General features: G+C 39.1%; 1 protein-coding gene and 1 pseudogene across 2 annotated transcripts; both read right to left on the bottom strand.

Moving 5' to 3' along the window:
- Positions 1-33,745: 33,745 nt before the first annotated feature.
- On the bottom strand, positions 33,746-38,485 carry LOC143619158 (transcription factor MYBS3-like). Its single transcript, XM_077091161.1, has 3 exons — positions 38,260-38,485; positions 36,979-37,187; positions 33,746-34,360 (listed from the first exon to the last, which is right to left on the bottom strand). Exons 1-3 carry the CDS (start codon positions 38,483-38,485, stop codon positions 33,935-33,937), a joined length of 861 nt encoding a protein of 286 aa, XP_076947276.1. The 3' UTR covers positions 33,746-33,934.
- Positions 38,486-49,714: 11,229 nt separating this feature from the next.
- Positions 49,715-67,330, bottom strand: LOC143619103 (TORTIFOLIA1-like protein 4; annotated as a pseudogene). The gene is made up of 5 exons (XR_013151140.1): positions 67,084-67,330; positions 65,428-66,033; positions 51,784-51,898; positions 51,217-51,650; positions 49,715-50,120 (listed from the first exon to the last, which is right to left on the bottom strand). The product of XR_013151140.1 is annotated as a TORTIFOLIA1-like protein 4 (transcript).
- Between the last annotated feature and the right edge of the window lie 4,759 nt (positions 67,331-72,089).

Raw genomic sequence — 72,089 nt, 5'->3', positions numbered from 1 at the left:
CGGAAAAAGTACGAAACATAAAAAAACAGTCTTTCAAGATGGTTTTTTTGAGTAAAAAAGTTTTTGAAAAACTTGAACTTTTACTCCAATATTACAAATAATTTGCACTTTACCGACTTTATTTCCCCAAATCTCGTCTTTTACCTGACTTAGGCTATTTTGGGAATTTTCCCATGATAGGGGAGTATATCATTCATCACTACCTCTAACTTTTTAGTTAACTCAGGAATAAGAAGGTTAACGGTGACTAAAAAAGTCAAAGTTGGCTATCAACAACCTCAATGCTGAAATAACCTATAGGCCCATCATCAATCTATCAATAAACACTTCAATTCACACGTGTAGTTGTGCATCCAGTAACGAAGTTATAGAAATTGGAAGAAAAGAATGAAGCAATTTCCGTACTTTTTTTGGGATTTCATAGGGGTATCGTAACCCTAAATCTGCTGCAAACCTGAAGATGATGACCTGGCGTAAACAAATGGGAATGAAAATAGTATCAGCAGAATCAAATCAAGGGTTGTAAAGGAGAGATCGAGTTAACCAAAACAGAAATATGGGTCAATGACCTGGGCCTAATTAGTCTCATCGCACCATTCAAAACCCTAAGAAAGTTTCAGTGAAACAACTTACCGGAGATGTCAGCTGGTTCGTATATGTCAAAGAAAAGAGGGAGAAAATGATGGTGGAGACGAAAGCATAGAGGAACTTCTGGCGGTATAACAACATGGGACAAAGTACAACCTTCCTTGCATAGGGTATAAACATTTAAGCGTCGAAGGCAATGAACAGTATGATTGAGAGAAGGCACCGATCGACTTCCAAAGTTAGAATATATATAAACTAGTAACAAATATAAGCGTAAGTGCGAAATGTAATTTCAGTTTCATATATCATGTACTAAAGATAAAATGCCATAAGTTGAACAGCTTACAAAATTAAGGGTAGCATTCCACATTGTTTTGTTTATTTCAGACATATTTTAAGCAACTAATGCATGTAAGTGGGTAGTTCTTCGAAAAGATTGTTCTGCAGTCATTCGTTTTCTGCTGTTTTTCTTTTTTTTTTTGCTTGTGACGTGGTTGACAAATTGTTTTGCATGAGAAAGTAGCAGCTTTCTTTCAGGCCAGCCTTTATAACTGGATTGTGCTCCCTGGTAACTTAGGTGCATCAAGCATTAGCCAACCCGCAATATGTATTATTGTAAGTATTTGTGTAGGATGATAGGCCAAAAGGGTAATTGTATTGCTAATCTAAATGGTTCATCACATTCTGCCTATTTTTCACCACAGAAACTCTGCAAACTACTTAAAACTAATTACAATTCAACTTTCAATGGTATTAGAATTACACTCAGTTTAATTTACATTGTGCTGTGAATGCGTACCGGTAAGTTGTTGTACTTTTCTTTTTTGCTTGGTTGGAAGGTGTCGGCGAAGGCAATGCTGCTGTTGTTGAGAATGACTAAATTTCAACCTTCATGGCCGCTGTTGTCTGGTACAGAAAGACAGAGAAAAGAATTGAAAGCTGAAAATATTGTATTGATTTTATTGTAGTATTACAATGATAAGAAAGAACCCTATTTATAATTATTACAATGTAATAAATAAGGTAAAGACTTGGAGAAAAAGTTTGCTGGGATTGGGGAGGAAATCGTGGCCAATCTTTTAATTTTCGGAAATGATGTAACAAATCTTTGACTGATCCATTCTTTTTAACACTCCCCCTCAAGTTGAATAGTGGGATCACCAATACTCAACTTGCTCAAACAACTACTCAAAGCATTTCCATTGACGGCCTTTGTGAGTATATCTGCAAGTTGATCTTTTGATGGAACATACGGAAGTTCGATGATTCTTTCTTCCAATTTCTCTTTGATGAAATGTCGATCTACCTCCACGTGTTTAGTCCGGTCATGTTGAACTGGGTTTTCAGAGATTTGTATTGCAGCTTTATTGTCACACATAACTTTACTGGGAACAACTTGGGGAAAGCCAATATCTTCTAACAGCTTCCTGATCCACAAAACTTCACTTAACCCTCGAGCTATACCTCTAAATTCTGCTTCTGCACTTGACAAGGCAACTACCTTCTGTTTCTACTCCTCCATGTAACGAGGTTTCCACCAACCAAGGAGAAATACCCTGATGTTGACCTTCGGTTTCCTTTATCTCCTGCCCAGTCTGCATCGGTGTAGAGCTCAACAGTTAAATGTCCATTTGGTTTGAACAATACTCCATGGCCTGCGGTTCCCTTGAGATATCTTAATATTCTTTGAGCAGCTTCCATGTGGGCAACTTGTGGTTGATGCATGAACTGACTCACCACTCCAACAGCATAAGCTATATCAGGACGAGTGTGAGAGAGGTAAATTAACTTGCCCACAAGCCGTTGATACCTTTCTTTGTCTGCCAGTTTTCCATCGGGTTCCATGTGAAGGTTGTGGTTCACTACCATTGGAGTATCTGCTGGTTTACAGTCAACCAGTCCTGTTTCTGCTAGGAGATCAAGAACATACTTTTTTTGGCAGATGAATATCCCCTGTTTGGACCTCAAAACTTCTATCCTGAGAAAATACTTGAGATTCCCAAGGTCTTTCATTTCAAATTTTGAAAAAAGATTTGTTCTCAGTCGTGCTATTTCTTCTTCATCATCTCCGGTAATGATCATGTCGTCTACATATATGATCACGCAAGTAACAAGACCTTTTCTTCTTTTGAGGAATAGGGTATGATCAGCATTGCTTTGGTTATACCCATACTCTTTCATGGCCAAAGTGAATTTTCCGAACCATGCCCTAGGAGACTGCTTTAGCCCATATAGGTATTTCTTCAACCGACAGACTTCCCTTTCTTTAAAGTCCCCTGAAAAACCAGGAGGTGCTTCCATGTATACTTCTTCTGTTAGGTCTCCATGAAGAAAGGCATTCGTAACATCAAACTGGTGTAAAGACCACTTCTTGTTAGCTGCTATAGAGAAAAGGACTCTGATCGTGTCCATTTTTGCAACCGGTGAGAATGTTTCAGAGTAATCAATCCCATATGTCTGAGTGTACCCCTTGGCAACAAGTCGAGCTTTGTATCTTCCAATGGAACCATCTGGTTTGTATTTTATTGTATACACCCATCGACATCCAACTGTTTTCTTTCCCTCAGGAAGAATACACCTTTCCCAGGTGTTGTTTTTCATGAGAGCACCCATCCCCATTTTCATAGCTTCTTCCCAGTTCTTATCTCCTTGAGCTTCTTTCACAGAATTAGGTATTTGTTGAGAGTATAATGAACTGGTAAATGCTTTAGCGCTGTCAGATAAGTTCCCGTTGACCATATTCGCTACAGGATACCTTGAATTTTTTGACTGTTTTTCTGGGGAGTATCGAGTTGGAGGAACCCCTCTATTAGACCTGGGAGGAAGAGTGTACCTCTCGGTTGTATCTGCTATAACTGATTCAACATTATCAACCTGTGGAGTAGGTTGCTCTTCCACTACTGATTCAGCCTGTGGATCTGGAGTTTCTGTTGTTGTAGATGGAGTTTCTGTTGGTACTTCAGGTATCACGTTGGGTGGACTCTCTTCAGTGGTACTGTGCTCCGCAGATTGTGTGGCTGTGTTTGAAGGGCTCACCGTACTGTGATGATTCTCTGTTGTTACTTCTTCAGATGAGGAAAATTGAGCTAGCCAACTCAGAGTGTCTATACACTCATTCTCCCCCTGACCACTGAGTTGGGTGTCATAGAAATATTGGGTTTCAAGAAAGTCAACGTTCATTGTGGTAAACATTTGACGAGTTTTTGGATTATAACACCGATACCCTATTTGGTCAATCCCATAGCCGACAAATACACATTTCTCAGCACATGGGCCGAGCTTGTCCCGGTTGATTTTGGGTATATGAACAAACGCGATACACCCGAAGATTTGAGGTTCGAGTGTAAGAGGATGTGGGACATTGGAACATTTAGAAAGACAATCTAAGGGGGTTTTAAACTTGAGAATTTTTGTGGGGAGCCGATTCAAAAGGTAGACAGAGGTAGCAACTGCTTCAGGCCAGAAAGATGTTGGAACCTGAGATTCAATCAGCAGGGCGCGAGTCATTTCAAGAATAATTCGGTTTTTCCGTTCGGATACACCGTTTTGTTCAGGGGTATAGGAACAAGAAGTTTGATGGATTAACCCATTGGTTTTGAAGAACTGTTTCATAGGTGTATTGACAAACTCTCCCCCATTATCAGATCGAAGGATTTGAATTTTAGTTCGGAATTGTGTTTAAATCATAGAGTAAAAAATAGCAAATTTTTCATACACTTCAGATTTGGTTTTTAAAAAATATACCCATGTCATGCGAGTGCAGTCATCCACGAATAGTAAGAAGTACCGGAAACCCTGTCCCCCCAACACAGGGGCAGGACCCCACACATCAGAATGAATTAGGGAGAAAGGAGTGTCAACTCTCGTGTTGCTAGGTTTGAATGGTTGTCGATGGCTTTTTGCATATAGACAGGTTTCACATTCTATTTTTCCATTTGAGGGAAAAAGTTTTGGAAATAAAAGATGCAAATATCCATTAGACGGATGCCCTAACCTTCTATGCCACAGCCAGGCTTCTCGTTTGTCGGTTCCATGTGCCAACATCACAGTACCCTTTTGAGCCACTTCATCCACATAGTACAATCCTTGGCGCTCAGTACCACGTCCAATAATCGCACCCGTCCTGATATCCTGTATAAGACAGAAAGTAGGATGCATTAGTACCGTGCAATTTAACTCTTTGGTAATGTGGCTAACCGAGAGTAGTTTTTGCGATAGTGATGGGACATAAAGGCAGTTTGGTAATTTCAGAGTTGGTGAAACTTCAATTGTTCCTCCCCCTTTCACCGGCATCGTTCCACAGTTGGCGGTATAAATTTGGTTTCTTCTAGGGTTTGACCTTGACCGAATATCTGACGGGTCAAACGTCATGGTATCGGTTGCACCCGAATCGAAAATCCAAGAGTCATTTCCTATATAGTTGGTTGGCATGGTTAGGAAGTTGACAAACCAGGACCCCAATTCTATGAGAGGTTAATAGGATTTGAATCAATCAAAATGTACTACACCTGTAGTCGCGATCAATATCAGACCTACTAAGCAATCGAGAAGAGGGACTGGCTATCAACAAATCCAAGGAAAAATGGTGGCAGCGGTGGCGGCGGTTCACGGCGGTTAATGGTGGCAGCGGTGGTTTGGTCGGAATTTTGGGTTTTGGATAGGTGTTCCACGGCGGCGGCGGCGGCGTTTCGCGGCGCAACTGCGGTGGTTTGGATTTTGGATTGATTGTTGAGATTGTTGGGTTGTTTCGAGGATCATGAACTCTGCTCTGATACCATGTTGTTTGGTACAGAAAGACAGAGAAAAGAATTGAAAGCTGAAAATATTGTATTGATTTTATTATAGTATTACAATGATAAGAAAGAACCCTATTTATAATTATTACAATGTAATAAATAAGGTAAAGACTTGGAGAAAAAGTTTGCTGGGATTGGGGAGGAAATCGTGGCCAATCTTTTAATTTTCGGAAATGATGTAACAAATCTTTGACTGATCCATTCTTTTTAACAGTCTTCATGACTGAATGTAGAAGATTTTTGGTTTACCTATTATTTGGCGCAAATTACTTTTACCTACAACACTAAGCAAATGTGAGACTCATACATCTAATACATACTTCAAGAATGAAACTTGTCAATGATATTGAGAACCAATTATAAAGGCTGTAGCAGATTAGCCGGTGAAGATTACCAAGACAATATAATAATTCATGAAGTTTGCTCACTTACATTGAAAGCTTCCAAGGAATTGAGGAACGCAATTCGGGTCGTCTAACATGGTGTTGAATAATCCCAAAATATGCTAATTCATGTGAAATTAATGAAAATGAATAAATAATTAGACAAAATAAAAACTTTAAAAGTGCAAATTATTGATTGTAGAACCAGGTTCATGGGTTCATAACAACCCCATGAACCAGAGATCATACCCGTATAGAAGACTCGTGTATTGAATGAGTTCTGGTTCTTGGTCAGAAGTTTGTCATCTCTGAATATGGAAATGCAGAATCAATAGTCGGGTTGTGTTGGGTATTGATTCAGTTTCTGTTTTGACCTGCCAAGATTCATTAAAATACTGTTATTTTAAGGAGATTAAACCAACAATCGGCTCCCTTGACACAAATCATCCGACCACGTTCGACATTACCATATTTAGAGATGACAAACACTTTTAACGTTCATTAGATTTTTTTCTTCTAAAATTAACAATTGACGAATACAAAAGCCACCAACTATGCAATGAGTAGAATATCAATAATAAAAATTATGATATAATTACATACCTGGTATACTGTTAACACAAGCTGCTAGTTTTTCTTTGACAATGCTTGCTGCTAATCTCTTACCTAAACAAAAGATACTAAATTAAGTAACACACACACACCCAGTTTGTCCAATTTAGGGTGTCAAAACTGTTATATCTTATTGTGAATCAGCCCACATACCTCATGAATGTGCTAATGAGTAGTTGCTCGGCTACCCCAAAATCAATAGCATACACATGTAAATTGTAAGGTGTAATGCATAGGTATATAAAAACCAGAAATAAAACATAGCAAAAAAATGAAGAAACTATAGACTGAAACCTGATTAGCATGCCTGCTTGAACCTCAAAAGGAAGTTGTTTGGCTTAATATTCCGAATCCCGATGCAGAAATGACTTACAGAGAGCTAATTAATTAATCTTAGCCATGTGCAACTATCACCCCTCAACTTCTAAATTAAAAGATGTGTTATGTAGCAGTTTTCTAGGTATTGAATCTGCTCAAATATATCAGCTTGCCACAACTTCAAATAAACCTCATATACACCTGCAATCATCTAATAAGATAACAAACATGAACATAGTTAATATAAAATGACAAGACTCTCGGGTCTAAAGCTTAATGTTTCCAACTTAAGCATGCACATTTAAGTTTTCAAGTCTAAATTATAATCTAAGTTAATAATCCAAGCTACGAAACAAAATAAAATATATATTCAAACAAAATATATATTGTCATGAAGAATTGAAGATTTACCAAATCTTATGCTTGTTAAAAATATGATTCTCACAAAATGAAGCTCTGATTGGTTTTACCATTAAAAAAAAAAAGAATTACTCCGCTATGGCTGCAACGGAGGTTGCAAAAGGTGAAAAGGAGAATCCGAATGAGTCTTGCACTTGCCATTCTGTCATGCCAAGCTACGTAAAACTACCTCGAATGTTAACCTTATTTTGACTCAAATCACACTAAATCATCATAGCCTCAGGAAAAAGTGTTGTCTCCATAGATCACTCTCTGTGTCACTTTGTAGATCACTCTCAGTCTAATCTCGGACTTTTAAAGCAAAATCTCCAATTTGATTTTACTCAAGTTGATAATACGCCTTCGAAAAAATTTCAATTACCACAAGAAAGGTTTGATCAATACAAATTATAGGACAGAAATCAAAACACCAGAGATGATACTGAACCCCAAAATCAAAGAAAACAAAATCTAATAGACTTCATAATATAAATGTATATTGAGAATATATTGTGTTATCATTATTTGAGTATAATTGTAATAGTACAGGAGATATGTATCTTCACCCTATATAAGGGGATATTGTTAATGAGAAGGGACGAGGGATGATATTCTAAAATCTTTCATGGTATCATTGAACCAACCCTGTCAATCTTGTGTGTTTGGGAAATTTACTAGACTTCCATTTGTTGCCTCTTATACACCTACTTGTATGCCTTTTGACATAATCCATAGTGATCTATGGACGTCACCCGTTATTAGCACTGCTGGACACCGATATTATAATTTGTTCATTGATGATTTTACTAATTTTTTATGGACATACCCGCTTAGCCATTAATCTGATGTTTACTCCACATTCACTCATTTCTCAAACCTTATACAAACACAATTTAGCCGGAAAATTAAACAATTTCAATGTGACAACGGTAAAGAATATGAAAAATTCATCGTTTAAAAAATTTTGTCAACATAACGGCACGATTTTCCAGTTTTCTTGCCCACACACCTCCTCCAAAAATGGAAAAGCTGAACGCACCATTCGCTCCATCAATAATATAATCCGAACCCTTTTAGCCCAAGCACACCTACCAAATAATTTATGGCACCACGCCTTGGATATAGCCACCTATCTTCTAAACATCTTACCTAACACAAATAAACAACTCAAAACTTCAACCCAATTACTATACCACCGCTTGCCCACCTACGAGTGTTCGGATGTCTGTGTTACCCCCTTCTTCCTCATACAACTATTCACAAGTTACAACCTCAATCCACTCCTTGTGTCTTTCTCGGATAGCCAACCGAGCATCGGGGATACAAATGCCTCGACCTAACGAATCACAAAATCATCATTTTTCGTCATGTTCAATTTGACGAAACAGTATTTCCTTTTGCAACTATTTCCCAACCTAAATTACAAAACTATGAATTTCTGACTTCTTCTCTGAATCCCCTCTTATGGTCTCACACTCAACCTATTAGCCCAACCCACTAGTCCCCATTGCTTAGTTCACAACAGCCTACAATATCGCCCTCCACCTCGGCCCAACAGAACAATTCCCATCCCACCATTCCACTCTAAACATATTCATGTAGGCCCAAACACCCGGTTCAACAAACACTGGCAACCACATCCACCTCCTTTCCCAACCCTCCTGACCCAACTCCACCAGATACAATAAATGCCCCCATTCAGTCACCTGCCACCTCCACCGATCGAACCATTCGCACTCGCTCCATGGACGGAATCGTTAAACCTAAAAAAATTTTCAACCTTCACACCTCAGTCATTGAACCAATTCCCAAAAACCCAAAGATTGCCTTATCCACTCCGGAATGGCATAACGCCATGATGGTCGAGTTTAATGCCCTTATTAAAAATAAGCTATTTTTTGGGCATTACGGTGTCCCTGACAGGTAACCACTTGTTCTTCTCACAACAGAACTACACACATGACATTCTTCAACGCGCTGGCATGGCACAATGTAAATCAGTTCCCACACCTGTCGAGACTAAACCGAAACTCAGTAATTCTGATAGCCCTAATTTTGAGGACCCAACGCTTTATCGAAGTCTTGCAGGAGCATTACAGTACCTGACATTTACACGTCCGGATATTTCATATGCGGTACAGCAAATTTGCATTCATATGCATTCACCAAAACAGTCGCACTGGGATGCACTTCAAAGAATTTTAAGGTATCTTAAAGGTACAACCTCTTATGGTTTAACTCTTGGTCCGTCGAAGAACGTATCTTTACGTGCATACACCGATGCCGACTGGGCTGGCTGCCCTGACACACGTCGATCTACATCCGGATATTGCGTCTATCTTGGGGGCAATCTTGTTTCTTGGTCATCTAAAAGGCAAGCTACTATCTCTCGCTCAAGTGCGGAAGCCGAATACAAAGTTGTGGCTAATGTGGTAGCTGAAATCTGCTGGATACGAAATCTCCTGTTAGAACTTCACAAACCGTTAACTATTGCTACTTTGGTATATTGCGACAATGTTAGTGCCATCTACCTTTCCGGCAATCCAGTTCAACATCAACGCACTAAACATATCGAATTGGACATACATTTTGTTCGCGAGCAGGTTCAACGAGGCACCGTACGGATATTACATGTACCGACCAGATTTCAAATAGCTGATATCTTCACCAAAGGTCTTCCCAAGCTGCTGTCTGATGATTTTCACTCCAGTCTAAGCATTCGGCCGCCTCTTAATCAGCAACGTCACGCTTAGACTGCCGGGGAGTAATAGACTTCATAATATAAATGTATATTGAGAATATATTGTGTTATCATTATTTGAATATAATTGTAATAGTATAGGAGATATGTATCTTCACCCTATATAAGGGGATATTGTTAATGAGAAGGGACGAGGGATGATATTCTAAAATCCTTCAAAATCAGTTTCTAATAAGATCAGAGTGACTAACCTGATTTCTTTAAGCTGTAAAGCCAATTCAACCAATTGTCAATTTCAAACTTCGAATTAAGCACCCTTGAATCCGTCGACGGTCAACCTCAGGATGATTTAACTACGATAAGCTTCAATTGATCTAATTGACAAAAAGCAAAGAGATAGAAGCGTGGGCAGCCCAAGAGACTTGCACAAGCATGGCGCACGTTAGCCTGCTAACATCAACTGTGGCGCCAAACTTCTTCTTTATAGTTATTAGACAATATCTAAATACGTCAAATTTGAAAGTAGACCGAGACTATCGGGAAGGCTCCCATTTAGTGAGTTATTTGAAACATGTAACATCTCCAAAGACGATAATCTACCGATTGAGAATGGAATTTGACAGAAATAAGATTATTATCAAGATTTAAATGCGTTAAAAGAGATAGTTGTCCGATGGAATATGGAATCGTGCCAACAATATGATGGTTTTCAAGTTGGAGGTACACTAGACTTATCAATAGCCCAAGTGCATCTGGCAAATGACTAGAAAGTCCCGAGTACTCAATGGATAATGACTCCAAGTTAGGTGACTTGCACTCAAAAAAAATCTCAAGTAGAAATGTGAAATTTATATCACCAAAATCGTTACTTGACAAATCGATATCTCTCAAATTACAAAGGTTACCCAATGACTTCGGTATTGTCTTTGTGAGTTGATTAACTGATAGGTCAAGGCTATGAAGAGATGTGAGATTGGGAAGGGAATCAAGAACCAAACTTGAAACACCACAGTCACTAATATCTAATGAGATGAGGTATCTATTAGACAACCCCTTTAATACAAACGAAGAATTCATAAAAGCATTCCCACGCACATAAAGAAACTCGAGAGAGGTCATGTTACGAAAGCCATCACTACTGCTAGGAATAGGTCCGTGGAAATCACACACAGTTAGATCTAATGAAACTAGACTAGTTGTACTGAAAATCCACCTTGGCACTTAACTACTGAAATTGTTTCCTGAAAGATCAAGCACAAAAAGGGATGTGAGATTAAGATTAGCAACATGCGGATGTATAGCCAAAGAAGGAAGGGTGTTTATCACCTAAAACCAATCGACAGCTTCACTAAGGTCTACAGCACTCATATCTAGGTAATGCAAGAAACGAAGACCTGATAACCATTGCATATTCGTCATGCTAAGTCTTTCCAATATAGTATTTATTTCATAAAAGCTTCCAAGGCAGAGGGTGCGCAATTCCGACAGATTCCCTAGTTGAGGAGGGACTGTTCCACCATATCTTGAACATGAGAGGTTAAGATATCTCAGGTTTCTATGAGAACCAATAAATTTAGGAATTTGATTTCCAAGAAAATTATTGCCGCTCTAGTCTAAATGCTTTAGTTGCTTCAAATTCAGTAAGGATGGGCTTAAGTCTCCCAGTAGTTGTTGCTTCGAGCATTCTTCGTATGTTTTATCTGAGTCTAGGTCGTCAATATCAAGAATGGCCTCAAGGTAGGGGTGAGCAGAAAACCGAATTAACTGAAAAAACCGCACCGAAAAACCGAACCGAAGCATTAACCGACGGTTAATTTTTTGTTTTTTTGAAAAATCGAAATTTCGGTTTTGATTCGGTTATCCACTTTTAAAAAACCGAAAAAAACTGAACCGGACCAAACTTTTAATATAAATAAATAAGATGATGAATGAAGATCGGGACTAAACTTTTAATGCTTTTTAATTTTTAAACTCTATTTAGCAACTTTTTATTCATATAGTTTCATATAACACGTGCCTATTTTTGTTTTTTTGATTCAATATATAAGTGGATTGTGGTACTCTGACACGTTCTTATACAAGCTTAAAATATGCATTTTTTTTTGCAATGTCAACATATAATTGAAAAAAAAAACCGAAAATAACCGAACCAAAACCGAAAACCGGAAAACGAAAACCGAATGGTTTGCATATTCAAGTAACCGATTACTTCGGTTTCGGTTTGGGTTTCGCCTAATAACCGAACCGAACAGTGCTTAGCCCTACCTCAAGACAACATTTACTTGGAAGATAAATCTTGTGAATATGACTTGTTACATTATCACAAACAATTCCAGCCCATTTGCAACAATCACTATTCTCCGTTTGGACCCAAGATGCAAGTCGACCTGCATCATCTATGAGTCCACCCTTGAACTCGAGAAGCGCTTGTCTTTCATCATCCATGCATAGCATAGCACTGGAATTTGTAATAGATAAACACAAATGAAATAAGGCCATAACAAGAAGTAAACAAAAGTAGCACTCATATTGACCGATAATGAAGAGAACAATATAGTTGCTCGTATATTGAGTTCGATTTAATAAGCTTTATGCTTTTCTTTACGATTAAATAGACTGTATCTCAACTAGCACAACTTGAAACTAGTCAATGAACTAATCAATATTAGCATTTACATGTCAGGTCAAACTTTGCTATTGACCTGAATTTTTGTGGTTACAATCATTTTCCTTCTTCGATTTTTATAGACATGGCATAAACTTATTTATGGGCAAAATAGTAAGTTTTTTTTTAATAAATATTTAGCAAAATTTTTATATAAGTTGAAAATTAAATTACATCGAAACAGAAGGCAAGCGGGCAACAAGCTGCGCCGTTACCCCTTTTTGAATTCAAAACCTAATCTTTTAAAAACTACATTTGCGGATTTTGGAGTCATAACATTACTATGCATGACCCGTTGAACACGGGTAAGTAGCTCCACAGCTTCAGACGCGAGAAAACCAAAAGTGTCAAAAGCAAAAGGAATAAACACATAGTAAGTTAAAACAGTAAAAACTTATTCAAAGTGTTCATTATAATCATCTAAATTGTCTTGTTAAAATAACTAGGTAATTATGCTAGTGATATATACTATTTGAAATAACCCAAATTCCAACTTCCATGACCAATGTCGTAGGAAACAAATAACTATTATTATTGTTGTAAATGAACGAAGCCAAAGACAGTGAAAAGAACAACTCTAAGATCTAATTTTTCGTATCTAGGAGATTTGACTATATACGGTGTATTTTATTCGGTATGTTAACTTTTTATAACTATACGATGTATTTTATTCGGTATTTTAACTTTATTATAACTATAAGGTGTATATTATTCAATATTTTATCGGTGTATTTTATTCAGTATTTTATCGCTATTTTAACTGTATATGCAATACGTAATTTTAAAATATCAAACTTTTAATGTAATCCGTTTTTTTTTTCAAATCAAATCACTTTTTATTATGTTGAGTATAAAACGATTAATTTAATAACATAGTACTCTAGAAAAGAATTTTGAATAGTAATAATTACGTTCTTTATTAATTAAACTAGGTTAATAACCCGTGTATTACACGGGCTGAAAAATTATATAACACGAATAAAAAAAATATTTACATATTTGATACAATTATAAGTGAAATCAAGCATATAAAACAATTATAATTATTTTAAAAAATTCATAATGCCTTAATTGAGTAAATTAGAAATTATTAATAATATAATTTTAAGAAAATAATAATTGGTTTAATTGAGTTAATTAATAAATATTAAATACTAATAAATGCATTAATGGTTTTATCATTAACATAAAATATTATTAAATTGAATGAATGATAATTAAAAAATTAATTAATTAGGTGAAATATGTATAAATGAAAATTGATTAGTTGGTATCCCATGTGGATAGTATATTTGAAAGCCATATAAAATATGTATTGCTTTAATATATTAGTTAGATTTCATCTAAAAGATATTAAGGTAATATTGATTAACCAATGAAAAAAAATTGAAGATGCTGTGATAATTTTGACCTAGGTTCATGTGTGATTTCTTGTTTATATTTTGTTTATCTGTATTATAAAAAATTATTCAATCTATTCATTTTAATTATTAGGCTTACAAGATGACCTAGTGTTTTAAGTTTAAACCCAATTGTTCTAAGTTTAACGATCGAATTTACACATTAAAAAATCAATTAAACGAATGAAACAAAGTCTTCAACTCAACTTTGACACGTTAGGAAATCAATATATGTGGATACAAATAAGATCATTTTATGGAAAAAATGGGGAGCCAAGCAAACTTATAAGAGTCCATAGATTTTAACTTGCATGACAAATTGGAACACAAATGATAACTAGGGTAAGCAGAATTAGGGTCGGCCCCAAAAAAAACCAAATAACCGGACCGATTTTACATTATCCCGAAACGACCCTAAACTTACAAGCATTAATTCAGTCCCCACTTTCTTTGCATTTCGGTTTCGGGTCGGGTTCGGGTATTTACCCGTCAAATCATACAACAAAAACGGACCCGATAGATTCGTCCTAAAAATTTGACGTGGGCAGCCGAAGAACTGAGAAAAACAACCTTCTTAAAGTGACTTGATTAACACTTCATCAAAAGTAAATAAGTTTATCTCCATTATATTAGAGAACATAGCCATTAACGGTTTCCCTCCAAAGAGTTCATACAAATCTAATATTTAAAATATGTAACTCTCGTTTATATTTGGATAGTTTGAATAGCTTTGATTAGTTTTTATTATACATTTATTATTCAATATTTGTAGATTGTAACTGATTTCATTTTCTTGTATTTATACCTAACTATTATCAATAACAAAATCAAGCTGGTTTGAGAAACTTATTACATTATACCATAGAAATAATGTATATATTGTTTGAGAAAGTTGGGGAAGAGAAAGAGAACACTAAAACAAAAGCGATAAGCCTTAGCCTGAAGGAGAGAGAAAGCGATCGGTTAAAAGTAAAAACCATTTTTTTATAAAAGATAAAATTGGATTATATAAACTTGTACTTTATGCTATATGAAAAGTACATTGTACTAAATAAACCACAGTAAAATAATAATTTTTTTTCAAACAAGCTAATAAAAATACAAAAATTAAATGATTTAATTTACATAAAGTTTGACTTTAAATATGCAGAAGGTAAAGTGACATTTGTTTATGTAAAATTTATTTCCTTGTTTGGTATTCCCTCTCTCCTCTATACTTTTTCAACTTTATCTTTCAAGTTTTTATCATCTATTTTATCATCATCTTTAGGCGTTTTCACAAGCCTTCATCATTGTTGTGGATGATATTGATCAAGTAAAATAGAAGATTCGAAGATACATCATCAAGACAATTACGGGTTTCGGTTTCGTAACCTTACCCGAAGCACCAAACCAGAAAATACTTGATACCCGAAATTGGTACATCGGTTATGTTCTCGGTTCTTACTTTCATTGGTTTTCAGTTCTCGGGCCGGGTCGGGTTTTACCCGGTCCGGTCCACCCCTTTTGCTCAGCCCTAATGATAACATAGTGTAAGGGGCTGTTTGGGATTCCTTATTTTTACCTTCTTATAACTTATAACTTATGAAAAAGTGTTTAGGTTTCCTTATTATGTGAGAGGAAATGTTGATAAGTTATACTTTTGTAAATTATTGACTTCTCCTTATAAGTTATAAGAAGGTGAAAATAAGAAATCCCAAAACAGCCCCTAAAAATCGAGTTCATGTACAAATCAAGACGGAACCTTGATGTTGACACAACGAAAGTATCGGGTTCAATCAAGTTAATTTTTTTTAAAGACAAATTTGTCACTACTACTGAGCTATCAACCTAGGACAATCAAATTAGTTAAGTTTTTCTTTTAAGAAAAAAGAAAAGGAAAGAAAGAAAAACGAGCACTAGCAAGAAGCTAGCAACTCAAAGTACAACCCCTACCAAAAGTCACATAAGAAAAAAAATATTACACCAATGACATGATCTAAGGAGTAAACACTATCAAGTTAGTTTAGTTAATTTGGTAATTTTATGTTATTAGCTTAACTAAAGTTCTTTAACAAATTAATTAATTGCCATTGATCTTCAATTTCTGCTTGTTACCAGTTTTCACTCAACTTTTCAATGATCATATAAATCAAAACCAACTTTTGATTTATATATTTATACGTAAAATAAATGAGAGAGACGTAATTTTTGATGCATCTCACAATTTTCTAAACCCATGCAACCTATTTAATCTGGTTATAAAAAAAACTTTTTACTCATTTGGCACGTGAGATTTTGAGTGACCCGGAAAAAGTAGCGGCGCAGCTTGTTGCATGCTTGCCTTCTGTTTCGATGTAATCTAAACATTTAGAGAAAATTACTGTTTTCATCCATGTGGTTTGAGGGCGGGGTCACATTGAGTCCCCGAAAAAAAAAATTGAACTGGTTGAATCCCCGTGGTTCAAAAAATGAACTAGGTAAGTCCCTCCGTTATCTTTCTGTTATTAACACAGTTAAAATGATGGACAAAGAGGTCTTTTCACACAATAAAATATAATCCCAAAACCATTAAACTTATATTCTTTCACTTTTTATCACCTTCAGCAAAGAAACCTATATCTGTTAATCATTATCAACACAAACCAGACAACCCTTCACAGAACAATTCTCACAATATCTTCAAATCCGACCAAACCCATCTCCGATTCACACTTTCCGACAAAACCCATGGCTTCCAAAAGTGAAAGATCATAAGGCCATATCTTACGTATAATGGATTTGAAGAGATTATGAGAATTCATCTGTGAACGGTTTGCTTGTTTGTGTTGATAATGGATATAGGTTTGTTTGTTGAAGATGATACAAAAGTGAAAGAACATAAGTTTAATGGCTTTGGGATTTTATCATACCAGGTGAAAGACCCCTTTGCCCATCATTTAACTTTGTTAATAATGGAAAGATAACGGAGGGATTCATCCAATTCACTTTTGGAACCACATGGATGTAACCTGTTTAAATTTTTTTTCGGGGACTCAATGTAACTCCGCCCTCAAACCACAGGGATGAAAACAGTAATTTTCTCAAACATTTAATAATTTATAATACTATGAATAAAGTGCCAAAATAGTCCCTCAGGTTCGGTCAATAATGCGACTTTGGTCTAAAAAGTTTCTTTTGTGCATATAGACCATTGAGGTTTTATGTTTCTTACCAACTACATCGAAATCGTTAGCTCCGTCAAATTTTATTGTTAAGTTAGGGATAAAACAACAATTTCATTATTTAATATTATAACAAAATATGCCATCATCAACATTATCATTAATTATCATAAGCCATCATCAATTCATCGTCATCTAACCATCATCATCTACACTGTTAAAAAAGAAACCATCATCTGCCACACACCACCATCACCATCACAACGTCGGACACCCATCATCACCACTCAACACCACCACCACAACCACCCAAAATCGTTGCAGTTTTTCGCCGGAAAAACGAACCAACGCCGGCTACTCATCTTTACTTCAGATCTGCACTCGATGTTCACTGAAACGAGCAACTAGTGGTGGCCGGAAAATACGGGAACACATATATCTTCCGATTTGGTGGCGAAATCTGAGTGTCGTAGGAAGTGGTGGTGCTTGTAAAAGAAGGTAATAAGAGAAAATTTAAAAAATATGTTACAAATATTAAATAAAACAAAAAGACGGATCTAACCCTGAGTTAAACGATAAAATTTGATGGAGTTAATGGTTTGGACGTAACCGACAAGAAACGTTAAACCTCAATGGTCCACTTGCAAAGAAAAAAAAAATTGAACAAAAGTCGCATTATTGATTAAACCTTAAGGACGATTTTGGCACTTTACTCTAATACTATAGCTAATTAGTGGGAATTGTTGAACTCGAATATAATAACCTAAATGAGAGAATTTCGAGTGTTTAAATATAGAATACATTGCTTTAAGGAAACATTATTGTTTTTAATTATAGAAAGAAGAATCTTGTCCTTAAGCTCCCCTAATTATGAACTTGCACATATGTTTAAATGGAAGCAAAGTTTGTTTGTTTTTTTTTCACTTTTCTTAGTCTAGTTTGTCAATGTGACAACTCAATGTCACTATAGTCCATTATATTTAACAATATTGATTGACATGAGAAGTAATGCGTCAAAGGTGTAATTTCATTTTATTATTAACTTGAATACATAATCGCTTAGTCGTATGTTTTTTTAGAACGACAAATTTCTTGTATTTAGGTTACCGCACTCTTTAAATTTGGAGATCTCGATGTCCCGCTTTGGCCAGACTATGTTGTCTTAACCAGGCTCACGTTGGCTTCAGAGTTTGGCTTTGGCGTTCCCAGGGAAACCATACCGTCGGTTGCCACTCGATAGTCATTGTGCCGTCACAAGAGCAAAACTATCTGGTGTAACACACGGTGGAACGAAAACCCGGGTAGGCTCGGAATTGAACTGACAACTTTGTACAAGGCCTAGCTCAAATCTTTCGTTGTCAATATTCACCCAAAGTGACATAAGTGGGAATCGAATTAGGGTCTTTACCAGAGAACCCAAATTTTCCTACCACTAGGCCACAAGTGGGGAATGATGTTTAGGTAAATAATTACGTTAAATAAATTATATGTGTGTGTGTTTATAAATATATAAATGAAATAAGTATTCCTTCTTCCATAAATTGCAAATATAAACTTTATAAAGTCATGATCTTGCAAGATATTTATTAATGGAATCACGGCATAAAGAAAGGACATGAAAAAAAGGTATATGAGGCTATGAACAACTCCACACCGTCAACTTGGAATATTCCATTATATTGTGCTATTTGGACAAAATGCGGATTCTTTATTGATAACCTATCCTTTATTTATATTTTTATATTTAATCTTTATTTGTTAATATTATCTAATTACTATATAAGATAATTTGCCCATAACTCATTTAAATTACATTTTAGGTACAAATTAGCTTTCTGATTATATGACTTAAAAGGAGGTTTTCCTACCGTGGTGGATTTACTCATTGATAGTGTTTCTGGGTGAACTAGATCAGGAGCGTCAAGAATAGTATGAATGATTTACATCTCGTTTTAAGAAGACTCACTCGGTATTGGAGATTGTTTTATAAAAGAGTAAACTTGGCAAGTTATTTAAAAAGCTATTTTTTTATGAGTCATGAATAGAGGAAATTTCTAGGTAGATTAGGTTTGATTATTTTTTTTTCTTTTATTAATTTTATTTAAAGGGAACATATGAGTTCATATAAAAATTAATTGTTAAAAGTTGGGGTATAAACAAATAGAGACGCTCATAAGTTACTCAAAATAGCTTGTTTAAATATTAAATTAAATAGAGTTTAAACAAGCTCGAAGCTAAGTTGAAAGTTTTATTTAAGGGAGCGTTACAAAAATAATCATGTTTGACTAATTATTTTAAAAAATAGACACTAAAATTTAGCTCTCAACCCCAATAGACATTCAAATTGGCCAATCAAGATTCGCTGCATACGCCAAGGTGGCTAAAAACATGGAAGACGGCTAAGCCTTAACTAGAGGTGCAAACGAGCCGAGCTGCTCGCGAGCTATTCGAGACCGGCTCGTTAAAAAGCTCGATCGAGCCGAGCTTAATCGAGCCCGAGCCCGAGCTCAAGCCTAAAAGTAAGCTCGTTTAATAAACGAGCCCGAGCCTGAGCTTCACTTATCGAGCTCGAGCCGGCTCGCAAGCCTAAACGAACCAACGCCGGCTACTCAACACCACCACCACAACCACCCAAAATCGTTGCAGTTTTTCGCCGGAAAAACGAACCAACGCCGGCTACTCATCTTTACTTCAGATCTGCACTCGATGTTCACTAAAACAAGCAACTAGTGGTGGCCGGAAAATACGGGAACACATATATCTTCCGATTTGGTGGCGAAATCTGAGTGTCGTAGGAAGTGGTGGTGCTTGTAAAAGAAGGTAATAAGAGAAAATTTAAAAAATATGTTACAAATATTAAATAAAACAAAAAGACGGATCTAACCCTGAGTTAAACGATAAAATTTGATGGAGTTAATGGTTTGGACGTAACCGACAAGAAACGTTAAACCTCAATGGTCCACTTGCAAAGAAAAAAAAAATTTGAACAAAAGTCGCATTATTGATTAAACCTTAAGGACGATTTTGGCACTTTACTCTAATACTATAGCTAATTAGTGGGAATTGTTGAACTCGAATATAATAACCTAAATGAGAGAATTTCGAGTGTTTAAATATAGAATACATTGCTTTAAGGAAACATTATTGTTTTTAATTATAGAAAGAAGAATCTTGTCCTTAAGCTCCCCTAATTATGAACTTGCACATATGTTTAAATGGAAGCAAAGTTTGTTTGTTTTTTTTTCACTTTTCTTAGTCTAGTTTGTCAATGTGACAACTCAATGTCACTATAGTCCATTATTGGAATCAGGTACTATACTTTTGCCTGTGTCATATTATATTCCTACATTTTTTTTAAAACAATGAAATAATTAGGAGATATATAATTACAAAATAAGAAACGTGTTAATACAAATAGCAAATATGGTTAGTTTATATACAATACCCGAACTTATTACAACTGGTTACTTGATAAAATAAATTTAATGACTTTAAAAATGACATCACATACCAAAATTGAGCTTTTATTTTTTTGGCACAAACACATTTACCACCACGCCATAAAGGACAGGGCTGATAAAAAATTAGTTAATAAAAAAGAACTTGAACATACAATGTAATGAAACAAATTAACATATAGACTGGTTGTAATGGAACGGTGCTCCTTGCCACATCACCTGGCGGGACCATTACACTTTGGTGAAGATGAGGCATCAAGGGGCTCATACGCTATGCTGATGGCGTACATGAGAGTGGTGAGCCCCTCCTTTGCATTGATATTTAATTTTGACCCACCAGAAAATATCCACGTCACCCATCCTTTTTCTTCTTATTTAATTTGTTGTAATTAATAATTGCATCTTTCTGAGTGGAAAGTTAGTGAAAGCCCGTTTGTCTACATGACGGTAACGTGTCATTTAATTTACTTTTTAGTTAAACTACTACATATAGTCTTAATATCATGGCATCAATTTAAACCATCTTTCCCTCATCATTTTGTAAGAACATCTTTTAGTGACTAATAAAACCATAATAACCAAAACCAAATAAAAATATAAGTTGAAGAGGTAGGTCCCAGCAGAGACCAGTTGGTCCCGCAAGACTCACCTTGAACAGGGTTGTCTGCGCAAAGGCCATCTGCTCCCGCAGGACCCACCATGCTCATAGAATCTTACGCGCAGTACGCAAGCTGTACACGCAGGGAAAGCCTCTCAATGGTGAAGTACCCCGCCTGTTCCCGCAGTTGCGGATACAAGCCATCAGGGAAGGCTACCCGCAGACAGCAAGGCTACACGTACAAGATTAGCTACTTCAGCAGTCACGTGAAGGCATGAGCAAGGCGGGAACAATCCCGCCCAAATGAGCCAGTCTGATTCTGAAAGATCTTTTGTACCATACCTACCAAGGTATGGATAGGACAGACGATCTGACCAGAACAGCCCATGAGCCAATCACAGGGTGACAGCTCACCGACAACAGTGCGAGGAGGAGCACCCTCTAGTACTGTTTGTCACTATTAGCCGCTGCCTACTCACCAACTCTCACTGTGGAGCAGGCGCAGCCTACAGTTGGTGGAATAGTATTACTGTTGGCCGTAACCTATTCACCAACCAGCATGGCCTGCGTACAATCCACAGTCAGTAGGACGTGCATGGTCTACAGTTGGTGGAATAGTGCAGCCGACTTTATTACTGTTGGCTGTAACCTACCCACCAACCAGTATGGCCTGTGTGTAATCCACTGTTGGTTGAACAGGAATACTATTCAGCCGGCTGTACCTTCTAGAAAACCTACCTTCGGCTATAAATACTCCAATATCTTGGAATGGTAAGATCATCTACAATCTCGTATAACTTACTTGATAACTGCTCTTATAGTATTCATATACTTTTATATTCAAAGAGCAATATAGACTGATTCTCACGCCGGAGGGTGGTCACAAGGAGGAACCCCCCCCTTCTCAGTGACGAGCTTACGGTGTCTGTTTTGCAGGTTCCCTGAAGTACAACTTACTCTGCTGGACCTAACCTTCGTGGGAAACATTATCTAGCCCCCAGATTATCCATAATCTGCCCGGGGTCACCTAGTGTTTCTTCATTGGCGCCATCCGTGCATAAAGCTAGAACTACATCTTTCTCCAGTTTTTCAAAGCTACAGCAGTGGCTGAAAGAACTTCAAATCACCCACACCTTTACCTCAGTGGCACACCCGCAAGGTAACGGTGAGGTGGAAAGAGCAAACAAGAGCATCGTCGAAGGCATCAAGAAAAGACTCTTGGAACACAGATCCGGCTGGGTGGACGAGCTTCCGCACGTCCTTTGGGCAAACAGAACGCTGAAGAAGACCAGTACGGGAGAAACCCCGTTCAGTCTCACTTATGGCACTGAAGCCATGATCCCAGTCGAAATCGGTTTACCCTCACCAAGGGTCTTAATCCAACCAGAAGACAATGATGCGGAAAGACGGTTAGACCTTATGCTAGCCGAAGAGCGCAGAGACTTAGCCGCCGTGCGTGAAGAAAACTACAAACGACAAATGCAAAAATACTACAACACGCGGGTAAAACTCTGCAACTTCAAGGAAGGAGACTACATACTGCGTAACAACGAGGCTTCGAACCAACAACGCCCAGGAAAGTTGGCCCCGATTTGGGAGGGGCCATACATTATCAAAGAGGTTCTGGGAAAGGGCGCGTACCGGCTCGAAAGGCTCGATGGCACTCCCATCCATAGAACATGGAATGGAGCTCAATTACGCAAATGTTATATGTAGATCAATTCCAACTTGTAAAGAAAAGGCCTAGAGCCACTTCTAATGGAAATGATTCTCCTTTCATGATGTATTAATAGCTTGTAACCTATGAACTTCCCTTACAGGAAGAAGTAGTTGCGTGTGGAAGGCGGCAATACCCGCATAAACACAACGCCAAAATGTTAAAAAAGTTCTAAGGAAAACCTACACGCAGGTCAGATGTAGGTAAAGTTTAGCCATCCTTGTAAGTGCAAGTGACGGTCTTACCCGCACAATCACATTCAAGGAAGCCAAACTTAACTTACCATCTACCACGTTAAAAGGTTAACTTATGAACACTTAAAAAAGGATAAGAAAAACCTACACGCAGGTCAGATATAGGTCTAAAGTTAAAGCCATCCTTCTAAGTGCAAGTGACGGTTACACCCGCACAATCACGAAAGAGGGAGCAAAAACTTTAGTCCATTATCAACCACGTTCAAAGGTTTAACTTAATGCCTTAGAAATTTTGAAAAACCTACACGCAGGTCAGATAGAGGGTAAAGGTTAGCCATCCTACCAAGTGCAAGTGACGGTTTTACCCGCACAATCACGAAGGAGGAGGCGAAACTTTAGCCCATCATCAACCACGTTCAAAGGTTCTTATTCTAAACACTTGGGAAATTGCTAATTTAAACTAAGTATGCAAGTCATAAGTTTATAAAGCAAAGAACCCAAGGAAGGAAATAACAATCTTATACGCAAAGAGATTAATATTTCACAATCATTTACAAGAATGGCTGGGTAACTACCCGCCTAAAAGAAATCTATACAAAGCTAAGTCTATCCTACCAGCGGGAAGGGATCTTCAGGATCAGGCTTCAGGGCCACCTCCGCTTGGGCCAGCACCATCAGAGCGCGGCTGCCCAAGGAAAGCCTTAAGGATGTTTAGCCCATCATCAGCAGCAGCAGCTTCATTCACCTTCTCCACCACTGGATGCGGGAAGGCAGCGTACTGGTTCACAGCTTGGTCATAAGCAGCTTCAGTGTTAACATTGAATAAAGGGAAGTTGGAGGGCGGAAAGCCTCTCTCAGCAAACCCTAGACCAAGCAGGAAGCCAGTCTTCTGCCCATCCTCATGAGAAGCGTTGAGGGCTGCGCTCATCGCATCGTCATAAGAGGTCTCTGAAAGGACCTGACGCACAACCTACAAAAGAATAAAGTTAGAACATTTTCTAATTACGAGCAGAAAGCGTAAAGAAAAAGAGGATACCTGAGGCAACGCTTCTCGAAGCAACCATTGGAGGGTAGCTTGACTTTCTTTACAAGCACGTTCGGCTCCGCTTTTATCAAGGTTGGCAAGTTGAACTTCCTTGGCGGCAGCTTCTTCGACGCTTTTGAGTTTCCTTTCAGTACGGTCAAGCACCCCCCTCTGGTCAAGGATCTCCTGCAGCTTCTTGGCATCTTCCATTGCCAAGGCGTCATGAGCATGCTGAAGAGCCTTTAATTTGCATTTAAGCTGCTCATTCTCTTCGCGAAGTGGCTCAGCAACAGCTTCAGCCTTGGCAGCCCTCTCAGTTGAGTTTCGCGCAGTCTCCTTGGCCAGCCGAAGCTGTTCATTCACAGCTTGGGCAGCCTTGGAGCGGGCCTCGAGTCGCGCCTGGACTTCAACCTCAAGGGCCTTGAATGCCTTCTCCTTCTCGGCTGCGGCAGCGGCCAACTGCCGGTTCTCCTCCCGAAGAGCCCGCGCTTCAGATATATCTTTGGCGCGAGCTGCTTTTAACTTGTCGTTTTCACGACAAAGCAGCTCGACGCGGGGCTGCGTTCGGGCCTGGAGAACCCGAAGCTCATTGGTTAGCCTACCCTCTTGGTAGCTAGCCATGGCTTCCCCCAACGCACCATGAGGAGCAGCGTGGCGAGCCCAGTCCACGCACTCCACAGGGGTGCGAAGGGTTGTTCCTCGGCGTATGTTCCATCTTGGAACATACACTTCATTGGAATCCGACACTGCAAAAGAAACAAAGGCAGTTAGGAAAAGATGATAAAAATATGTAAAGGAAAAAGAACCCTACGTACCTGTAGGGTCAATAACAGGCCGATAGCCGCCAAACCCATCACCTGAACCTAAAGGAAATCCATCCAACAGGTCAGGCAGACGGGAAGGTGGCATAGATCGGCGGGAAGCCTGGCGCATACCTGAAGGTCCGGCCGTCGGTGCCGGTGGCGCAGGTATAGTGGCAGCCGCTGTGGTAGCCATGGTTGGCGCCACCTCCTCAGCAACAGTAACCGCCGGCTCCGTGAAAGATGCTGTAAAAATTGCACTCACGGCCGGCGGAGACACCTTCTCAGCTGGAACAGCCTCAGGAAGGCTGGAACCAGCGGAAGCAGGCGTAGACGCCTGGGTCGATGCCTCGGGAAGGCTGACCGAGCCTACCGTCATTGGCGGGGGAATACTTGCTCCAACTCCACCCTGGAATGCGTCAACATCCACACCTACACAAGCAAAAGTGTTAGAAAAATTTATTTTAAACAACAAATCTAGACAAGAATTATGGGGGCACTTACGGGGTTTCTTGAGCTTGAACGCACGGACGAGCGGGGGCGAACCCGATGGAGCCGGCCTCTTGACACCGGTAACCGTCGTTGCCGCTGCCTCCTCGGAGGTGACACCTGCAGCCTCCGGAGCCGTGGTCTCTTCACCACCGGGCTTCCCCGCCACCTCTGCATTATCTGACTCCGAGTCAGATAGGACTACCGGGTCGGCCGTAGAGGCCACCTTCTCCTTGCCCTTCGCGATGGCAGCCTTTCTCTTCCGCACCAGTGGAGGACCTTCTGCGGATTCCTCAGAAGAAGAAATGTCATGAACTCCAGCAGCAGGCACAGCTTTGAGAGGTTCAGGGTAGAAGATAGGCTTACCTGGCCGTCGGTGGCTCAGGATCTCTTGGCCTGGCGGGTAAACCTCCACGAACCGACCCGCAGTCTGCTCGAGGATGGGCAACTCGTTCTCGTCCAGAGCACGAGTACCCATCCGCGCAGGACCATCTTCCTCCCGCGGATTCAGGAGCGACTGAAGATCGTTACCCTCTGAAATCAACAAGAAAGTTAGAAAAAATCGTAGTCAGCAAAAAAGAAACAAGACATACCATAAGGGGTAGAGTTCGAACCATATTCAAGGACGATCGGAACCTTATCCGCATTCGCCGCCTTCCACACCCGGCTCATCCCCAGCATCACCATCGCCGACTCCGGAAAACGGAAAACCGGGGACTGGACCCGGGATATCTTCGAAAACCATTCCGCCTCCTCGTAGTTAAGGGCGGGAAGGTTCGGAAGCGCCTGGCCATTCTTAAACTTCATGGCGATGGGGACGGCGCGAGCGGATATGAAGAAGAACTCTCTTCTCCATGAGCGAAGACTCCGCTCGGTGGTACAAATCTTTAAACCCTTTATACGGGTTGTAAGAGTGTACCACCCCTGGATGCACCTCCAAGTGTAGAAGGTCATCAGACGGTCAACAAAGGGCTCAAGGCCCAGTATCCGGCACACCCACTCAAAGTGCCGGACCTTGGCAATGGCCATGGGGTGCACCTCTGTCAGGTGCACACCGTGCCTCTCCAGGACACGGTACACAAACTTTGTCAACGGAAACCTAAGGTTTCCGTAGACAAAGAATGCAGCATAAACCCCGATCTTGCCACTAGGGGCATCGTACACAGTATGGTGGGGTTCAGGAAACTCAGGCTCGAGAGACTCGAGCATGAACTTCCTGACGATATACTGGTACAGATCGACAGGAAGAGAACACTGGCACTCGCCAGCAGTCTTCTGATCATCAGTATCATGAGAAGACATGGTGGAAAGAAGAAAGTGATTTCGGGAAAATGCTTGCCTGAAAAGGGGAGTATTTGCCGGAAATCACTAAGAAGAAGAAGAAAGGTGAAAGTGTGAATTACAGATAACTCTCTCCCCCTTTATATAGTAATCGCAATTAATGCGGTGAATTTAATGCGGAGGAGAGAGAAATCAAAGGTGCAATGAAACTATGACACGTGGCAAAAAGCAGGCTGGCAACAGCTGTTGAAAGGACGTGTGCCAGTAATTTCGCGGCCACGCGCCTGAAAAATCACGCCCACGCGCCTGAAAAAACGACTGGAATGACCATGTTCTGTCACGTCACCATAACTTCCTGCACGTCCTGACACAGAAGAAACTGTCGCACGACGTTTCAGAGGTTTGGACTGTTCTTATCTTTTCACCAACTCTTCGAATTTCAAAATTCAAAATTCGAAAATATTAAAAAGTAAGCGGGAAAATATCCCTTACCCCTTGGCAAACAAGTAACCGTAAGACGGCTGCAGGTACAGTGTTAAGGCAAAACCCTTCACATACCTAGCACCCGCAGGGAATTGAAGCCAAGAAAACCTTGGTAAACAAGTAACCGTAAGACGGCTGCGGGTACAGTGTTAAGGCAGAACCCTTCACATACCTAGCACCCGCAGGGAATTGAAGCCAAGTACCCCGGCAACCAAGTAACTATAAGACGGGTGCGGGTACAGTGTAAAGGCAAAACCCTTCACATACCTAGCACCCGCAGGGAATTGACGCCAGGAATACCTTGGAAGTAAAGTAACCGTAAGACGAGCGCAGGTACAGTGTTAAGGCAAAACCCTTCACATACCTAGCGCTCCGCTGGGAATTGAAACCAAGAAGGATCTTCTGGGCAATGCTTGCGGAAACGGAAGTAACATCCCCGCATAGCGGGAACGTCGAGAACTACGTTGTTTGAAGCTCTAAGATGGAATTGGTGGTCTTAACATAATTGATCACTATGTTCAAAACTACCAAAACCTCATGGAAAATACATACAACTGGGACTCAACGCTCCTGACTTGCGAGGAGGTTACAGACCTACCCGCATCATACCCAGAGACCAAGCAGGAAACTCGGGCATTTCTGCAAGTGACAAGGACTTCCCATGGAAAACCTTACAAAACCCTTTTCAAAACCCTTTGCTTAAGTCCAAAAGTTCACCTCACTTTATTAAACACGCATGAGAAGAACATCGGACTGGGGGGACTTGAAGAGGTAGGTCCCAGCAGAGACCAGTTGGTCCCGCAAGACTCACCTTGAACAGGGTTGTCTGCGCAAAGGCCATCTGCTCCCGCAGGACCCACCATGCTCATAGAATCTTACGCGCAGTACGCAAGCTGTACACGCAGGGAAAGCCTCTCAATGGTGAAGTACCCCGCCTGTTCCCGCAGTTGCGGATACAAGCCATCAGGGAAGGCTACCCGCAGACAGCAAGGCTACACGTACAAGATTAGCTACTTCAGCAGTCACGTGAAGGCATGAGCAAGGCGGGAACAATCCCGCCCAAATGAGCCAGTCTGATTCTGAAAGATCTTTTGTACCATACCTACCAAGGTATGGATAGGACAGACGATCTGACCAGAACAGCCCATGAGCCAATCACAGGGTGACAGCTCACCGACAACAGTGCGAGGAGGAGCACCCTCTAGTACTGTTTGTCACTATTAGCCGCTGCCTACTCACCAACTCTCACTGTGGAGCAGGCGCAGCCTACAGTTGGTGGAATAGTATTACTGTTGGCCGTAACCTATTCACCAACCAGCATGGCCTGCGTACAATCCACAGTCAGTAGGACGTGCATGGTCTACAGTTGGTGGAATAGTGCAGCCGACTTTATTACTGTTGGCTGTAACCTACCCACCAACCAGTATGGCCTGTGTGTAATCCACTGTTGGTTGAACAGGAATACTATTCAGCCGGCTGTACCTTCTAGAAAACCTACCTTCGGCTATAAATACTCCAATATCTTGGAATGGTAAGATCATCTACAATCTCGTATAACTTACTTGATAACTGCTCTTATAGTATTCATATACTTTTATATTCAAAGAGCAATATAGACTGATTCTCACGCCGGAGGGTGGTCACAAGGAGGAACCCCCCCCTTCTCAGTGACGAGCTTACGGTGTCTGTTTTGCAGGTTCCCTGAAGTACAACTTACTCTGCTGGACCTAACCTTCGTGGGAAACATTATCTAGCCCCCAGATTATCCATAATCTGCCCGGGGTCACCTAGTGTTTCTTCATAAGTCACATTATTTGTAACATTTGATTAATAAAATTTTGCAAATTAATGAATTACCTCCCCTTTTTATTTGACCTAAAAGGGCAATGGAAAAAAAATTGAAACCAAATGTGAAAACCAAAACCAAAACATCTAGGGTGAGTAAGAGCATGTATTCGGTTTGAGATCGAGTATGCAATTAATTACTTTTAAGAAAATTTATGAATTTCAGATGCCCATTTGATTATTCGAACTTGTTTATCACATCAAAACTAATTATACTTACTAATGCATTTTAAATTATTAAAAGATATATAATATGTAGTAAGTTGAGATTTTTAAAATTTTGAAGTATTTACTATTAGATGAGTTGAATGTTTTATATTTGAAATCGCTTTTTATGTAAGTTTACAATTGAATTTCGAGTAATAGTTGTTGGGGATTTCAATATACCAACCTGGATTATTTAGAGAGTCGTGTGATAACTTTCAGATAAAAAGTTATTTTGGTGGTTCTCTAAAACACTTTAATCGGATAAAACTCTAAATTGAGACAAGAATTTCGTATGGAATTTTTGTGAGGAAGATGAACCAGAGCGTCTGTCGATCAATCCAATAACGTATATATCTCCAAGGCAGTTGTATTCAAGATAACTGCTTCAAGCAGTTATCTATTCAAAATTTAAAATCATTAATAAATAACTTCAAATAATACTTATGATTATGTGTAACGTAATCATAAAATTCATTTTTCTAATGAATTTTTAATGAAGCGTTATTAACGAAAAAAAAATTTCCAAGCTGACCTGGCAGCTTAACCCCAGCTAGAGGCGCTGCCCCTTGGACCCTGCTAGGGACTGCCGCCCTAGAACCCCGCAACCGGGGCGCTACCCCCGGACCCCCGTTCGTTAGGGGCTTCGCCCCCAACATCACAGTAAACTAAAGCAAGTGTGCACTCCACACATCCCCGAACTTGCTTAATGTTTATTATGATTAAGCTGATCAACCAGTTAATCCAATTAAACTAAAATACTAACAATAGTTGTCTCAACATTAGTGACTTTAAAACATATAAACCGTAGACGCGTTATACGTATACTAGTGAACCCCATAGGTAATGTAACACATGGGCATCAAACATAACTTTATAATTCAATATGATATGGCAACATCCTATCCATTAAGGATTAGTTAAGAATTGTGTTCCTTTCCCATTCGCATTCACATGCATTTCTTAACATTAAGAAAGAACCAATTAAGTAAAGGATTCTACCTTTCCATTCTCCAATCATTTAATCTTCAATAGCATCATTTTCAAACAAATGGGAATAATTCCACTTTTTATGGTTTCTTTTCATGTACAAAGTTTCCCAAACACAAATTTTATAAGTTAATAACCATGTGGGTATCAAACTATCAATTTGTGTCTCACTCAAGTTCACACTTTTGGGTTTCTTTTCAAATACTATATCTCCCAAAACAAAGTATATAAAGGCCCTTATGACTTATGAGTTGATTATATCAACCAAACTCACTCCAAATATGGCAAGTGATGGTAGCCAAAAGAAAAGATCTTCATGTGAGAAGTTAATGCAAATGGTGAGAAACATCTTAAAGGTCTCATCATTTCCCTTGTCAGAAACTAATGGTGGATCAAGTAGTTCTCCATCTATGCCACACAGGCATCACCTTGTGGTGAAACAGCCAAAAAAACAGACACCGAAAGGAGGAAACGACATGCACGTGGGTGGTTCACATGGAAAAGGAACCTCGTCTTTCATAACGATCCAGGGGACCGACCAGCAAGACATGGGGAGAGCACATGGCATGCAAACGAGTGGGCTAGTAGATTCAGTCACAAATCTTATGGTTTCGGATTATATTAAAAGGTTTCATGAGAGAAACATGCGTAGCCATTGAATTGATGATGTCTCCACCACCACCACTGTCGCTACAGCCACATCTACACATCCATCAAAATAGTTTGCTATTCAAGTGATTATAATTTGCTTTCTTGAAATGTGTGTTCGTGTTTTATGATGTTATTATCATTTAACTATTGTATGAAATTATAGAAGGCTTCTCTTCCTTATCCTTTAGTATGCTTAAGTTGCAAAAATCCCGACTAGACACTGATTAATCCCCAATTAATCGCTAGCCCCCGCTTCACTGATTAATTTTGGGCCAGCTAGTCGGCTAATTAATCAGTCAACGGTCAAATCCAGCCAAAACCGGCAGTTTTAGGCGAGATTCCGACCAAAATCAGCAGTTTCTGATGATACTCCGACCAAAATTAGCGGTTTCCTGCGAGATTCCAACAAGAACCAACGGTTTCCAACGAGATTCTAGTCAATTTCCGGCCAAAATATGTTTCTGTATGTATAAAACTGAAAATTACATATAAAAATGTGTGCGTGTATGTATAAAACTAAAAATTATACATTAAAATCCGATCCGATTAATCCCCATTAATCTTGATTAATCCTGATTAATCGCTAGTCCTCACCCCACCATCCGACTAACGACTAGCGATTTTTACAACACATAAGATGGCAATCATTTGCATCGAAATAGAAGAGAAACGGCTAACAAACTGCCCTTTTTCCTCTTAACACCTATCTTTTAGTTTGTTAAAAATGTAGAAATAGAGGGGAAAAAAGTGTAGGCCCGTATTCAAATGGACTATGATTCTATGAAATTGAGTTGTCACATTGACAAACTAAACCAAGAAAAATAAATAAAATAAAACATAATTGACCGGACCTTAATAGTCTTTTTTTTGTTGTTTTGGGCCGTGTGGATGCAAGATAGTGGGTAGAGTCATCGCTTGGGCTGACGTTTAAGTTTTATGGGCCTTGGTTTTTATTTTCATGGGTCAAGCTCTCTCTTATGAGACATTTATAAAGAGGGGAGAATGTATATAGCACCCATGATAGGTTCATGTGTGTGCTCTTGTTAAGCCCAAGAGAGCCGAGTAGGGGCGTAGGGAATCGCGAGTTCATGACTAAAGGTGCACACTGTAACCGGTTAACCGGTAAATCTATAACCGGGTAGTATCCGAAAATAACTATCGATTTATAACTGGTCTTTCATTTTGGCCCCAGAACTGGTTAATAACCGTTTACAAAACCGGTTAACCAAAACCAGTTTAGGATTTTTAATTATTTTTTTTAAATTGATTTTTCCCAGGTATTTGCAGGTTCGGTTATACCCGAAACCGGTTATGTCGGTTAGGGTTTTTGTGCTTGAAAACCGGGTAGTACCCGACCCGATTAACCGGTCAAACTGGTTACTTGACCATTGACCTCTAACTGTATTTAAATTAACCGATTTTCGAATAACCGGTTTGTGCATGTCTAATCGCGACAAGGTAGTGGGTCATGCGGCTGTCGAGGTTGGCAGCAGGGGCTAACACTAAGCAACGAGCAAAAGACTTGAAAATTTTCACAATCTCTTATCAAATTATTTAAAACTCAATTCCTGTTGAATTCAATCCTTTTCTACAAGATAGGATCTTGGGTATTGATTAGGTTTGTTAGCACTGAAGAACTCGAGTAGGCATTGAAGATTAGAGTTAATACTGAAGAGGGTGTATACTAAAGAAAATGAACTTGATACGGTGTTAAGGAGGGGATGAACCACATGCTTAAGTATATTCGGACTAACGAATCAATGAGTTAAGATATCTTATCATGTTTTTGTATGTCATACTCGACCTCATGTAATCTTTAACCAATGTTGCAAAAATCCCGACTAGGCGTCTATTAATCCCCGATTAATCGCCAATCCCCACTCCACTGATTAATTTTGGGCTAGTCGGCTAATTAATCAGTCAATGGTCAAATCCGGCCGAAATTGCAATTAATTGGACTTAGTCGGTGTTTTCTGGCGAGGCTGCGGGCAAAATGTATATGTGTATTAGGGGTGTTATTCGGGTTTCGGGTTGTTTGGGTTTGAGCTCAAAGCAAATTGACCCAAAAACCGACCCAAATAAGGTTGGGTTGTTCGGTTTCCGGATAAACAGCTCGGGTAAATTCGGGTCAGGTTTCGGATTTTAAAAGTTAAAAAAATTATTCACCTTTAACAAGATCATAAATAAATAAAACCATAATTCAAGCGAGTTAAAAGAAGATGCTTAACTCGGATTTTTCGCAAGTATGTTTTGACGAATATTCAAACCGATAAACATTTCAGCATAATAATTGTGTGTATTCTAAAATTGGTTTTCGCTATCTAAACCATACACCATATGGAATGAAACATATACCAGCATCCATACAATCTTTCACTTTCCGTTTTAACATAATAAACCTTACAAGCATATCACCCACACACATGTTTGTATTAAAAAAATTCTGCCGTAATTATTCCCATATTAATCTAACATCTAATAAATTAGACTACCAAAACAATACATACATGGGTTTAAAACTCGCATTAGCTTTGAGTTATTAGGGTTGTTCGGGTCTACGTGAATAAGGATATTTCAACCCAAATACTGACCCAATTGTTTGATCTCGGTTCGGTTTATGAGTTTATTTGGGCCAGTAAATTCGGGTCAGGTTATTCGGGTCTCGGTTCGCTTCTTATCGGGTTCATTATTCAGGTATGGTTAAAAAACACACCCTAATGTGTATATATATAAAACTGAAAATTACATATAAAAATGTTCATGTATATATATATAACTGAAAATTATACATTATAGCCCAATCTGATTAATTCTGATTAATCCCGATTAATCGTTAATCCTCACCCTATCGTCTGACTAGCGAGTAAGGATTTCTACAACACTGCTCTTAACAAATTGATATACGTTGTCCCGCTAAATTGTATGGTACAAGTTTGCAGGTAAGACAAAATGTAGCTCATTTATGACAAATCTTGGAAACTTTATGAACACCTACACATTATATAAATTTATGTTTTCAACCTTGCCAAAACAAGATATAATTAAACCATACAAATCTTTCAATAAACATCCCCTAATATAATCTCCTAATCAGCTACTACCATCCCATACCTAACTAATCCAAACTTAATTTATATAAATATATATATACAAGCACTCATCATGTTATTAATCACAACACTCCAAGCAATACCATCATGCAACACTAATGATGCTATCTCCATTGCTACTATTAAAGCTACCCGAGATTTCTTGAAATGTGGCAACCGAGTGTCTTGTGGTTGACGATGGTGATGATTGTTGGTCGGAAGATGTGGATGGTGTGGTGGTCGAGAGGTTTAGTGTTAAGGGCAATGGTGGCTCGAGGGGGTCCTCAGTGGTGGTGGTTAAGTTGAGTTTGGCCATTTTGGTAGATGGCGGTATAGGAATTGGTGGCATGAGGTTTCCTGAGGGTTTGGTTATCTTTTTTGTGGGTGCAAATCCGAGTGTGAGGGTTTCTAATGAGTTGTGACAACCGGTGAGTTGTGGTCTAGTCGGGAAAGATGGCATGGGATGCTTTCCCGGCTCGTGTTTTAGATTTGTTGGTGGCTTTTGGTCATTGTCCATTGATGAATTCATGTGCTGCAAGTGTGAGAGAGATGTAAAGAGTACTATCAATTAGGTGAAGTTAACTTGGTGATTAATGATAAGTAAAGTGAATGCAATAACTTAACCAATTGATTAATCAATGATTTTTAAGTATGTGGATCATTGTGTGGTGATTTAACATGAACAAAATATTAATTGAATTAGGTTTCGGTTTAACAATATAACCCGTCAATCTAAAACTATGTCAAAAACTATAATCATAATTGTAAAACACACAAAAAATTGTTTGAGAATTATGGGCAAAACTAAGAAATTGGTATGGGTTAAGAAAGATTCTGAATCAGGGTTTGACTTTTAAGTAATATGAAATGTCGTATTTTTTTATAAAAAACAGGTTTGAGCTTTTGAGAAATACAAGAAAAATTAAGAAATAATAGTAAGAGATAAGAAATTAACCTATTGGGTTTAATAAGGACATTTATTATTCATGGATTTGGCTTAAATTAAAAAATATATATATTGATATATATTATTATATATAATTTTACTTCGATTTTCGAATCGAATCGAATAAAAATCATAAATTCGTACTCGATAATTATCTTCGAATACGAACGAACCGAATTCGATTATTTTAAAATCGAATACGAAACGAATCAAATTTTGAAGGTTTCAAATTCGAATCAAATTCTAAGCACCCCTAATCTTACATTCTTAGCCTCTTAGGTTAAAGTTTTAAACTCTAATAATATATGTCATGCGAATATGCGATGCACTTAAATTACACTTTAAAAAGTAGACAAATTACATAAAGCAATTGCACTTGAAAAAAAAAACGAAATTCGTTTTTCTTCTAAAATTTTTAATAAAATAGCTAAGTTTAAGTTTTAACGCATAAGTACATAACACCCCGACAAAATTTACAAAATAAACAGGTTAACCCACAAACAAGTCAGGTGGAGCAAAGGATCGACCCATGTTAAGGTTAGCACCTTAGTTCTAATAAATATTTATTATTAATTAAATATTGCACAAGCTTTTCATAAGGATTTATTATTTTTAATAAGTCAAATTGTTTTTTCGACAAGATTCAAGATTTATGTGGAGCCGTTTCATTCACATAAGTAGCTGGGGGATGTGATAATCTTGGACTCTTGGTGGCCTGGAAGAATCCATCCATCCATCCATGTCAACTTTTATTATGCTATAATATTAGCCAATCATTTTCATATATATATATACTTTTTTTAAAAAGTATGAAATCAGAAGAGAATCGATATGATAACATGAATGAAAAATTGAAAACCACAAAACCAATAAAAAGAAAAGTATATATAATTTAAGAACGAGACTCTTGTTACTAATGGTGTAATGCATTTTTTAAAAATATAAAAAGAAGGAAAATAAATATTAGAGCTTTGTTTTATAAAATGAGGCGATTTTCGACACATGACGCGCATGTCAGCAAATGTGTGATTTTCATTTTAAGGGTGTAGTAGTGTTGTAGCCTAGTGTGTGTGTGTGTTACACACATAACATATAAAAAATATTATTTCCAACCAGGCGACGAATAGATGTCGTCAGTCGTCACCAACCCCCTCCCCTCCCCCACAAATCGCCCGAATATCGCTTTGGGGGGGAGGGGTGTTCAAGCCAAAATTCACCCACTTTGTCGCCCACTACACTTGCTCTTATAGGTTGTAAGTTATAAGGTGTTTGAGAAAGTCGGATTTTGTGAGTGTATTAGTCATAAGTTACAACTTTGTGGCTTATGACTTAAATAAGTCATCAGGAGGCAAAATAAGGAATCCCAAACACCCCCTTAATTGTTGGTCACCTCAAATAGAAAAAAAAGATTTGAAAGTCAAAAAACCTCAAATATAATTACTTTTTACGCATTTTTTAACCGACTAACGAATCATCTAAATGGGTTACTGACTAAATTTATCGCATCAGGATGTACTCGCTTTTCGATCTGGGAAAACCCACACCTAAGGCCAGCACCCATGAACGCTCACCCGAAAACACGATGGTGCGGTAAGATAAACTTGTTCAGTTTAAGGATACAACTGTGTATTAATATTTAACTCATATAGTTGGATTTTACATATTTGATTATTATATAAATTATCCGTGTATCCTCTTTATATTTGTACATCCTAGCAAATTTATATTCTTATTCGTGTATCTTTAAATATAGATTATACTAAAATGTACAAACATGTCTCAATTCTTTTAAAGCATTATTCTTCTATAAATGTTTTTGTATGCGTCTACCTTTTTATAGGTATCTAACTAACTTTTTTTAATGGTTTACATTTATAGATTACAAGTTGTAGTTGATAAGAATTTGTTCTTATATTATATAGTTATTATAAAAATAAAATAAAAAATTTATTGGATTTAAACGTCAACTCATAAATATTTTAAAATAATTTATAATTTATATATTTATACAAACACTACGAAAAAGACAGAAACAGAGTAAACAGCATAATGTAAGATCAAATCCGCCACAAAACTTTTATATCATTTGATAGGTTAGATCATATAATATATTCAATAAATTGGAAAATAAAGTAATAGAAAAATGGAATATATGTAATAATATTATGTTTAAAAAAAATGGAATATAATGTGCAAAACGGTACCGTATCAGTAGTAATGTCGAAGAGGCTAGATCGCCGGCGTCGCCTGTTGTGATTTGTTCGGCGGAGAAAGTATTTCTGAGCATGACTGGCCACCTGAGTCGGCGTTCGTGTTTTCACAAAGTTTCTAGATATTCCTCTCCAATCGCCTTTTCCTACCTTCTGTAATCCGACTAAAAATAGACGGTGTTCCTCCTCCGTCCACGGCACTCCTACATTACATGATAAGACATGATTATATGCGGTGACACAAGCAATATAAAATAATTAATAGTGTCATTTTTTTTCCAAACACGAACGAAACTTATTTAGAAACATGATAAAGTTGAAGATTGGCGGTGTGTTTATTGACTAGAATTTAGATATCATTTATCGAGTATCAACTGAAGTTGAAGGGCTGGTAAAATTAAGCAGTGCGTATATTTTGTGTTATTTTATTTTATTTAAAAAAAATATAAAAATGTCTATACACAAATTTAAACAGGTCTTAAACGTGTCGACCTAACTAAGACACGAAACCTGTTAAACAATTTTTAAATAGGTCGTTTCATGCCGTGTTAAAATGTACACGTCATAAACTGCAAGCAAATCGCTAAATCACTGAATCACAAAAGGCTAATTGAATTCATCAAACGAAATTGACATTAAACGATTACACGATTCACTAGCAATTCATCGATCGGACAATCATCAAATGCATATCACTAAATTACTGAATCACAAAAACCTAATCAAACACAGAACAAAAATTGACGCTAACGATTACACAATTCACTAGCAAATTGATTAATCAAGCATTCAACTCAGAGAACAAAATCAACGCTAACGATTACACGATTCACTAGCAAATTCACCAATTGGACAATAACTAAATCACAAGCTGACGTACGATTGACGTTATCCAAAACATATCACAAATCGAACTCACAGAACAAAATTGACGAGCAAATTCTATCAATCAGACAATAATTCAAGCTGATGTATGAATGACGTCATCTAAAACATATATCAATATCACTAGATCGAACTCACAGAACGATTCACTAGCAAACTAAATCACAAGCTGACGTATGAATGACGTCACAAAGCTAATTGAACTCACAGAACAAAATTGACGAGCAAATTCTATCAATCAGACGAATCACAAGCTGACGTATGAATGACGTCATCCAAATCACTGAATCGAACTCACAGAACAAAAATTGACGCTAACGATTACACGATTCATTAGCGAATTGATTAATCGAACAATAACTAAACGAAATTAATAATAATAATAACTACCTCTCTTCCGTTCTCGAGTACGAGTTGACGCATGCACGACGTCATCGGAAGCATATCCGGCAGCATCGGCGTTAGATTCCTGACTCCGTTCGTCAAACTGCGTTAAGTTATTCATACTCACACTCTTCCTGAATCCTCCGGTAACGGTTTCCTTCAACCGGACTCCGAATAACATGATGCCGTTACCGGAAGTAGCATCAGATGCATTTGAATGTACGGTTGACATGCTTATTGTTATTGTTTGTTTTTCTCTCTAGTGTTTTAGAGAGAGAGAGTGAATAATAATAATAATAATAATAATAATAATAATAATAATAATAATAATAATAATAAGTCGATGGAAGGAAATGTGGATTTGATAGGGGAGTTGGTGTTAAATATGGTGAGGATATATTATTATTATTATTATTATTAGGTTATGTGTGACAAGTGGTGGTGTGTAATTAGACCATGAGGTAGTTTTGAGGGTTTTGCTTAGATGTTACGCAGGACCAGTGGTTTACACCAATGTTTTGATAATCAGGTCGAACAGCGAACCAAATGGATAATCAATTCACCGGTTAGACCGGTTAAACAACTTTTCTTTTAAAAACGAAAATTAAGGCTGAAAAATAGAATTTTCAAAAACAAATTGTTTTTTTTTTCAAAATAAACCGATTTAGCCGGTCTGTTTCCCGGTCGGATCGATGAACCAGTTCGAACCGGCTAATTTTATCGAAGCCGAACGATTTACATGGAACCGGACCGGTCGGTAGACCGAATCCCGGTTCAATCCGGTCTCAACAACATTGGTTTACATGTACTAAGGTGGTGTTTGTTTTTTGTCTGAAGATCTTCCTGGCCTCTTATGTCTGTGTCGCGCAAACCACGTGCAGACCTTTAGGCTTGCAGACTGTTTGTTTTTCTGAAGACATTTCATTAAAAAACGTCTTCGCGCCCTTTTATCCTAGAAGACATGGATCTTCCTCTTTTCAAGTCTTCTGTTTTATCTTAGCAGTCTGCAGACGTTAAAAAACAAACAGTCTTCTTCTTGCAGATTGCAGAGGTTTCTCTTCTGCTACAGATGACTGCAGATGTGGTCCGCATACTGCAGATATTTTTACCTCTAAAAAAACAAATATCACCTAAGTATTGTAATTAGTCTTTTAGCTCAATGACATGGGTGAAGGTTAAGACTTGGGATTCCTTAGGTTTGATGTTTGAAACATGACTCAAGGGGTTTTTCATAATAGTGGGTTTCTTCATTAATGGTGTTGTTGAACGAATCAGGCCTGAAACGTCAAAATCAGTATGAATGGTTAACATCTCGTCTTAAGAATGTTCACTCTGGTATCTGGAGTAGATCTAAACACTATTTAAAAAAACATGTACTAAGTACTAACCCTATGGGCTAGGCTAATCAGGACCTTACAAATGGTCTACCTTTTCTCATCTTTGTGTTTTCCACTTCTTATAAAATTATGGTTTGTGATTTGGTTAGTTAAAGCGTCGTATGTGAAGGGGGTTGTATGAGTCGAGCTCGTTTCGAGCTCTATTTCTAAAGCTCAAACTTAGTTCATGAGTAGTTTTTCAAGCTCGAGTTCGACTCGTTTACTACTTCTTAATTAACTTTCATATATTTATAATTATTTTTATAAAGCTTCTTTCAATATATATAATTTTATATGTAGCATAATATATATTATTTAGTTATTTTTCTCATGGCATTATGTAGATTAATTAATATACATTAAAGATATATAACTATATATTAAAATTTTATATTTAACGGCAGGTTTATTTAGGCTTACAAGTCGGCTCGAGCTCGATAAATAAAGCTCGGGCTCGGGCTCGTTTAAGTTGTGCTTGTTCAAGCTTTTTCACGAACTAATCTCGAGTACCCCACAAGCACATAGGCACCACGTTGTTGTCGTGTAGGCAATAAGTTTTAACTAACCAACTCAAAAAGTAATTGTAATAGAGGAGGTTAGTTAACCAAGATTTAAAACAAAAAAAATTGATTTGTTGAAATGAGGTAGACCCAAAAAAAGCCCTCTTGGGCGTTAGACTGTTGGCGAGAGAAGGGTGGAGTACACTGGCGCCGTGGGGTTGCTATGGTGAATTGGGTTGAAGTGTGTTGAGGTGCCAGCGGTAGCGCTCCTACCTCCTTCATAACACTTTGTCAAATGTCCTTGCATAGTTGCATTTTAACTTATCTTTCGTTGTTTTTAGAATTTTTTTTTTTCAAGCCTTTATATTTTTTTGTATAATCAGAAACGTTTATTTAAAGTTGATTACTTGTGAATAATCTTGACATGATATAACACATGTTCCGTCATACAAGATAACCCTAATTCATATATGACAAATATTATTATAATTAAGTTATAACTCGTTCAGTATGAAAGCCTTAATTATCAAAACTAGTAGATATCACTATAAATACGATACTACAAATGTCATTGTGATGTTCAAGTAATTTCTTCCGAATCATTTTTCAAATCTAAATATGTTTTAATATTTTTCTGGTAGGAGAGTTTTACATGAGTCATGAACAGGAAAGATATCGTAATACATGACAAGATCCGACCATAATATCATATTGTTTTAACGCTTATTGGTTACGAATGATGTGAGAACTTTACTCGTAAGCAAGCTTGAACTAGTGGCACTTCATTATGGTGAACTCGTGTAAAGTTTTCACTCTGATGAAAAAAATGGAAACAAAACTGTAAGGTTCTCATGTTTATATTTAACAATATTGATTGATATGAGAAGTAATGCGTCAAAGGTGTAATTTCATTTTATTATTAACTTGAATACATAATCGCTTAGTCGTATGTTTTTTTAGAACGATAAATTTCTTGTATTTAGGTTACCGCACTCTTTAAATTTGGAGATCTCGATGTCCCGCTTTGGCCAGACTATGTTGTCTTAACCAGGCTCACGCTGGCTTCAGAGTTTGGCTTTGACGTTCCCAGGGAAACCATACCGTCGGTTGCCACTCGATAGTCATTGTGCCGTCACAAGAGCAAAACTATCTGGTGTAACACACGGTGGAACGAAAACCCGGGTACGCTCGGAATTGAACTGACAACTTTGTACAAGGCCTAGCTCAAACCTTTCGTTGTCAATATTCACCCAAAGTGACATAAGTGGGAATCGAATTAGGGTCTTTACCAGAGAACCCAAATTTTCCTACCACTAGGCCACAAGTGGGGAATGATGTTTAGGTAAATAATTACGTTAAATAAATTATATGTGTGTGTGTTTATAAATATATAAATGAAATAAGTATTCCTTCTTCCATAAATTGCAAATATAAACTTTATAAAGTCATGATCTTGCAAGATATTTATTAATGGAATCACGGCATAAAGAAAGGACATGAAAAAAAGGTATATGAGGCTATGAACAACTCCACACCGTCAACTTGGAATATTCCATTATATTGTGCTATTTGGACAAAATGCGGATTCTTTATTGATAACCTATCCTTTATTTATATTTTTATATTTAATCTTTATTTGTTAATATTATCTAATTACTATATAAGATAATTTGCCCATAACTCATTTAAATTACATTTTAGGTACAAATTAGCTTTCTGATTATATGACTTAAAAGGAGGTTTTCCTACCGTGGTGGATTTACTCATTTATAGTGTTTCTGGGTGAATTAGATCAGGAGCGTCAAGAATAGTATGAATGATTTACATCTCGTTTTAAGAAGACTCACTCGGTATTGGAGAATGTTTTATAAAAGAGTAAACTTGGCAAGTTATTTAAAAAGCTATTTTTTATGAGTCATGAATAGAGGAAATTTCTAGTTAGATTAGGTTTGATTATTTTTTTTTCTTTTATTAATTTTATTTAAAGGGAACATATGAGTTCATATAAAAATTAATTGTTAAAAGTTGGGGTATAAACAAATAAAGACGCTCATAAGTTACTCAAAATAGCTTGTTTAAATATTAAATTAAGTAGAGTTTAAACAAGCTCGAAGCTAAGTTGAAAGTTTTATTTAAGGGAGCGTTACAAAAATAATCATGTTTGACTAATTATTTTCAAAAATAGACACTAAAATTTAGCTCTCAACCCCAATAGACATTCAAATTGGCCAATCAAGATTCGCTGCATACGCCAAGGTGGCTAAAAACATGGAAGACGGCTAAGCCTTAACTAGAGGTGCAAACGAGCCGAGCTGCTCGCGAGCTATTCGAGACCGGCTCGTTAAAAAGCTCGATGGAGCCGAGCTTAATCGAGCCCGAGCCCGAGCTCAAGCCTAAAAGTAAGCTCGTTTAATAAACGAGCCCGAGCCTGAGCTTCACTTATCGAGCTCGAGCCGGCTCGCAAGCCTAAACGAGCTTGCCATTTATATAATTTTTTAAAATATATATTTAATAATTATTAATTAATATATATAATGTTATGAAAAAATAATTAAAAATAACTAAATAATATATATTATTTTATATATAAATTTATAATAAAAAAATAATATATAAAAATTATTATAATTATATAAAAAAATAATTGATATAGAGTAAACGAGTCGAGCCCGAGCCGAGCTCGAGCTTGAAAATCTACTCACGAGCCGAGCTCGAGCTTTGAAAATAGAGCTCGAAACGAGCTGAGCTCGAGCTCGAGCCCTGTACAAGTTAAACGAGCCGAGCTCGAGCCTAGTCAAGCTTGAGCTCGGCTCGGCTCGTTTGCACCCCTAGCCTTAACCGTCACTTTTTAAGCACTGAAAATCATGAAAAGTGACCTTGGACCAATCAGAAACTGTCACGTGTCCAAAACCGGCTAAATTTAGCCGACAAGTCTTAGCCGCATTCTCTTTGTTTAGCTGCCTTCTTTTTTAGCGGCTAAAGAAGAAGATGCCAGCTAAGCCGTCGTCCGTTTTTTAGCCTACAACGAGGAGACTAAGACTTGTAGGCTAAATTTAGCCGACTTTAAACATGTGACACTTTCTGATCGGTCATAAGTCACTTTTCATGATTTTCAGAGTCCAAAGAGTAACAGCTAAGGTTTAGCCGCTTTTTATTTTTCATATTTTTAATCGTCTTAGGGTACGTGACGAATCCTAATCGGCTCAATATGAATGTCAATTGAGGATGGAGGCTAAATTTCAGGTTCTATTTTAAAAAATAGAAATAAATTAGTCAAGCTTGTGATTATTTTTGTAATTTTCCCGTTGTTTAATATAGAGGTTGAGTCAAAGCTTGTTTGAGGTACCTAGCATCTCATTCACTTATAAAGTCATAATAGTCATTGGATGGTTAGGGGTGGTCAATCCTTTCCAAGCATTATTGATGTTTCAATTGATTCAAAGTGGTCATGGATGTTTGGTATCGAATCTACGTTGAGACTTGAGACTACTCGCTTTAGAAATACAAATAAATTCTACAGAAAGAAAATATGAGTGAAAACACCCATGTGTTGATAGAAAAAATATAACTAATGTTTTTATTGTGGGAGAGAAAAAAAAAATAAATCATTAATTTTTATAAGTTTTTCATGGATAAAAGTTTACGATTTTATATTTAAAACCATACAAATTATAACTAAAATAGATATGAAAACTAGCATTTATACTTTCATAACATCGTATGAAACTACCCACAATATCTAAGTGAGTTTTCTTGAGACAGGACGTCCGTACTAATTTTGACGCTAGAGGCATGCTCACCTAAGGCGATGTGTAGTTGAGGGCTATAAAATGGGGCGATTTACGACACGTGGCTCCACGTCAGCAAATGCGCGATTTTTATTTTAGGGGTGTAGTGGTGTTAGTGGTGTTGTAGCCCAAATTCACCCCCCCCCCCCCCGCCTCGGGGCAGTGTTACAACCTAAAATCGCCCCAAAAGTGGGGGATTTGTCGCCCACTACAGGTAGTCTAATAACATCATCAAAGAAAAAACCCATCACTATGGAAAAACCTCATTTAATCAGGTTTCAAACCCAAAACTATAAGAATCTCAAACCTTAATGAACGAACATAAGGAAAAAAAAAACACTTGTACTAGATTATTCTTTTATTATATCATTTAGTGGGTGGGTGTAATTAGTAAAGATAAGATGCGCATTAATCCACCCATGAAACAAACCCTATTCGTACACCTCTGAACTTTTTTTTATCATGCAAATCTTTCTTTCTAATTAGTCAATGATTTATGGTTTAGTGAGTGGGTTCTTATAAACCTTGTGTCATTAACATCATTATATCTTTAAAGCTATTAAGGTTGATTTGGACCACCACATTTATTATTAGTTAAATTAAGATTCGTAGGTCGACTCGAATTATACTCACCCCTATATAGAGGTGCACAAATCGGTTTTTTTAAAAAAACCGGTTCGGTTAATAACCGGACCGGTTTTTCTTGGCCTGGAAAAAAACCGGTTTTTAAATAACCGGACCGGTTTATTAACCGGTTTTTTTGGTGCAAAACTCGGACCGGTCTAACCGGTTAGGACCGGTTTAGAAACCGGTTAGAACCGGTTAATAACCGGTTTTTTTAATTAACCGGTTTTTTTTTAAAATAACCGGTTTTTTTCATAATAACCGGTTTTAAAATTAACCGGTTTTTTCCATAACCGGTTCAGTAACCGGTTTTTTCTCTAGAACTTGTAACCGATATACGAACCGGCGGTTACTAAACCGGTCAAACCGGTTTTTAAATAACCGGTTTTTGTAAAAACCGGTTTTCGGTTTAAACCGTTGAACCGGTTCACCAACCGGTTTTTTTGCCCATCTCTACCCCTATACCTTAATAGATATCTAAAAGATACTGGTCCACTTACATAATAGAATAATATAAATTAGAAAACCTAGTGCGACCTAAATGAGAACTTTATTCGGATATAAAAATGTATGGACTTTATTGCAACACGCTTGCAAAACAACCTTCTATAAACACAATTTAATAGGTTTGAGTATCGATATAGAACATTGGATCAAGTACAAAAACATTTTAGGTCATTCTCGTAACTTTTTTTAAGAACGTCGAATATATTATAAAAAAAACTATGTAGTAAGAAACTAAATAGGATTATACATCAAAACAAATTGACCTAAAAAAATATAAAAACCACCACCACAACAACAACATTAAGCATATTTTAAGTTCTAAATATTCATTTTCATAGTTTATTTAAACTTAACTAAAATAAAAAGAGGATGATCATGCACATTAATCATCAAAAAGAGGATTCTTTTTTTTTCTCAATCACACACCAAAAGTCACAACAAAAGCACACAACTCTTTCCTTTGCACTTAAGATGCTTTCCAAAAAGATTTAACTATAAAATATTGGCAGTTATATAAATTAATAATATGATCAAAGTAAGTAATGAGGCTCATGATTTTAGTTTTTATTTCATAATAACATGCTTTTGTCTTTATCCTAAGTAATACATATTACATATACCCATCTAGTACTAAAAAGATACATAATCTTTTAAAAAAAATTTATTAGATAAATAAGATGATCCATAACACAAGAACATATGAAAAAAAAAATGTATACTTGAACTAAACTTTTAAGTTTGTTCTATTAAGGTACATAAACTTTAAAAAGATGTTCCCTTTTCATAATGGCTTCTTCTCTCAAATGAACCGTCGATAAGAAGAGCATTCATTTGTCGGGTTGATGGCATAAGTTAGTGGGCGATGATGTGCCTAAGAAGGTACAAGCACTCAGATTTATCACTACTTTAACCGAATGAAGCAAAACATGTTTGTTTAAGCTTGGATTTGTTGTCTCGACTAAATTCTCCCGACCAATTGAGTCGACTAGAGAAAATGTGACACGTGTAGGATTTTGACCTGTATTATGCCAGTGTACAAATCGATTGTCTCCCCAATAACGCATGAACACAAACTTTATGTATATATAATACAAGTGATGTTAGTATATTATTTTTTTTTAACAGCCAACGAATCCTCCAAATGGGCTACTAGCTAAATTCACCGCATCGGGATACACTCGTCTTTCGATCCGGGAAAAACCCTCACCTAAGGCCAACGCACGTGGACACTTGCCCGAAGGTACGACCGTGCGGTGAGATAAAACTCGTTCGGTTCAAGAATCCAACTAGTGAAAGCCACCTAATCGCCTAGTCTCTCATCATCACCCTGGTGCCTCTAAAACTAAATGCTGTGGGCAGGAATTGAACCTGGGTCACATGGAACACCAAGTCTCTTCCTTACCACTCCACACTAGCTCATTGACGATGTTAGTATATTACTATTACTAGATTTTACCCTGTGAAATATTTAATTAATTAAGTAGTAGATTTATGTAAACATGTGAAAACATTATGTGTCCTGGGTTTATTAACTGCATATTATTCTCCCAAAGTATTACATGTGTGAATAGTTCTGCAATTCATTATTGTAGGAAGACTATTTATGATATATGAAATTTTATAAGTGTTTATGTTATATAGCTATAGATTTATTTAAAACAGAGGGGATACATCATACCACCACACCATATTCTTTTGGGACCTAAAAACGTACATAACTGGTGTTATTCATACACGTTAGATTTGGTATAATTCATACAAGCTAAATTGCATGTTACTTAGATCGGTCAATTTTCAATGAGTGACAGTTAAACTGACTTTATAAGATTTTTGACTATCTAAATTTTATACCTAAAGTGTTCCTACTCACCCGAGCCCCGTTTTCCTCTCCTAACTGCTTCTGCCTTTTACAAACTTTTCTCCAAATCCGTGAGCCGTCCCTGCTTCTGCCCCCCCCCCCCCCCCCCCCCAAAGGCCACGAAACATTATTCCGGCATACCTCATTCCCGCACTTCGTTCCGTGCATCTAAAAACCTTAATCATATAACTAATATTGCATCATGTACACTAATCACTAGCTACTTTCAAAACTTGATGTGTGGGATGAAAACTATGACCAAGTGCATTGTATCTAGTGTAAGCAGTGACCATGTGCATTGTATCCAGTCTCACACATTCTATTAGAAGAATGAATTATAAAAAAATATAAAAGGAATAGCAATGATATATTTTTTTAATTTCTTATAGATTTGTAGCATCACCTACCAAAAATCAGCCATAACTAAACACTAGTATATTAATAACCTGTGTATACAAAATCTAAAAGACTATATGTACAGGTACACATCCTAATTAGAGGTGTACAAAACCGGTTTTAAACCCAAACCGAACCGGTTTGGTCAACAGCTGGTCAAAACCGGTTTGACTCAAACCGATTCGGTTTATAAACTAGTTTACAAGCAAGATAGGCCCGCCTGGCCCAGTTTGGTTCGGTCCGGTTTTCCTCAAACCGATGTTCGGTTTTAAACCGGTTTGGTTGTTCAAAAGGAGAACCAGTACCAAAACCAGCGGTTTGGGTCGGTTCATGAACCCGTTTAGGTGAAACCGGTTTTTTTTACACCTCTAATCCTAACGCACAAAATCCTCCTTGTACAAGAGGCTAACCTTTTGTGACCCGATAATTCATTAGTGGGCTGTTCGTTATGTTTATTTCGTTTATTTTTGTTATTGGGCTTGTTTAGTACTTTGAACAATTGTTTTATGGTTTGTTATGTTTAGGCCCAAGTTATCTAAGCCGAATTAACGGTTTGGAGGAAATTAGTAGAGGTGCACAAAAAACCGGAACCGAAAAAAAAAACCTAGTTTATACCTGGGTTTTTACTATCCGAACCCGTACTCAACTCTGCCGGTAGAGTAGGGATAGGGTATACATTTCAGTACCAAAACCCGTACCCGGAACTAGACCCGATTTGTAGTTTTGTACCCAGTAATACCCGAAACCGGAACCGGTTCCATACCTGAAACCGGGTTTTTCAAATATCTTATCTATACCCGAAAAACACCTAAAAATACGCCAAGAAAGTAAAAGTCCATGAAAAGTGGGAGGATGGTCATTGGTGGTTAAATAGGGTCACCAGTTTCATTCTAAAACAGTTATCACTTTGGTTATCACATTCTAAGTTTGTTCACTGTTAATTCTTGTTTCATACAATTGTGATTGTGATTATCGTGTCCTACGGGTGCGTAGGCAGCTTTTAGGGAATGTGTTTGGCCTAACCCGTACAAAATAATTTTTAGTGTTGTATATTCGTCTTTCTTGACATCACACATGTATAAATTTCAACATTGAACCAGTAGAAATGTTTACACCAAACCCTTAGAAACCTTGATAACGAACCTTAACCCACATTTCAGTTAAAACTAATTTGATTTTTGCTATTTTTATTATGTGACTCAGCCCAAACGGCTTAACCGGACCAGACAATAACCCGAACGTTAGTGATATGCAATTGATCGTCTTTCCCTTGAAAATTTCCAATCTATAGCGAAAAATTCCTGGCTATGCCACTGGTGTCCAAGTTGAACATGATAAACCGAAAGGAGGGCCATCAAACCTCCCTTGTCTTTTGTAAGCCGTGCACTTTTTCGGGCCAGAAGCGACCAACCTCAACTAAGGTGCCGCCTCATACCCAGACGCGCTTAAGGTGTCCTTATTAAGGACCTAGGAGCCTAAATAGCAGCTCATTGCGTGTGACGGTGAGAGAGAATGTGTGTTCGTCCGGGCTGAATGGCTGATGTGGCTTCATCCGTGAACCGTGAAGAGCCCGGGATGCTCTTACTAACCGGCAAAAATGCGGAAATAAAGTTACTTGAACCGTTGTTTACCAGCATGCTATCAAACTTTTAATTTATTTAATTTTTGAATGCAATATGAGCAGAACCACATATAATATATAACCTTCAACATTGTGAATATATAAACTTTATAACTCATTAGCATAAGAGGCTGTGTATATGTGAAAAAGTCATGCGTCTCTATACATAATCTACCTCAATAATAACGCGTGTTATAATATAATCCGAATGTATACCATACCTGATCCCGTCAAATGCTGACACTTACTCGCAAACGATAAAAACACCTTCTATCAGTTGTCATATAAGCTCTGAGACGATAAACAAATAAACGAGTTAGAAAATTAACCTATCGCTTTGAATAAAATTACCTAAAAATTTCATACACTAAAATTACAGTATAGAGTTTAGATTATCGGTGTAAATGACTAAATGAGCCAAGCGGGCTCTTGAGCTACTCGAGAACGACTCGTTAAAAGCTCAAATCGAACCGAACTTAAATAGCTCGAGCCCGAGCTGCATATATCGAGATCGAGCTGGCTTGTGAGCCTTAACTGGCATATTATTTATATCAAATTATATATTATGCTATATATAAAAATTATAATTACAAAAATAATATAAATATAATTAAAAATGTATATAATTACTTAATAAATAATAAACGAGCCGAGCTTGAGCTCTAGCTCACGTAAGACAAAACAAGTCGAGCTTGAGTCTAGACGAGCTTGGGCTTGGCACGGCTCATTCGCACCCTTAGTTTAGACAACTTTCGAGGTTTAACTAGTTACAAAACATAAACCAAGTCAACCCATTTATAAGTAAATATGTTGAAACTATACCTGGTTTTAGATATGCTAATGTATGTAATTGGCTAAAGAGCCACCGTCAAATCTGTCAAAATTACGGTTTTGCCCTTGTGCGACTTTCTGCTTTCGAGCACTTAATAACGTCTCGAAACGTCTATTTCCGAACTCGTTTCCTGGTGTGAATTGGTGATTTGCGCTGAAAGGTGATTTTGGATTAGGAAATGACCCTTCTGCCCTCCACCAAGAATTAGGACTTAAATATTCGGAACCCATGCAACATGAACCACTGCTCGAAACCCTCCCGGTTGATAGTGCCAAATCATATGACATTTCATCCAACGCCCTCTCTAGACCGTTTACTCGGGTCTCCAAAGAGTTCATTCCATTGCGTGAACTTCCAATAGATTTCTGAACATTTTATATATACAGAAAAACATTCAATACAGAACCAGTTTTGGGTAAGATTTTGTGTCGGTTCAAATTTTGACCCATTTCAAAAACCCCTCATCAAAAAATTCAAAAAAAATAATTAAAAAATCATAACTCGAAATATAAATCTAAAACTAAAAAAGTAAAAAAAACTAAAAAGTTTCCTCCGTTTTTCTCGTTCCATATAAAAAAATAAATTAAAAAAAAAAACTCAAGAAATGTCAACCCATTTTGACCCATTTCAATCCTTTTCTTTTTTTAGTTTGACCCATTCTGACCCATTATATACATTTTAATACAACCCATTCAACCCATGGGTCACATTTGCCACCCCTAGTTCAAATGAAGATCACTAAATTTGAAAAACCGCAAAATTTTTAAGAGCCATTTTAATATTTTATTCACAATAGACATTGTTTGTTGTTAAACAACACTTATAGTGTCATTATTAGTATATACACCATTCTTAGAGTCATTAAATATTATGATATATTCACTAGCGAATACGCATTGGTGAATAAAATGTTTCATGCGTTTATACGGTTATTGCAGTAAAAAGTAAAATATATTAACAACTAGTTGAATAGCTTATTTTTCTATGTATATAACATAGACATTTGTATGTAAAAAGTAAAAGTTTTTAAAGATACGAACCATTAATAGAAAAATTAAACGATTTGTTCCTTTTGCTCTCGCAATAATGTAGTATATAGTATTTAGGAATGTTCAAGAGTCGAGCCAGGGTGGTTTCGAGCTCGGCCTCAAAACCAAACGACACAGCTCAGCTAGGCTTGAGCTCGATTTTTTGAAGTTAAATGAGCCTAAGATCAAGCCAACGAGCCAAGCCACGGTCGATTTTGGCTCGATTACAAAAATGATCCAACTTAGCTCAGATTGTTTCAAAATTCAAATCAAGGTTTTTTAGCTAGGTTTTTTCGAGCTTTTATCGAGCGAGCCACGGGCCCGAGCTCCGAGCCACGAGCTTTTTGAAAAGAACCACTATCTATGTAGATATAAATATAAATAGTTAAAGAAGCAGCAAAATATCTCATGACAAAACCAACATACAAAATACCTGCAAAAGATTCAAGAGATTTGACTGCTGGTTTTCAATCTGCACAAGCTGTTTTTGGATCCGAGATAAATCCTCAACTTCTCTCTGATTCTCATAAACATATTCAACAGGATTCCCGTCTTTGTATAATTCGCAGTCGTCGTCAACAAACGCAACGGACGAGACCCAAATCTTGATTTACTAGAAACAACTTTTTTCTCTGTTTCTAAGATCCACTGTATCAGAGGCTGCAGATACAGGTACAGAAACATTGACTTTTGAGTCGGTTTCTTGATCAAACTCCATCTTTTTTATAGCAACTGAAACACTACGTTTCCTGTAATTACTCTTTGGAGGACTTCTACTTTGTGTTGTTGTAGTTGGAGACGAACGTTGAATCGGAGAGTTCTTGCTAACGGGAAGAGTTTCCTTTGGTGAAGTTTCCAAAACCGTAACTAGAAAAGACGTGGCACGAATAAAATTTAGAAAATGATAAGGTCGTAAACAAGTTGATCATTTTTAACAAATATTCATCCAAAAGAGTCAAAACAGGTTAACAGGTTGAAATTTGTGGATTAAACGGTTTACCTTTAGAAGATGAATTGTCATTCAGTTGAGGTGAAGCAGGAACCTCATCTTGATGCCCCGGAATCTCCTTCCACAGCTCTAACGTCTGGCTCATTGATTCACGAACAACCTTCACCTAATAAATTTGTTTAAATCAAATTTCAAATCTTAGCAAGAAGGCGAGTAATTTGTGGTTTAGGTGTGAATTTAGGGCTGGCATAACATGTCAAACACGACACAATAACCTGTGGTGCTAGCCAAAAACACGGCACGCAAGGCCAGCACCTCGATAGGGCCGAATTTATATATATTTTTTTAATTATATATATATTTTTGAATAAAAAATGTATTATTAGGGCCCGTTCGTTTCACGGACTTTTTTTAAAGGATTTGGAATTGGAATTGGAATGTTTGAGAATCTCTTTCATGTGTTTGGTTGGTTAATATGTATTGGAATTGGAATCTTCTTCATTCTCGGGTTTTTTTTTTAAGAACGAGGACAGCAAAGGAAACGTTTTAGTTTTTTTACATTTTTCGGTTTCGATTTATATTTTGAGTTATGATTTTTTTATTAATTTTTTTTGAATTTTTTTTTGAGTTAATAAAAACCCCACCAAAAAAAATTAATAAAAAAATCATAACTCAAAATATAAATCGAAAACAAAAAATGTAAAAAAACTAAAACGTTTCCGTCTTTGCCCTCGTTCTTCAAAAAAAAAAAAAAAAAAACGTTTTGACCCGAACCTGTTCCGACCGAACCAAAACAACCCTTTTTTTAGTTGACCCATTCCGACCCATGACCCGTTTTGACCCAACCCAACCCATTTGCCACCCCTAATGATTAGGGTTAATAAAACAATCCTTTATTTTCCATAACAATCCTTATAAAATAGATGGGATTTTAAATTCTATGAAATGTGGGATTTGATGGGATTCAGTTTCCATTCTGAAGAGGTAGGTCCCAGCAGAGTCCAGTTGGACCCGCAAGACTCACCTTGAACAGGGACGTCTGCGCAACGACCAACTGCTCCAGCAGGACCCACCATGCTCAGAGAACCTTACGCGCAGTACGTCAGCTGTACACGCAAGGAAAGCCTCCCAATGGTGAAGTACCCCGCCTGTTCCCGCAGCTGCGGATACAAGCCATCAGGGAAGGCTACCCGCACTAACAGCAAGGCTACACGCACAAGGCATTACCTACTTCAGTAGTCACATGAAGGAATGAGCAAGGCAGGAATACTCCCGCCTAAATGAGCCAGTCCGTATGCTTCTGGAAGATCTTTCGTACTATACCTACTAAGGTATGGGCGGAACGAACAATTTGACCAGAACAGCCCATGAACCAATCACAGGGTGACAGCTCACCGACAACAATACGAGGAGGAGCACCCTCTAGTACTGTTTGTCACTATTAGCCGCTGCCTACTCACCAACCCTTACGATGGGACGTGCGCAGCCTACAGTTGGTGGAACAGTGCGTAGCCGGCAGTAAAGGAACAGTGTACAGCCGACCTTTACTGTTGGCCGTAGCCTATTCACCAACCAGCATGGCCTGTGCGTAGTCCACTGTTGGTGAAACAGGAATACTATTCAGCCGGCTGTACCTTCTGGGAAACCTATCTTCGGCTATAAATACTCCAACACCTTGGAATGGTAAGGACATCATCTGATATCTCAATCTTATCTAGCAATCTCTTAATATACACTTATATTCAGAGCAATCTAGTCTGATTCTCACGCCGGAGGGTGGTCACAAGGAGGAACCCCCCCTTCTCAGTGACGAGCTTACGGTGTCTGTTTTGCAGGTCCCCTGAAGAACAACCTTCTCTGCTAGACCTCATCCTCGTGGGAAACATTACTTAACCCCCAGATTATCTATAATCTGCCCAGGGTTCACTTAGTGTTTCTTCATTGGCGCCATCCGTGCATAAAAGCTAGAACTAATTCTTAGTTTTTTCAAAGTTTCTGAAGAAATGGTTAACGTTACTCCGGTCCCAAGACCAGTAAGTGACCAAGAAACCCCGGTGACCACAACCCCAGTAACTGGGAACACCGGCGGTTATACTAATCTTATGAACACTACCCCGGCTACCCAAGCCGGGGCAAGTGCAGTAAATATTCCACTGGGGTTCACTGATGCCCAGTTGGAAAAACGAACGAGGGTCCCTCCCCAAACACTAGATCAAGTGAAGGCGTGGGCCGAAGCACGTCAGAGAGAGTTCCAAGCTGAATTGGATGAACGCTTGCGTTCAGTTCAACAGGCTGACGAATTCGGCAGTACTCGCCAACATCTCAATATGAATAGTGAGTGCGAGTACTCAGACGACGAGAGGGAAGAATCCGATACCGACGCAAACCCTCGCCATAAGGCGAAAGGGATGCGTAAGGAAACGGACTTCCAACCGAAAAGGAATTTCGGAGAAGCTTTTAAACCAACAAATGCGGAGAGAAACCCGCGTGACTTCTCCAAAACCTTTAGACCAACTGCTACAAATGCAGGAAAGTCAAAGTTCGCAAGGGACATTGCGGAAGCAATCGCCCCGAGAAGTGCCAAACAAATGTCCAACATTGGCACTTATGATGGCCTATCCGACCCAGACGACCACTTGAACAGATTCATTGCGGGGGCAACCGTCAGTAACTGGACGGAACCCACGTGGTGTTATATGTTCCAGATGACCCTGGTTGGAGCGGCCAAGGCATGGTTCGATCGTTTACCGGTCCACCACATTTATGATTGGGCGGACTTTCAGAATAAGTTCAGCCAGCACTTCAGCCAGCAGAGGAAATATACTGAAGAACAGTGGACGATCCTCAACTGCATTAGATAGGAGGATGAATCTTTACTAGACTTCATCACCCGCTTCAACTCCAAAAAATTAAGTCTCGGCAACATAAGTGAAGATCTTGTTCGCGCCGCTTTCATCCAAGGCGCCGAATACCCAGAGCTTATCCGCACATTGACGGGTAAGGATGGCATGCCATCAACATGGGATGCCATCATGACGGCGGCAAAGCGCTTTGCCGAGACGGAGAAGCAACTGGGAAGGGATCTTCCCCAGAGTACACACCTCTACACGCAGAAGACAAGAGAGAACAATGTTCGGATCGCCCGGCAGAACAAAAAGAGGAAGCTAGGTATCTGGCAGTCAAGGGTAAACTTTGACACCTCATCCAGCTCTCACCCTCTTGTTGGCGGAAGAAATCACACACACCCTTCAAGCCAAAAGCACCGGTGGACGCCACTCACCAAAAGCGTCACGGATATATTTGCCACTGAAAAGCTACCATGGCCAAAAGCTCCAATGATCCGGCAGCGACCTAATGCGGATCAGAGTAAATCCTGTGACTTCCACGGGACAAAAGGTCATAGTACGGAAGAGTGTACATCCTTGAAGGACATTGTTGAAACATTCGTCAAGTATGGAAGACTAGCACACCTGGTGGCATCAATCAAGAAGGGAGGAAGGAACGACAACCGGTACCGAGGCAACGGACGAAAGCCCGTTGACATCAGCATCAACATGGTTCATGGTAAGATCAGAGGAAGAAAAAGGCGAACGACAGAACCATGTGCGTGGAAGGAAGCTGAGGTGCGCTTCCCGCGAGTGCCAGGAGGACCCAGCAAAGAAGGCCCTATCGTCATCAAAAGCCAGCTGGGGCACTACATCACTTCTCGCACTCTTGCTGACAACGGCACCTCATCAACGGTGATGTACAGGCAGTTCTTCGACAAGCTAGATGACGAATACAAGGAACGCCTGGAAACGATCTACGCCTCGATGGAAGGGTTTGATGGCAGCACAAACACCCCCCTGGGCATCCTATCTTTCCCCGTCACTCTTACGGATGGGAAACACTCCCGCACAGAAGATGTGGACTTTGTCGTGATGAAGAAGCCACACCACACATACGACATTCTCTTCGGGAGAGACGGGATGGCAAGATTCAACGCCGTGGTATCCTCAGTCCACGGCATGATGGGATGGCCAACAGCTGAGGGTGTAGCGATGATCACCGGCATTCCCCAGGTATGCATCGCATCTGTCTCATCTAAACCCAAACCAAAGATGGCTAAACCAACCATCACCGAACCAGAAAGATGGGCCTTCAACGGCAAGTACCCTGACCAGGCCGTCACCATTGGCCCAACAATTGTTGATCCCACACGCACCTTACTCAAGCGCTTATTACAAAAAAACGCTGACATCTTCGCGTGGACACCAGCTGACATGACTGGTGTACCCCGAAGTAAGGCAGAGCATAGGCTCAAATGCGATCCGGCTGCTACGCCGATCGTACAAAAGCGCAGAGTAATGGGGCCAGAACAAACTAACGCGTGTAGAACCCAAGTCAAGGAACTCCTTGACGCAGGCATCGTACGCGTTAGTAGATATCAAACTTGGGTTGCAAATCCCGTTATGGTACCGAAGAATAACAAACAATGGCTCATGTGCATAGATTTCAAGGACTTGAACAAAGCATGCCACAAAGATTGTTATCCGTTACCCGAAATTGATCTTAAGGTGGATTCGTTGGCACCGTTCCGCCTTAAATGCTTCCTGGACTTGTATAAGGGGTACCATCAAATACACATGGCCGTTGATGATCAGGACAAAACCGCTTTTCGGACGCCCGATGGCACATTTTGTTACCAAATGATGCCATTCGGACTTAAGAATGCCGGGTCCACATACCAACGCCTGATGGACAACCAGTTTCATGCCCAAATTGGGAGGAACTTGGAAGTCTACATGGATGACTTGGTCATCAAAAGCCCTGACCCAGAAGCGATGTTGAAAGACATCGAAGAGACTTTCAACACGCTCAGGAAGATAAACATGAAGCTCAACCCGAGCAAGTGTGCCTTTGGAATGGAAGAAGGGAAGTTCTTTGCGGTCATCGTCACTAAAGATGGCTTTAGAGCGAACCCTGAGAAGGTCGAAGCCATTATCAAAATGGAATCACCTACTACCATCAAACAGGCTTAGACACTGAATGGACGACTAGTGGCACTTAATCGCTTTTTGGCAAACCATGCGGATAAGTCGTTTCCCTTCGTGTCAACATTGAGAAACTGTTTAAAGAAAACGCACTTCCGCTGGACACCAGAAGCGGAAGCAGCTTTTCAGGAGATTCGGTCACGCTTGATCGAACTCCCAACGCTGACAGCACCAAAAGCGGGAGAAGAGTTAATCCTATACCTTTCCGCAACTGATAGAGCAACCGGGGCAGTCCTGCTAGTAGAACGAAAAGGCATCCAGATGCCAATCTATTATGTCAGCCGTATCCTAACAGACGTAGAAACACGGTACTCTACCATCGAAAAACTAGTCTTAGCACTTATACACGCTTCACGCAGGTTAAGACGATATTTCTAGGGTCACCCAATCACCATTCTCTCCAACTTCAAACTTGCAAACGTTCTAGGCAAACCCGAGTTATCGGGACGCCTAGCCAAATGGGCAATTGAGTTGGGGGAATACGCGATAAAGTATAAGCCAAGACCAGCCATAAAAGGCCAGGTTCTGGCCGACTTTATCGCAGAAGTGCCTGTATCGCTGGAAAAAGAGTGCCAGGAAGAGGCTCAACCCTCTCCAGCACAAGACATCAATGAGGTCTGGCGACTCTACACTGATGGAGCAGCCAGTAACGAGGGTTCAGGCGCAGGGCTGAAACTAACCAACCCAGCAGGCCAAGAATACACTTACGCTATTCGACTGGATTTTCCAAGTACGAATAACGAAGCCGAGTATGAGGCATTCTTGGCTGGGCTGAGAATTGCGCGTAAAATGGGAGTAAAAAACTTGGAAGCTCACGTGGATTCCATGTTAGTAGCCAATCAAATCAACGGGACGTACACGGCCGTGAACGACACAATGGCCCTGTACCTCGCACAAGCAAAATCCCTTATGCGCGATTTCAACGACTGCAAAGTCATACACGTCAAGCGAAGTGAAAACAAATCTGCGGATGCGTTAAGCAAGCTTGCATCATTAGCCTTCACCCACTTAGGAAAGGATATCCGCATTGAACTCCTCGAGACACCTTCGGTCCCGCACAAGGAAATTTGTGTCATCCAAACCGGCACGGAAACGTGGATGACACCAATAATAAAATACCTTGCGGCAGGTACACTGCCAGAGTCAAAAGCACAGGCAAGAAAACTACGCTGTAAAGCACTGAATTATCAACTCATCGATGACATTCTTTACAGGCGTAATTTTCTTGGCCCACTTTTGAGATGCGTGGACAACCAAGATGCTGACTACCTCCTAAGGGAAGTACACGAAGGCATCTGTGGAATACACGCAGGTCCCCGCGCTGTTGTAGCTAAGCTAAATAACGCGGGATACTTTTGGCCGGGGATGTATACGGATGCGCTGGCATACATCAGAAAATGTAGGTCTTGCCAGCTCTACGCACCCAACACGCACCGCCCGAAGAATGAACTTGTTCCAGTCACCTCTTCATGGCCATTTCAGAAGTGGGCCATCGATGTGACAGGCCCATTTCCTACAGCAGCAGGAAATGTTCAGTTCCTAGTGGTAGCCATCGACTACTTCACCAAGTGGATAGAAGCAAAACCCTTAGCCCAAACAACCGCGAAACATATCAAAAAATTTATTTGGGAATTTATTATTTGTCGTTTTGGACTTCCACAGAATTTGGTGAGCGATAACGGCACCAACTTTGCTGACAAGAAGCTACAACAGTGGCTGAAAGAACTTCAAATCACCCACATCTTTACCTCAGTGGCACACCCGCAAGGTAATGGTGAGGTGGAAAGAGCAAATAAGAGCATCGTCGAAGGCATAAAGAAAAGACTCTTGGAACACAGATCCGGCTGGGTGGACGAGCTTCCGCACGTCCTTTGGGCAAACAGAACGCTGAAGAAGGCCAGTACGGGAGAAACCCCGTTCAGTCTCACTTATGGCACTGAAGCCATGGTCCCGGTCGAAATTGGTTTACCCTCACCAAGGGTCTTGATTCAGCCAGAAGACAATGATGCGGAAAGACGGTTGGACCTTATGCTAACCGAGGAACGCAGAGACTTAGCCGCAGTGCGTGAAGAAAACTACAAGCGACAAATGCAAAAGTACTACAACACGCGGGTAAAACTCTGCAACTTCAATATAGGAGACTACATACTGCGTAACAACGAGGCTTCGAACCAAGAACGCCCAGGAAAGCTGGCCACGGTCTGGGAAGGGCCATACATTATCAAAGAAGTCCTGGGAAAGGGCGCATACCGGCTCGAAAGGCTCGATGGCACTCCCATCCCAAGAACATGGAATGGAGCTCAATTACGCAAATGTTATATGTAGATCAATTCCAAATTTGTAAAGAAAAGGCCTAGAGCCACTTCTAATGGAAATGATTCTCCTTTCACAATGTGTTGATAGCCTTACCTTTATACTTATGAACTTCCCACACTGGTGCCGGTATTCACCGCATAAATGGGGGAAGAAGTAAGTCGTTACGTGTGGAAGGCGGCAAAACCCGCATAAACACAACGCTAAAAATAAGGAAAACCTACACGCAGGTCAGATGTAAGTAAAGTTTAGCTATCCTTGTAAGTGCAAGTGACGGTCTTACCCGCACAATCACGAACAAGGAAGCAAAACTTCAACCTATCATCTACCACGTTCAAAGGTTAACTTATTCTGAACACTTAGAAAATTTCAAAGGAAAAGATGAGAAAAACTTCCACGCAGGTCAGATATAAGTAAAGTTAAGCCATCCTACTAAGTGTAAGTGACGGTCATACCCGCACAATCATGAAAGAGGAAGCGAAAAAAACTTATAATTTACCACGTTAAAAAGTTAACTTATCAAAGTACTAAAGGAATTGCTAAGTTAGATCAAAACATGCGTAAAATAAACAAGGCAAAGAACTAACACAATCTTTATTTCATCAAAATTCAAATATTACAAAGAGCTATACAAAATCAAAAATCTACGCTAATGGTGGAAAGGGATCTTCAGAATCAAGCTTCAGGACCACTTCCACTTGGACCCGCTCCATCAGTAGAGCGTGGTGGTTCAAGGAAAGCTTTAAGGATAGCTAGCCCATCATCAGCAGCAGCGACTTCGTTCACCTTCTCCACCACCGGATGCGGGAAGGCGGCATACTGATTCACTGCTTGGTCGTAAACAGCTTCAGTATCAACATTGTACAAAGGGAAGTTGGAAGGCGGGATGCCTTTCTCAACGAACCCTAGACCAAGCAGGAAGCCGGCCTTTTCCCCATCCTCATGAGAAGCGTTGAGGGCTGCGCTCATAGCATCGTCATAAGACGTCTCTGAGAAAACCCGATGCACAACCTACAAGAAAATATACAAGTATCAGAACCCTTTCTACTTACAAAGAAAAGCGTAAAGACATGAAAAGCTTACCTGAGACAACGCTTCTCGAAGAAGCCATTCTTTGGCAACCAGAGCTTCTTGGAGGGCAGATTGAGCTTCGTTACGGGCGCGTTCGGCTTCACTCTTGTTGAGGTTGGCAAGCAACACTTCTTTAGCCGCAGCCTCTTCGACGCCCTTTAGCTTCCGCTCAGTATGGTCAAGCACCCCCCTCTGGTCCAAGATCTCCTGGAGCTTTTTGGCGTCTTCCATCGCCAAGACATCATGAGCCTGCTGGAGAGCCTCTAATTTGGCTTTAAGCTCTTCATTCTCCACGCGTATAGGCTCAGCAACAGCTTCAGCCTTGGTGGCCCTCTCGGTTGCGTTCCTCGCAGTTTCCTTAGCCAGCCGAAGCTGTTCATTAACAGCTTGGGCAGCCTTGGAACGGGCCTCGAGTCGAGCCTGAACTTCAACCTCGAGGGCCTTGAAGGCCTTCTCCTTTTCCGCAGCCACTGCGGAAAGCCTTTGGTTCTCCTCCCGGACAGCCCGCGCCTGAGCCACTTCTTTAAGGCGACCTGCTTTTAACTTGTCGTTTTCACGACAAAGCAGCTCGACGCGCGGCTACATCCGGGCCAGGAGAACCCGAAGCTCATTGGTTAGCCTACCCTCCTGGTAGCTAGCCATGGCTTCCCCCAACGCACCACTAGGAGCAGCGTGACGAGCCCATTCCACGCACTCCACAGGGGTGCGAAGGGTTATTCCTCGGCGAATGTTCCATCGTGGAACATACACTTCATTGGAATCCGACACTGCAAAAAACATAAAGCAGTTAGGAAAAGATGATAAAGAAAAAATATATATAAAATGGGCCAAAAGAACCCTACGCACCTGTAGGGTCAATTACAGGCCGATAGCCGCCAAACCCATCACCTGAACCCAAGGGAAATCCATCCAAGAGGTCAGGCAGATGGGAAGGAGGCAGAGGTTGGCGAAAAGCCCCATGCATACCTGACGGATCGGCCGTCGTTGCCGATGACGGAGGCAGGGCAGAAGCCGCCGCTGTCGCCGCCGCGGAATCCGCAGCAAAAGTAACCGCCGGCTCGGTGAAAGATGCGGTAAAAATAGCACTCACGGCCGGCGGTGACGTCATCACAGCTGGAACAGTCGGCTCAAGGGAGTGAGCAACTGAACCAGCGGAAGCAGGCGCAGGCGCCTGGGTCGTCGCCTCAGGTAGGCTGACCGGGCCTACCATCATTGGCGGGAAGGTGCTACTCTGCACTCCACCCTGGAATGCGTCAACATCCACGCCTGCACAAAGAAGATAAGTGTTAAATGATATTAAGCTATGAAGATAAAAGCTAAAGGAAGTTGTACTTACGAGTTTTCTTGAGCCTAAAGGTACGGAGAGGCGGGGACGAACCCGATGGAGCCGGCCTCTTTGCGCCGCTCACCGTCGTCTTCTTGGGCTCTCCGGAGGTGACAGTCGCAGCCTCCGGAGCGGTGGTCTTATCACCACCGGGATTCCCCGCCACCTCTTCGCTCTCGGTCTCCGAATCAGACCGAGGCGCCGGATCGGCAGTGGAGGCCACCTTCTCCTTCCCCTTCCCGCCGGCAGCCTTCTTCTTCCGCACCAACGGAGGACCATCTGCGGATTCCTCATCAGAACATACGATTAAAGGAATTCCAGCAGAGGTTTCAACATTGAGGGGTCGAGGGTCGAATAGCGCCTTACCTGGCCGCCTGGCGCTAAGGATCTCGTGGCCTAGCGGATAGACCTCCACGAACCGATCCGCAGTTTGTTCTAGGATGGGCAGCTCGTTCTCGTCTAGAGCGCGAGTACCCATCCGAACGGGACCGTCAGCCTCCCGCGGGTTCAGGAGCGACTGCAAGTCGTTCCCCTCTGAAATAAACAGGAAAAAAGTTAGAAGAAATTCAGAATCAACAAAAAGAAACAAAGCATACCGTAAGGGACAGAGTTCGAACCGTATTCGAGGACGATCGGAATCTTTCGCGCATCCGCCTCCTTCCACACCCGGCTCATCCCCAACATCACCTTCCCGGACTCCGCAAACCGGTAAACCGGAGATTGGACTCGGGATATCTTCGAAAACCATTCCGCCTCCTCGTAGTTGGAGGCGTGAAGGCTGGGAAGTGCTTGCCCGTTCTTGAATTTCATGGCAAGGGGGATGGCGCGAGCGGATATGAAGAAGAACTCCCGCTTCCACGAGCGAAGACTGCGCTCGGTTGCGCAGATCTTCAAACCCTTAATCCGGGTTATCAACGTGTACCACCCCTGGATGCACCTCCAAGTATAGAAGGTCATCAGGCGGTCCACATAGGGCTCAATGCCCAGAATACGGCACACCCACTCAAAGTGCCGAATCTTGGCAATCGCCATCGGGTGCACCTCGGTCAGGTGCACACCGTGCCTCTCAAGGACACGGTAAACAAACTTTGTCAATGGGAACCTAAGATTCCCATAAACAAAGAATGCAGCATAAACCCCGATCTTGCCTCTGGGGGCATCATACACCGTCTGGTGGGGTTCAGGAAACTCAGGCTCGAGAGACTCGAGCATGAACTTCCTGACGATGTACTGATACAGATCGCCAGGCAGAGCACACTGGCACTCGCCAGCAGTACTCTTGTCATCGGCTGTAGATTCGAGATCACGAGACATCTTGCAAAAAGAAAAAAGAAAACGATTTCAAGGGAATGCTCGACTGAAAGATGAGTATTCGCCGGAAATCGTTCTTAAGATGAAGAGAAGAGTGAAAGTGTGGATTACAAAGAACCCTCTCCCCCTTTATATACTAATCGCAATTAATGCGATGAATTTAATGCGGAAGAGAGAGAAAGCGAAGGTGCAATGAAACTATGACACGTGGCAAACAGCAAGCTGGCAACAGCTGTTGAAAGGAAGCGTACAATTAATTTCGCGGCCACGCGCCCGAAAAATCGCGCCCACGCGCCTGAAAAAGCGTCTGGAATGACCAAGTACTGTCACGTCACCATAACTTCCTGCACGTCCTGACACAGTCAGAAGAAACCGTCGCACGACATTTCAGAGGTTTGGACTGTTCTTATCCTTTCACCAACTCTTCGAATTTCAAAAAAAATCAAAAAGATTCAAAAGTAAGCGGGAAAATACCCCTTACCTTGGCAACCAAGTAACCATAAGACGGGTGCGGGTACAGTGTCAAGGCAAAACCCTTCACATACTTAGCACCCGCAGCGAATTGACGCCACGAATACCTTGGAAGTAAAGTAACCGTAAGACGAGTGCGGGTACAGTGTCAAGGCAAAACCCTTCACATACTTGGCACTCTGCAGGGAATTCAAACCAAGAAGGATCTTCTGGGCCATGCTTGCGGAAAAAGGAATAACATCCCCGCATGACGGGAACGTCGAGAACTATATTGTTTGAAACTCCAAGATGGAATTGGTGGTTTTAGCATAACTGATCAATATGTTGAAAACTACCAAAACCCGATGGAGAATCCAAACAAGTGGGACTCAACGCTCCTGACTTGCGAGGAGGTTACAAACCTACCCGCTTCATACCCTAAGATCAAGCAGAAAAGTCGGGAATTTCTGCGTGACATCAGGAAAACCGCGGGGAGAATCACCACGGAAAACCTAAAAACTAAACCCCTTTTCAAAACCCCTTGCAAAGTCCAAAAGTTCACCTCACTTATTAGTAATTCATGATAAGAACATTGGACTGGGGGGACTTGAAGAGGTAGGTCCCAGCAGAGTCCAGTTGGACCCGCAAGACTCACCTTGAACAGGGACGTCTGCGCAACGACCAACTGCTCCAGCAGGACCCACCATGCTCAGAGAACCTTACGCGCAGTACGCCAGCTGTACACGCAGGGAAAACCTCCCAATGGTGAAGTACCCCGCCTGTTCCCGCAGCTGCGGATACAAGCCATCAGGGAAGGCTACCCGCACTAACAGCAAGGCTACACGCACAAGGCATTACCTACTTCAGTAGTCACATGAAGGAATGAGCAAGGCAGGAATACTCCCGCCTAAATGAGCCAGTCCGTATGCTTCTGGAAGATCTTTCGTACTATACCTACTAAGGTATGGGCGGAACGAACAATTTGACCAGAACAGCCCATGAACCAATCACAGGGTGACAGCTCACCGACAACAATACGAGGAGGAGCACCCTCTAGTACTGTTTGTCACTATTAGCCGCTGCCTACTCACCAACCCTTACGATGGGACGTGCGCAGCCTACAGTTGGTGGAACAGTGCGTAGCCGGCAGTAAAGGAACAGTGTACAGCCGACCTTTACTGTTGGCCGTAGCCTATTCACCAACCAGCATGGCCTGTGCGTAGTCCACTGTTGGTGGAACAGGAATACTATTCAGCCGGCTGTACCTTCTGGGAAACCTACCTTCGGCTATAAATACTCCAACACCTTGGAATGGTAAGGACATCATCTGATATCTCAATCTTATCTAGCAATCTCTTAATATACACTTATATTAAGAGCAATCTAGTCTGATTCTCACGCCGGAGGGTGGTCACAAGGAGGAACCCCCCCCCCCCTTCTCAGTGACGAACTTACGGTGTCTGTTTTGCAGGTCCCCTGAAGAACAACCTTCTCTGCTAGACCTCATCCTCGTGGGAAACATTACTTAACCCCCAGATTATCTATAATCTGCCCAGGGTTCACTTAGTGTTTCTTCACATTCCCATTCTTTCATTTAATGAAACGAACATATCAATTCATGCGATTTAAAATCTCATTCCTTAGAATTCTTTCCAAATCCTTGAAACGAACAGGACCTTAATTTTTAAACCCAATTACTCAACTAACTTTAGACCCAAAATTTTTTTCGCCTTCTGCCCTCGGAGACGGCCATGAGTCGACATGATAGCTAATCGTGTCATTTTATCCGAACACAACACAATAACTAATCGTGTCATTTTTTCCAAACCCCAAACACGAACTGTTTAAAAACAGGTTACACGACACGACCTGATTAGCGACCTGTTTAGTAGGTCTTAAATCTAAAAATCTTAATTAATACATAATCCTTAACATATTTAAAATATAAAATCCATTAAAATCTAAAAATCAAATCATAGCATCTATAATTAGTAGGGCATATATTTAATCTTTCTAAAATAAGTTTAATTAAAAAACGGTTTAAACAGGTCATTAACAGGTTAACATGTGTTTAATATGTTTAGACACGAATTTAAGCATGTCATGTTAAGCTCAAACCCAAACACATTTAACTTTTATGTCGTGTCAACAGGTCCGTACAAAATAATATAATTAGCATTTAACGATTGATACCTTATCGAATCTCCGATTCTCTAACGACACAAGACCCACCGCCCTAAACGGCGATAACCTCACCTTCTCCACAACCGCCAACCGTCCCAACGCCTCAACCGCAGCCTTCCTCGCCGCCCAATCCTCACTACTCAAAAACTCAACCAAACAATTAACAACCAAACTCAACGAACTCCGATTAAATGCATTACCGCCACCCGCTCCGACAATACTCCCAATAACATTTAACAACGCCGGTTTCGCCTTAAACCCATCCGACTTAATCAACTTCAAAACCCTGGGCAACAGCTTCTGCAGCCGGGCCGGCTCAGGGTCCGGTGCGACTTCGATCGCAGCCGATAAACATAACCCAGATCCGATCTGAGCATTATGATCCTGCTCCGTCATAACTGCATCAATTAAGGGTTTTGAGATGGTGAAAAATGATGGGTTGGTGATTTCTGATGCGATTGATGTCACGGCAGCGATACAGGCTGAGCGGACGGCGGAGTCGCTGTCGCGGAGCCGTCGTACGACGGTGGAAAGCATCTTGGTGACATGAGGTGAGAGTGTGTTGCCGTGGGTTTCCGACAGGAATCCGAGGATTCGCACACATTGTTTCCGTACCTAAACATAAAACGATCAGTGCTAGGGCTGTTCAAAAAGCTCGTGGCTCGAATAAAACTAACTAAAAAAACTTAATTTGAAACAACCTAAGCTGAATTGACTCATTTAGTCATTTTTGTAACCGAGCCAAAATCGGCCCAACCTCAGCTCCGATCATGACTTGGCTTGTTGGCTTGATCTTAGGCTCATTTAACTTCAAAATCGAGCTTGAGCCTAGCTGGGCTGCCTCGTTTAATTTCAAGCTCGAGCTCAAAACCACATTGGCTCGACTCGTAAACAGGTGAAAATTATTGGTAGGATAAAAATAGGTGAAAATTGGTAGAAAAATGTTTAAACGAGCGTCAAAACGCACTTAACCGGACCAAAAAGAAAAAAAAACCAACCTCAACGAAACAAAAATATTGAAAAACCAAAATCGAACCGAAACAAAAAATTACGGTTTGGTTTTATGTTTTTGTAAAACCCTAACTAGTGTTTCGGTTTTTGTTTTGAATGTAATAAAAACCCAAAAAACTGAAGATAATCGAATTTCTAGTTTTTTATTTTTTATTTTAAGTAATAAAAACCCAAATTACGGTTTGGTTTTATTTTAAGTACGACGGTAGTCGTGACACACCCGCCTACCTGCTATATTGATGTAATATCTATGTTTCTACATATTGGAATAAAAAAACAAATAACAAGCAAAATATATTCTAAGAAAAAAAAAGTAATTTATAAAAATTTAATAAATATGCAACTTAAATACTTTTGATCAAATTATTAGTTAATAATTAACAAAATTATTTACACCTGAATTCATTATTTTCGGCCTAACCCTATTTCACACTAAAATTTTAAAACTCAAATGCCAAAGCCAAAAAAATCAAAATCAAACGGTTTCAAAAATCCAAAACGTCAAAAACTGTAGTTTTGATTCTCGGTTTGGTTTTAGCTCAAAACGCACCTAACCGTACCACACACATCTACCAGTCTACCACCAGCATATGGAATATACTCGGTTGAAATTATTAAAATCCAATAAACCTTTATATACATTTTTTTCCGTACCGGAGATTTATCCGACGACGTCGTTGCAGACAAATAACTAATAAACGGAGCGAACGAGTCGTGGTTAAGAGTAACGGCGATTAATTCAAGCTCCGACGAAGCAACGGCGAGTGTGTCACGATCCGATAGCTTGTTGAGGCACGTGATCACGCGGTGTTTGAGGTCATGAGGCACGTGACCTGACGGTGGTGGTGGTTGTGGAGGTAACGAGACGCGTTTGGAGAGAGACATTGGATGGAATCTGTGTGGAATATTCCGTTAAAGTGGGGCCGGAGTTAACGCCGGTGTTGAAGGTGGAAGTGGATTGGGTTTTAGGTGTTTATATACAGAATTTATTGCTTATAAATGGAGAGATGATAACGAGAACGTGTGGGAGGAGCACCAGATATTTCTAGAAATTTAAAAAAAATTAATATAATATTAATTTAATTATTAAAAATAATAACTGGTTGGAGGTGTGGGTTTTTCAGTGGAGGCCCAAGTTTGATCTCCACTTGTGTATAGGTGCACAAACCGGTTTGGGTTAAACCCAGTTCGGTTTGGTCAACAAAAGTCAAAGCTGGTTTATGATCGGTTTCGGTTCGGGTTGAAACTGGTCTTTTACCATGTTAAGATCAGTTTCGGTTCGAGTTTTGATCGGTTTTGGCTGGTTTTGGTTGTTTCAGTTCGGTTAACCGGTTTGGAACCGGTTTTGGTGGAGAAAAATACAAACCAGTTCCAAACCGGTTTCCACATAATAGACTCTAACTTGGTTCGGTTTTGGTTCAGTTTTTGGGTCGGGTCGGTTAACCAATTTAGTTGCCCACCTCTACGCTTGTGGCATTTTGAGTGAAGTGGTAATAAAGGATTTAAGCTAGGCCTTGTGAGGTTGTCAGTTCGAATACTAAGCCCACCGTGGTTTTCGTCCCACCACGTGTTACGCCAGAGAATTCTGCTCTTGTGACGGCACCACGACTGTCAAGTGACAGCCGACGGTATAGTTTCTCGGGGGAAAGGTCAAGCAAAACTCTGAATCCAACGTAGGTCCGGTTAAGACAACATAGTCTGGCGAGAGTGGGGCAACGAGTTCTCCAAATTGAAGAGTGCGATAGCCTAAACGCAAAAAATGAAGTCGTTGTTCTAAAAAACCACCTATTATATATTTTGCTATACATTAATATAGGATGTCGGTGACACAAATTGTTTCGTATTTTTGTGATGACGTTTTAAGCATTGTAGATGCGTTACCAGTTCTGAAACGTTGGTCGATGGTTAAAAGTTGAGTTCTTTGAATCTTGAATATGACTTTGGTTTATTTTTTCATTTTCTTTTGCCAACGTTTTATTTCGTTCTTTTACTCATGGGATCCTTAACCTTACGAGTCAATGGTGGAGCTAATGTTGTTTTTGCTTCAATTTAGAATTTCGAATTCTAGGGTTTTATTTTCGTTTAATAATTATTCTCGCTCTAGATCCTATATAACATTGTTGGTAATAAATAGAAGAATAAAGTTGATACAGGCTATTAATAATGTAACTGAAATTTAAACTTATTAATCGATAGTGATATATACTTGTAGTGGTATTCCAAACTTTTAATTTCATTGTTAAAGACACTATATTCGTAAAAGTATCAGAAATTTACACTCAGTTTTGATTAAAAGAAAGATGTATTCTCACATTTATTCGTAAGAGAGGGAACCGAGTGAAATCAAATGTGAGTATATGATAATTATACAAGTGGAATTGACCATGGCAAACGACAGTAAACGTTTAAAGCATCATTGGTTACCGTGTCAAGTGTGAATTATTATCTGCTAATAGATCATGGTTTAACTTGATAAAATTCAAAATTTCCCTTTTTTTTCTTTGTTATTTAAGTTTCATTAGAGTCATGAATATGAGAAATCTAATTTTTAGACGAGAGAAGTTGGAAGCATGTTGTTGTCGAATGGGATGAAAATTCTATGTCAAATGGTATATCCTTCTACTTTTTAATAATGGTAATAATATCTTATTCATACTTTTTTAATAATATAAGTAATATTTTATTCATATATATTTTTTAAATAAATTATCACCCTACGGATTGTATATAAAAAATATAAAAAATAATACTTTTTCTCGGGGATTGGTTGCCGAAATTCTCACATCGCATTAACAATATAATAACACAATTTATTAATAAATAATAGTTTACATTTCATATTCAACTATCTAAAGTTGACATCAAAGTTATTTACCGTAACACACATTTCTCGAAATTGTGTTGCTTTTATTAGTTGAAATATTTTGTTTCACATTATCTATACTACTTTTAGAATTAATGTTAAAATGTTTAGTTTTTTTTTATTTTTTATTTATTTAATTGTTAATAGAATAAAACATATAACCGCTACATAAAGTTACAAAATGTTTAGTTTTTTTTATTTTTTATTTATTTAATTGCTATAGATTAAAACAAATAATCGTTGCATATTTTTTTTTCTTATTTTACACAAATTCCCTCTATTAAATAGTTAGATTTGAAGTTATTAATAAATTAAATAACATAATAACGGTTATTATTTTGTTATAATTCTTACAATATAATTAAAGTTAAAGCAATATATAATATTTAGTCAAATTAAAAAGCGCCACATTAAACGGAACAACGACGGTTATCATATTTTAGTATTGTAACAAGGCACAATTAATCAATACCGTCATAATTTTCAACTTCCGACGCGTCTCCTTTAACCGTCACCATCACTTCCCCCACCGTTATATATACCACTGCAACATACACTATATCATTATCATTCGATAACATGTGGATGAATCAAACGAACAGTCCCGTTTAGAACCCGCTTTCGGATCGATCCGATCTGTCATGAATGAAAATGTACTGCAAGTTTGACCGCGTGATTCACGGTCTGCAATTTCGAAATGGCATAATTTTCGTTGATTGATTTTAATGATTTACACGTCGACGTCACCGGAAAAGATGGACGTGGCCATGATACTTCTGCCGAAAAGACGACGGTGAACGTGGAAGAAAGTGTGTTTTTCATATATTTTTTATTCTCCACCTACCTTTGGAATTTACAAACATGTTTAAACAACGATACAAATAGAGGCCTTAGGTTGAGTTTTGATTAATTTTGTTCGTCAAATAGTGGCCACTTAATCGTTTGACAATTTTTATTAACAGCCAATAAATAAATAAATTTTGATTGATTTTATCTAATGTTTTGTGAAAAGCAATTCAAACAAATCCACAGATCATGCGTTTATGATTAAATTGATGATTGAATTTAACTATCTTCATAAATAGTTTGTGGTTCATTTGGAAATTAATGATCAAAGTCAAGATAAAAAATGTGAAATTTAATTGATGAGGATAAAAAGATTTACCATATTGTGCTATAACTTTTAATTTTAGATATATTTTTTTTATTTTATTGTCTAGCTAAAGTTTTCTTTTCAGATAGATGATTTTGTTTATAGTCGTGTAGGAATTATATTATGTTTTTGCATAAATATTAATTATAGTATGGATATGTTTTTGTTTATGATTGTGTATGCACTTTGATGTTTTTTTCCCAAAACTGTAACATGCATATTAACCAATCTTTTAAGGGAATTTAGTACTAATTTATTGAATTGTTACAACAATGTTTAAATTTAAATATTATATGTAACATATTATATTACTGTCTACATTTTGCTCTTTTATTTGAATGTAATTCCTAAATACACAAAATAAAAATGATAAAGACGTGACGACTTGCATTTCAAACCCTCCAACGCTAATGTGTGGATTTATTATTAAATGAATTGATGATGAACACGCTAATAGACATGATGACTCAATAGGTTGTATGTGGAGACTTTTTAAAGAGTTGCATTGTACTCACGCTTATATCAAATTAGCAAGTGATGTGTAGAAGTCTATAATTCTACATAATAAATTCAAGTGTTTAAAATGAGAATGAGTTTAATTTCATCTTCGTCAAACAAAGAAACAAGGATGATCTATTTTTATATTTTTTTTACCGGCATCTATATTTTTTTACTTGACAATTGGATTAATTATATAATATTTAATCTAATTTGTATGGTTTTGATCTATTTTATATATTTTGCATTTATTTTTATAAGTTATTGTATTAACTGAAATTATTTGTATGTCTTTTCCTAAGTATAAGTTTAGATTATATAGTAGAGAGTTAATGCCATGGTTTAAATAAATTTCGAATAAACTTTTACCAACACCCCGAGTTCCCGTCTTATGTTTTGATTACACTATTTATGTTTTTGTCATATTAAGTCTCAACTATCTTATTTATACGTACATTCCAAATCCATTGTTTCATCTTTCGGTTATAAGAGCACCCTGTATCACGGTTTTTTTCGGTTGCTATATGAATATTGATACTATGCCAATGAACTAAACTGAGTCAATACTGACCGGACTCCCACCGCAACGCGCGGGTAATTCTGCTAGTTGTAATAAAATATAAATTGTTGAAAATAAGGCTTGATTAATTATTTGAAGGAAGAAAAAGAATTAGATGTACCAAACATAGACTGTCACACACACCTGTACCAAACATAGACTGTCACACACACCTAATAATAGCCACGGGATCCAATTATATAGAGGGGAATAAAATAATTTGTAAAATAACCAATGCTATAATTTGTAACATGGAAAACGTAATGCATGTGATCACAAGGGTGCCCTTAGGTCTATCTTGTTCGTCCATTTTATGCCCAAATTAAGTAGGCGTCTACTAATCTATACGAAATTTTTTGAGTATATGCATTGGAATTAGAATGCATATCTATTTCCATTCACATCAAGGTTCTTGGCCAAGCGAAAATTTTTTTTGACGGTAGGGTTAAGCCATTAAGGGCATCTTCAATGATATTGAAATACAAAGTTACAAACCTTCGTCCCTCTGCCCTTTTCCTCTCTTTTTCTTCAATAAACCGGTATTAGAACACCCTTCTCTCAATCTCTCATCCACCTAGACTCTCTAT

Source organism: Bidens hawaiensis, unplaced genomic scaffold (genome assembly GCF_021521415.1).
Source record: "Bidens hawaiensis isolate Kalapana, Puna unplaced genomic scaffold, B.hawaiensis_p1.1 tig00002414_1, whole genome shotgun sequence".
NCBI lineage: Eukaryota > Viridiplantae > Streptophyta > Magnoliopsida > Asterales > Asteraceae > Bidens > Bidens hawaiensis.
This window is presented reverse-complemented; position numbering and strand designations above follow the sequence as displayed.

Coding starts and splice junctions, on each gene's coding strand:
- LOC143619158 (XM_077091161.1), bottom strand. CDS start 38,485: ATGTCAACCGTACATTCAAATGCATCTGATGCTACTTCCGGTAACGGC. Junction 37,188..38,259: donor TACTCGAGAACGGAAGAGAG/GTAGTTATTATT, acceptor CATGTAATGTAG/GAGTGCCGTGGACGGAGGAG. Junction 34,361..36,978: donor TCGACATTACTACTGATACG/GTACCGTTTTGC, acceptor TCACACTTGCAG/CACATGAATTCATCAATGGA.